We start from the raw sequence: 71,379 nt of genomic DNA on the forward strand, positions 1-71,379 counted from the left end.
GTACACACAATCCTGTAACAGAGGCTGTTTCTGTCACACTGATTTCAGAGCCCTGAGGGAAACTCCGCACAGAAAGGTTAACTCAGCTCACGAGGGATGGAGCAGGGACCCAGACCCAGTCAGGCAGACTGAAGTGCTGACTGCTAACCACCCGACTGGACTTGGAGGAAATGCCCAGCAAGGAAGTGTCATGACTCCTGGGCCTTTCCAGGTCTCAATCACCTCGCCCAGGATGCTGTTTTAACAGACTCAAAGGTTCAGGTATAACAGCTGCAAAGCACCTTATCGGGTTGAAAACTGCTGAGCTCCTCACAGGTGGGCTGTGTCTGAGGCCTGCAGCCCGCGAGGGAGACACGCCCTCTGCCTTTTGTGCCGCTGTCTTCACCGGACTGCACACTCCAGAGCTGGACCTTGTGTTTCCAGCGCTTGGCGAGGGGCCTGGCACAGATAGGTGCTTGATGAAATGTTCTGAGAGATAAAAGTAGGTTTTGGCTCATGGCTGAGAAGAGAGGATAATTAAGATTTAAAACAACGGAGTGCTTTTAAATAGCAACCTTAGATTCACAGCAAAATTGAGAGGAAGGTACAGATTCCCAGATATCCCCTGTTTGACCGAGGCGTCACCTCCCCCACCATCAACATCCCCAACAGATGGCACATTTGTTGCGACTGATGAACCAACACGGATGCACCATCACCACCCGGGGTCCACAGCTTCCGTCAGGGCTCACTCCTGGTGCTGTGGCCTCCATGGGTTGGGACAAGCGTGTGTCTGTGTGTATCTATCATTATAGCATCACATAGAGTAGTTTCACTGCCCGAAACATCCTCTGTGCTCCACCTGTTCATCCCCTGCCTTCTGCCCCCAAGCCTTGGCGGCCACTGACCTTTTTACTGTCTCCATATTTGCCTTTTCAAGAACGTCACAGAATTGGGATCACACAGGATGTGGTCTTTTCAGATCGGCTTCTTTCTCTTGTGTGTGCTGTTACCAGGCGCCTCTGTCCGTGGGATTCTCCAGGCAAGAACACTGGAGTGGGTTGCCATGCCCTCCTCGGGAGGACCATCCTGACCCAGGATCAAACCTGAGTTTCACGCCTCTTGCATTGGCAGGCAGGTTCTTTACCATTATTGCCACCTGGGAAGCCCAGCTCTGCTCTTAACAATTATCTCAATAAACCCTTAAGCCCACAGCTGATAAGGGCAGGGCCTCAGCTGGCTGGGAGACGCAAAGGCCACGTGTAGATTTTCAGAGCTCGAGCTGCCGCCCATGCAGGGTGTTTGGGTGCATGACTGAGAGCAACGGATTAACATCAACCAACTAAACTTGTACATAAATGGATGAAGGATGGAGCGGGCTGATGGAGGGGCAAGAGCGCCACCTACTGAGCCCACGCCACCCTGCAGGTGCGGGGAGCCAGCCTGAGACTGCAGTGAAATCCCTGTCCGCTGCCCCTGCTACGCAGGGTTGGGGATTATGTGATGCTAGCGCTTGCTCTTAAAACACGGATGTATAGTATGCTTAACTCCATAACGCACATCTAGTAACAGTCCCACACAGCACGTCTTCATTACAAAAGTCAGTAAGATCTATGGCCATTTAATGCATTAACATGTCAGGGGATGCTCATCTCTGCACAGAACGGGCTTTTTGCAACTTAGAATTATGGCTAAACCTTGTCATGAATTAAGTGAGAGGAGAAAGCAGTTGGCCATTTATTTCATACCCAAGTCAAAACGAAGCCAGATTAAGCTTTTTAGCTGATAGTTATTTAAAATAAATGACCTGAAATCCTAAAAGTTTGTATAACCTTACAAAATGCAACTTGGACCTTTGTCCACCTAACTCCATTACTCAGATTAATCACATTGCTTCCTGACTGCTGAGAAAAAAATATTGACCTCTAAATTCTTCAGGCGTTTGAGAAGGGAAAGTGGGGTCTGAGTATCTAAGGAAATATTTATCCCTCGATTTGCAATGGCTGTGATTTAAAGCAAACACAGGACCGGCCACCAGAACCAATCTCTTTTCCTCTGGTGTTCCTAGAAGTCCAGGGGCTTTTAGAGGGGGAGGCTGGGACTGAACATTTCAGGAATTCCTGTTTTGTTTGTCAGTTGTTTCTAAGGGTCAGTTGATCATTTCTGATGATCACCCGATGAGCCCACAAAGCCTGAGAAGGGTCTCTGCCCTCACCCTACAGGACTCTTGCAGGAGGCTGACCTTGTGACCCCACGAGGTCATAAGACTGTGGTGAGATGCCCTGAAGTGAGTTTATGGCTTTGAAGAAATTACTGTAAAATGTTTTAAGTCAAAACAAGCTTAAGTCTCCATGAGGACCCAGGATGCACTGGCTCTGGGGTACGTCAGCATCCTGCAGGTGGTAGTGTCCCCTTTCCTCCATGGTCTGGGGAACAAAGCACCCCCAACCGCATGGAGTGACTCGGGCTCCACCCTCTCTGGAGGGCAGCCGGGACACTGGGCTTGGGAGAGGGGGTGTGCAAACTGAAGGGCCCTGCCCCAGAGGTGGGCAGGCCATCTCTGCTGGCCGTGAGGCTGTGCACAGGGATTCTGTGAGGCAGCCAGGCTAGCTCAGCGTCTGATTCACAGAGGAGGAACCCAAGGCTCAGAACCCTGAACTGACTTCTGTCCAGTCAGACTTTAGCTGGAGAAAGAGCAGAAGAGAGCCCAGGTCTCATCTCCTGCAGGGATCTCCCACCTCAGAGCTTCCCTCAGAGGTACAGTGCACCAAATCTCATCTCTTCCAGGCATTAAAAAAAAAAAAAAGTGAATCTTCATCCTCTTACCAAATATTCCATCTTTTAAAGTAAATTAAAGGCCCATATAGTCAAAGCTATGATGTTTCCAATAGTCATGTCCGGATATGAGAGTTGGACCATAAAGAAGGCTGAGCGTCAAAGAATTGATGCTTTCAAATTGCAGTACTGGAGAAGATTCTTGAGAGTCCCTTGGACTGCAAGGAGATCAAACCAGTCAGTCCTAAAGGAAATTAATCCTGAATACTCATTGGAAGAACTGATGCTGAAGCTGAAACTCCAATACTTTGGCCACCTGATGTGAAGAGCCAACTCATTGGAAAAGACCCTGATGCTGGGAAAGATTGAGGGTAGGAGGAAAAGGGGTCGACAGAGGATGAGATGATCGGATGGCATCACTGACTCAATGGACATGAATTTGAGAAAACTCCAGGAGATGGTGAAGGACAGGGAAGCCCGGCATGCTGCAGTCCATGGGGTCACAAGGAGTCAGACATGACTCAGCAACTGAACAACGAAAAGACAAAACGTCGCCTTGAAATCCAAAATTCTCAGGTCTGGATGTCATTCTCAGTAACACTGGTTATTTTTTGGTTGGTCTGTGTTCTCTTAGTTTCAGCTTGAAGGATACACTAAGAACAAAAATCCGTATTGTTTTTGCTGTTCCCCTCTTCCCATCCCCCCACCCCCAGCCTTGCCAATTTGTAAACAAATCAGAAAAAAAAAAAAAAAAAATCCCCAGTGGGCTGGAAACCTGTCCATGGTTTGCTCCAGCTGGAAAGAATTGCGTTCCACCAAGATTTAGACCCCATTTATAATGGAAACCCTGACGGACAGTGTTGTAATTATAGTCTTGCTGTAATGAATGTATCTCTGTGGTCAGTCGTGGATTTTTCCATGGTATTTTTCCATGGGAGATTTCCTCCCTGGGAGATGTTAACTTAAAATCTGGACTATAGCTTTGACTTCAGAGCAGACTTCTCCTGGCATCAGCGGAGCTTAAAGTCGACCATCATATTGGCTTTGGTAGACAGCATTAGCAAGGGGGACATTAGTCAAGTTGAGTTTTGCAAGATTGATGGGGCTGGGGGATAAGGGTTTGGTGCTGGAGGACTGTATTTTGGGAACCTTGCATTGTTGCCCAGATTTTTAAACCAGAGACTGTTTTCTCTGCTGAGTGGCTACATGAAGTAGAAAAAGTGTCTAGAGTGGACAGGTATCAAGGCGACCAGCCATCCCAAATGGCCCAGGAGACTATCTGGCTTAACTCTAAAGTCTCACATCTCAGGAAACCCCCAGTCTTAGGGAAACCAGGATGGTCTGTCATCTTAAAAAGTGGGAGAAATTGAATCAAATTCTACAACTGAGCTGAGTTTCAAAGTAAAATCCTTTCTGTGTGTTTAAAAAAACTCGTGTCATCAGCCCTTAGCATGAGAACTGAATTGGGGGCACAGGAGTGGGGTCTCAGAAGGAATAAGGTCTCAATCTCATGCTTGGCTCGCTACAATATAGTATGAAAAACCCAAGACACCACCATGCTGCTTAACGATTTCTTACACTGACTGATCCCACTCTGGAGGCGTGAGCAGGACAAGGGGCTCGAGGGTATGCTGGCCGTCCCAGGAGACACTGCTGGGGCCCGCAGAGGGAAGGATGCAGGGGCGAAGGCATCAGGGCTGGCGTGGAGCCGGGGTGCACCCTCTGGGTCCCGACTCAGTGCCCTGGTCTGGAGGTGGCCTTCTGGGTCTCTCTCAGTTCACTCTGATGGCCTTTTCCAAGGACTGCAGAAGCCTCTGCCTTTTAGGGACTGGGAGGCTGACTGGGGTAGGAAGAAACGGAAGAGTAAGGAATCAAAGCCTAGGCAAAACTGGCCAACACCAGGGACTTCCCTGGCAGTCCAGTGGTTAAGACTTTGCCTTCCAATGCGGGGTGGATGCAGGTTCGATCCCTGGTCAGGGAACTAAGACCCCACATGCTTTGGGCCAAAACACCAAAACATAAGACAGAAGCAATATTATAACAAATTCAATAAAGACTTTAAAAGTCACCCACATAAAAAAAAAAAAAATCTTAAAGAAAATGGCCAACACAAGATCCCAAAACATGAGGGAGCTCTGCACAGGGGTGAGAAGATACATGTGTCAAACCTCCTTCTGGCTTCTAAAACCAGGCAGCTTGGGACACAAATATTAAACCCGTCTTTGGGGTTATAAATGCTGAGGTTTTGGGGTAGGAATAGAGGCTGTTTCTATAAGCTCAGAGCCTTGGTGGATGTGTGTTATCTCTGCTGTTGCAGATTCTATAGCTCTGAGGTCCAGCATCGAGACGGAGAAGCAGGGCACACTTAAAATGGCCACATCCCTGCTTGGGGGCAACTGGTCTAGGGGCAACTGGTTTAGGGGCAAGCACGCTACAGTTTGCGAAAGAAGCTGAGAGCACTGCTGGGGGGAACCGGGCGGTTACTTTCAGCGCTCCCCGCCCCAGGCTGGCCTCCAAAGCTACCGGGCTCAGGGCGCCCACTTTAGGAGAGTTCGTGTCCTCTGCCTTCCCTTTCTGGCAGTGGCGGTGGAGAGCGGGCCCGGGGCATTCACCCCCGTGGCCTCCTGTGGCCTGCTTGCTGTGGGTTGGCATTGGTCCTTACCAGCACCAGCAGCACAGCACACCCAGGGCGCCACTGCAGCGAGAGGACCCTCCTGGGGCTGGTGCAACCCCCTCCTCCTGCAAGCTAGGGTGCTCTGGTTCTCGGGACTCCAGCCAGAACGCTGCATACCACCCCCTGGGTCAGACTGTCGACCAGCCTGTGAATGTAGGAGCCACTTGTGCTCCAGGAGAGCAGGGACCTCAGCAACAAAGGCAGGCGCGTGCAACTGTTTTTACAAAAACCCCCTCCCCAGATGGTTATTTAGAGGCTTTGCTTATGACCGGCGCAATCTCTAGTCCTTCAGAAAAATCTAGAATTTAATTCCACTTATGGGTGTTCACTGTGTGCTGTAAACTGTCTGCCAGCCAGGCCTCACCAGGCAAACAGCTGAAGAAAACAGCCTGTCCCAAGGAGCGAACCATCAGAGAAACATTCGTGGAGACCCAAGCGTGATTTCATCAGCTTCTGGAGAGCCCGCTTTCCCTTCTTTGTGTGGGACGTGTGGGCAGTCGGTAGCAGGTGATCCTGCAAGTCCTTGCGTTGCTTCCCATGCAGCTTCAAGGGAGAAGGGAGTGAGGTAGGCTTAAAAGAAACAAGAAAAGCATGTGCGTCAGCAGATTTGAGATAAATGTCCTCAAGCAAATATCCGGGGGCAGCCTGTACTTTCAAGGTTTGGGTGACGGCCACTCACTGAAGCAGGAACATCAACAGAATACATCCAATACGTGACTTAGCCTAACAAACAGCCGTGCAGTGACTACCGATATTCCGAGGGAGCAGAGGGCAGCCCCCCAAATCTGGGAGCTCAGGGGATGCTCCCAGCCGGGCTGTGTGTGGTCATTCACAGGGTGTCACAGGTTATCAGCTTCAGAAGAGGCCACCTGGAGACGGCGATAGAGAAAAAGCATCACTGCACCTCGCAAGATGCACCCCTTCTACCCAAAGGGGCAACGGCTGGCCCGGTTTTCAAGTGTGGCTTCTTTCCCAGTCTGGTCTAGCCTCTGCAGGTGAGCGTGAGTCTCTGCAGGTGCAGGGGCCAGGTCACAGAACTGCACCCGAATCAGAGCAGACACCTGCTCCCCAAGGTCCTTCCCAATTCCCACACCGCAGCCCCAGCCTTGGTCCGTCCTCAGACTCGTCCTGAGATGCGCTGCGGGGCTCATTGCCCGTCACCATGATGAGTCCTGAACCTGCTGGTTCCAGCTCAGGTGGCTCCTGGTGGTCCTCCTCTGAGGACACGTGCAATGCCATCTCCAAACATCATGCTCAGGCAGCGCGCGTCCCGACCATGGAGATCCAGACGAGAAGGAGTCGAGTAGGAAGCTCCCTCCAGTGACAGCTTTCTCAGGGTCACACAGAGCACCCAGTTCTTGCCGAGCTTTCGATGTGGAGGGGAAAGGCCAGAAGCCCCGGGTGGAGCCACTGATGCTGTTCTCCGCATCCTCCTGACAAAGATTCTCTTTGACAAAACCCTGCTCAGGCTCCCCTGAACTTTCCAGCCAAGTCCTCTACCGTGCTCCTCTCTGCTTTGTCCAGTTTTAGCATGAATCCTCCTAAGTCAGCTTGGCCAGAAGCCCCCACCCTCAGTATCCGATCACCTTCCACACCCGATCCTCCGACCCAGGATGTCTGACCTCACTGGCCTGCCTTCAGCAAGCTTCCTGTTACACTGGTTTAGCCAGAAGCCCCCTAACCCCGATGTTTCCTCTCTCTAATTTTCCACCCACTAAGCCCCACCTGCTCCTCGGCTGTAAACCCCACTTGTCCACACTGAGTTGAGTTGAGCCAGTTCTACACGGAGGCCCCTTCCCCTATTGTAACAGCTCCTGAATAAAATGTTTTCACCACGTCAACTCTGTCCAGCTCTGGCTTTTCTCAACTCTCCTTCTACGGGACAGAGTCCTGAGGTGTCCTGAGGCTTACAAGGGATTTCATAAAATAATGCAGCTAAAATACATTTAAAAGAAGAATGATTAACAACCACTTAAGTGTTATTAACAGAATAAAATAGGACTCTGGGTTTTACCCTTGAGTTTACTGGGGAAGCCACAGGAAGGATCATAGAGTTTGTCAGGGGCTTCCCTGATGGCTCAGATGGTGAGGAATCTGCCTGCAATGCAGAGTCGGGTTCAACCCCTGGGGCAGGGAAGATCCTCCGGAGGAGGGAATGGCTAATCAGAAGCAGGCGATTGGAAGGAAGCTTTATCGTCGCCTCCCTCATGGTGTTCGAGCAGGACTCCTATGCCAACGTGTGGCGGGTGGTGCTTGCAGGGACCTTAGAAACAATCTAATCCGGTTCCCTCGTTTTCAGGCTGAGCGGCGGACGTCGGAGGGGCTGTGACACACTCACGGGTGGAGGTGTCGGAAGTCCCCACCGCAGCGACCAGCCTGACGGGCCGGCCTGTGGGTCACCCACTGACCGTGCTCAGCGGAGGAAACCCGCCTCGGCCGCCAGCCTCGCCCTGCGGCCGCAGTCCCCGGCGGGGGCCGTGCGCTTGGGGGTGGACGTGAGGCAGGGCGCGTCCGCGGGCCTCGGGCGGCCCTCGGGCAGCGGCCGCTGGGTACCAGCCGCGGCGGGGCGACGCGGGGACTCCCGCTGCCCCCGGAGCCCCGAGCCGCCCCAGGCCCGGCCGCTGGGCTGTAAGCGTCCTCCGGGGCCTAGGATGGGGCTGATGTCGGCCACGCTGAGGGGAAGGCGCTCGGAGCTGCCCGACCCCAGCCCCTTCCCGGAGAGGGACGTCGGCTCCCCGGGGGAGGGGAGCGCCCCTTCGGCGGTGGCGGAGGCGCTGAAGTACAGCGTGGAGGCGGCCTGCCCGCCCCCGCCCCCCGGGCGCCCCCCTGCACCCCTCACCCCCGGGGCGGCCCCAGCTCCCTCTTCTGAGCTGCCCTCCCGCAGCTGACGGCTTGCAGCTGAGGGCTGCTGGGCTGGAGCTCGGTCAGGACTCTTGCTGGCCAAAGACAGGTAACTGGAGGTCCGGTCAGCCTCTGCTTTGGGCACCACTGGAAACTCAGAGCCTTCCTCTGAGGTTAGAGGGTCCTGCGGTGATGAAGGGGCCTCCTGCTGCGGGGGTGGGGGCGTCCTCCAGCCACTGCGGTGTTGGCTCAACCCCCACTCAGGGGAGCAAAAGCGGGCCAGGCCATCTTCTCCAAAGACTGCATTGATCTTTGACACGTTCCCCGTCTTCAGAGCGAGCTTCACCAGCAGCCAGTGGTGGCGGCTGAGGAAAGAGGCCTCTCCCACCGTCTGGCTTTCCAGCCCAGCCTCTGGGGGCGCCCACTGTGGGCTGGGGGGCTTTCCCAGGCTTGGGAGCTCATCGCTTTCCTCTGGGCAGGGCCCCACGCTGTCTGGTCCCTCCCCTGCTGGGCCCAGGGCTTGTGGAGAAGAGCCTTCTTCTGCTTTATCACCCTCTGTGGGGCCCCGCCAGATGTCTGTGGATTTCGGATGCAGCAGGCTGTAGTAAACGACCAGAGAGACACTGCCTGCAAAACAAGGGAGGAGAAAAAAGCACAAGGTTACGTTCTCTGAAGTCCTGCATCCTCCCTGTGGTTTGCAGAATTCCGGGTTCTCCAGTTTTGAGTAGAGTAATATCATCTGGGATCCAAAACAGGACTCCTGTTGGAGCATCAGAAGGGGTATTTGGGGGAATTTAGGGCTTCCCAGGTCGTGCTGCGGTAAAGGATCCGCCTGCCAGTGCAGGAGACGCAAGAGACGCAGCTTTGATCCCTGGGTTGGTAAGATCCCCTGGAGAAGGAAATGGCAACCCACTCCAGTATTCTTGTCTGGAGAAATCCATGGACAGAGGAGCCTGATGGGCTACAGTCCATGGGGTCGCAAAAGAGTCAGACATGACTGAGTGACTGAGTGTGCATCCATACACACACATACACACACACACAGTTCCAATGAGCTGCAAACGTTTCTACCGTTAAAAAATGTGAGAACAGAGTTTAAATCTTAGAGATTTTATGACTTCTTCCTTGAAGGAGGCTCCAACCGAGTCCTTTAGATGTATGCGTGCATGTGTGTGAGACAGAGAGAGAGGTTTGATAGAAACGGTAATTTCACTTTCAGAAAACCGGGTCAAATACCCAGAACACAACCATCCACATACTGATTGATGGATTCCAAAGTGAAGGGAGAGAGAGAGAATCATTTCAAAAACAAGACCCAAGTAGAGGTTAAACATACCCATCAAAACCCCCATATCAAGGAATTTCCACGAGCAGCAACAAAACTTCCTTTGTGCACAAACATCTGAATCACATTGTTGTCAGCTTCATTTATTTTGATCAGAAGTGTTGACTGCGGCAATAATTTATTTAGCAGAGCATTCCAGTAATCCTCCCACGTTATTTCCAGTTTCCTGTTGTACTGGACCAAGCGCCGGGTTTCAGGGAGCTCGTAATAAACAGTGTGAAGCCTGATATGGGGGCGGGGGTTGGGGGGTGGTGTGAGCTTCGGCAGGGCCAGGAAACGCAGCAAGGATGCAGCTAGAAGGAACCCAACAGACGTCCCCTCGCCTGCTGTCAGCGTCTCTGGGGGAATGGGGTCAGAACTCCTAATGGAGGGTCACCCGGTGTTGTCTCTGCAGGGGGCACGGCTCAGGCCATTTCCACCCAGTGTCTTGAGTCCTCACGGTCAGTGGACAGGAGGGATTGTCCCCCTTCTCCTATGAGGAGCTCCCCGAGACCAAGAAAGGGGAGCTGACCCCATCCGCACCACAGTCGCAGGGCTGTGTGTGTTCAGTGAAGACAGACTTTCCTCAAAAGCCTGCCGTCTAACTGGTCTCTTGGTGGCAGCCCCAGGCTGGCATGTAGTAGACACTCAATAAATGTTTATCCAGGCAGCTCAAGGTGGAAGCTGGAGCTGCTGCTTTATAGCCTGGGCTCCACCTCCCCACTGAAGACTCTAGTCCAGGGCACTGGACAGTCGGGGTTCCGCTGCCCCCGGAAGCTGGGGGGGAAGGGCCAGCCAGCCTGGCTCTGCCTGAGCCCCACCCCGGCCTCACCAACAGGCCTCCTCTGGGGCGGCCCCTGCTTGGCTGGCCGAGCGAAGGAGACAAAGGCCCATCCAGGCCCTCACCCCCGGGGGCGTGGCCTGGCCACCCTCCTCGCAGGGCCCGGCCCTGGTCTCCATCCAGCCGCTTCCGAGCCCCAATTCCTACCCCTGGGGTGAGCTGACCGCAAAGAAGCAAGTTGTGGGAGGTGGGTAGGGGACGAAGGGGCAGCGAAAGCGACCTCGGGGCTCACCGATCAGAAATCCAGACAAGACGCCTGCAATGGCCCCCAGGCTGGTCCACGAGGCCCCCTGGAGAAAGTCCGTCGCCAGCAGCACGAGGATGATATTTTCGAGCAGCATCACCTGTGAGAACAGGAGAGTCAGCACGCCCGGGCAGTGCACACAGCCTGGGCATGCTCCCGCCTCGCGATCTCCTGCAGCCCCTTCAGGGCTGGGGGCCCCCCTAGCAGCAGGGCAGGGCTGAGCGAGCCTCTCCCGCCAAGGGGGCCCTCCTGTTCTCACTGCAGCTCGCCAAGTGTCTGCAGAGGCAGAAACGCACAGGAAGCGGAAGGGCACAGCTCGCAAGGCTGCAGGGGTCCCTTTGGTGAGTCGGGGGGGCTGACAGGGAATTCTTTGTTGCTTTATCTGTTGCATAGTCTCATGTCAATTGTATACATGTTAGTTTTATCATGTGATAATTAAAAGTACCTGCAGAGCTCACAGTGACACTGGATCCCAGTGAGTCACAAACATTGATAACAATTTCAGAATTTTTTTTCCCCCAAATATTTGCCTGAGACACCCATCTCCTCCCGTCCCTGGGCACCGGAGCTCATGGTTCTTGGTCTTTTGGGCCTGGACTGAATAATCACCAGCTTCCTGGTTCTCCAGCTTGTGGAGGGTGACTGTGGGACTTGGTGGCGCTGTAATTGCATGAGAAAATCCCTGTAACACACTTCTTATGTATCTAGACACATCTCACTGGTTCTGTTTCTAGTGGTTGCATTTGTCAGGGTCCTCCAGAGAAACGGAACCAACAGGATGTGGATGCAACCAGTTTCCACTGACAAAGATGCTCTTCTGGACCAAACTTGACTCAGACGGGCTCTCTGAGCACTCTTCTTGGCCTATAACAACTGCAGACCTGAAGCAGAAATGACTGTTTGAAACCAACACTAACGTACTTTCTAATAGCTCAAGCCTGCATCCCTAGCGTGGTGACCCAGCCCCACAGAAGTTCCCCCCTGAGAAAAGTCGGTGCTGCCTGGAGAACTTACTGTTTGTTCTGGAAAAAACCTGGTCATCATGCAAAAGTGGCCCAGACCCCTCCACGCAGGGGAGCTACTTTAGAAAGCCTGCAACTACACAGATTCTCTCTGCTCCTCTGAAATGTCAGTCTTTTACCGCCCAGAGCCGTCTTCTCCAGGACCTGGGAACCAGCCCTCGGAAACACAGACATCCCAGGAGACGGCTCTCCCAGCTCTGTGTGTGTCAGTTGCTCAGGCATGTCCGACTCTTTGTGACCCCATGGATTATGGCCCGTCAGGCTCCTCTGTCCTTGGGATTTTCCAGGCAAAAATACTGGAGTGGGGTGCCAGTTTCTTCTCCAGGGGAGCTTCCCGACCCAAGGATTGAACCCAGTTCTCCCACACTGCAGGCAAATTCTTTACCATCTGAGTCACCAGGGAAACCCAGCTCTAAAGTGTGTTAACACTGCCTCCCGTCATGAATACGTGGGAAGTGTGTGAACGATGGTGTGCAGATGGTGTGCAGTCACTCCCCGACTTTGGTGGAGACCACACTGTTCCCTACCCCTGTTCCCCCTTTAAAACGTGCAGTCGCCTCCGCATAAATGGAGGTGAGGGGTCAGTCCATGCGGGACCCCTCTCCTTGCTGCAGTTGACTTATCAGCATTGGCGTCCCTCGCCTTTCCTCCGTGTCTGGATGTGTTATCTCAGTACCACCCACACGCGCTCTCCCTTGGGCACCCCCCGGGTTCCACAGTCTACATTGTGCTTCTGCAGCTTCTCCCCACTTGACACTTCCGCAGTGTCTAATTTCTGCCTCTTCTGCTTGATCGCTCTGAGCTCAGTGGTCCAGTGCCTAAGACGGCTGGAAAGAAGGAAGCATTTCCCCGCCGTCCTTGTGTGTGCGCACGTGCGCTCAATCACTTGTCACGGCTCTGGGCGGCCCCTGCAGTGGGGCCCGCCAGGCCCTCGGTCCATGGCGTTCTCCTGACGAGAACACTGGAGAGCGTTGCCATGCCCGCTCCAGGGGGTCTCTGGGACCCAGGGGTTGAATCCGAGTCTCTTGCTTCTCCTGCAGGGCAGGCAGATTCTTTACCCGCGAGCCACCTGGGAAGGCCCCCTTCCCGTAAAACTCCCGGGACATGAGCTGCTGATGAGGGTGTGAACGTGACAAAAGCAAGCAGAAGCAGCAAACGTGAAACGCCTCCTCATTTAGTTCTGCTTCTCAGGGTGCCTCTGGACATCAGCACGTGAGCTCCCACAAACGGACAATGAAATTCCCCCTCTTCTACTTGCAGTGTGTGGGGGCTGGGCTGGACCAGACACCCAGCCCTCAGCCCACACGGTGTGAGGGGCCTGGTTACTCCCAGTTTCCAGATGTGGAGACTGAGGCTCGGCGTGACTCACCCAGTATCGTGGGTCCTCTGTGGGCCTGTGGCCTCAGGGGTCAGCGAGCTCTACGAGGCTCTCCTAAACCCAGAGGTGACCACGCCGTCACCTGCCCTGGACCGGACCTGCCTCCCCGGCTTTTCCCTTCACTCTGGTCTCCATCATGAAGTACCGGCACCTCTGAAAGTCTCAACTTCTATTTTTGGTAAAGGCCACTCTTGGTTGCTTATTTCAGCCCAAGTTTATTATTTTATTTACTCTTCACAGGGACCCGGAAAAGTAGGTAGGCATTAACATTATTCTCTCAGCGACACCAAGAGGTGAGTTTCTGATGCGCTGATGAAAAAATAGGTCCAGAGAGTCTAAATTCTCAGTCACAGCTGGTAACAGTTAATGACAGAGCCAGGGTCCCATGGAAGCCCTCTGGTTCCAAAGCCTCAGCTCTGAAGCCTGTGGCTGATCCAGGCTCTCCTTTGCCTCCTGCGATACAGCTCAACTTCCTGCCTCTCGTCAAAAGTGTCCCTGGTCATCCGAGCAGGAAGTGATAATCCTATGCGATTCAGACACTGCTTTCTCTGCTGGCCTTGGTCCACTTTCTGCCTCTTTATTATTACTTGGGTACAAGCTTATTTCCTCTAATGCACCAGAAGCTGCCTACAGATAAGCATTCTGTCACCTTTGTGCTTTTCACACTAACTATGACCACAGCTGTAACTCAGCAATTGAGCTGATTGGCAAGGATGTCACGCATATGACAAAGAATAGAACTGTGGTTATCTTTATCAGATGGGCTGATGTAGAGAGTCGCTGAAAAGCATCACCAAATACACCACAATCCTCGCTATGGTAACTACATGGAAACAGACATCCGGTTGCTCCTTTCAGAGGCCATCATCTCTGCTCAAGACTATAATTCCTTTTATAGTTTCTCCTAAAATCAAGCTAGCTATTCCTTCACAATAGATATGTGTGCACAATTGTACACATGTGCACACACACACGCATGCATGCCCACATTCCATGTATACAGTAAAGTTAGGATCACTTGCCGTGTAGAACGTGGCCATCCTGTTTCTGGAGGGGCCGTCCCAGAGGTTGAGGTAGCAGAGGATGAACACGGCACCCACGAGCAGGTTGAAGAGCCTCCAGCGGCAGGTGCTGTCCACGATGTCACTCTGCTGAGCCACGAGCCAGAAGGTCATCACCAGCCAGTGGGCACCTGGAGAGAGCAGCCCCAGGAGTCAGGGCACAGTGGAGGGGAAGGGCTGGGGGAAGCAGGAGGGCTGGGGCAGGGACTTGGAATCCGGGGCCGTAACCCTCCTCTGTTCTGACTGCGTGTGACTTGGCATCCAAGGAGACAGACGAAAACCCAGGAGAGATCCGAGGGACACAAAACAGTCACACGTTTAATGTCACGTGAGCCTTTGTGCATTCCTCTCTCCCTGGACACTCAGGGACACTCAGGGTCTCCCTCCACATTCCTGAACCTGGGCTGGCTGAGACCGCTTTGCCGGGCAAAATTCAGCCGGAGTTATGCTCATCCAGGTCTGGGCCCGATTTAAGAGGACTGGCCGCTCCCACCCCCTTGCTCTTGGAATTCTCAGCTGCCTCGTCTGAAGCCAGCTGCCTCGCCTGCATGGACAGGGTGGAGGGGCCCCGGGTGCAGGATGTCTGAACAGCCAGCCCAGGGAAGCCCCTCGGTGGGTCCAGATACCTGCGAGCCTACAGGGATGGTGTGAGGACCCTGCAGGCAGGAACCCCCAGCAAACCCCGGTTGGCCCTCAGAGGCCTGGTCGTTGCTCACCAATGGTTCTTTTCAGGCATTAAGCTCTGGGGTTGCTTGTCGTGCAGCAGTAGACGGTTGGGACAGAAGCTCAGCTTACCTGTGACTACCAGCACCCAGACACCGTAAGCCCGGAAGAAGAGAACCAGGCTGAGGACGCGAGCCCCGACCATGCCCATCCTCCAGAGCTGCTGGCAGCCAAGGGCCGTCCAGGGTGCGGAGGGGTGGTCCGGCTTCATGGAGCCCAGGGATCGGGCGTAGCACACTAGGGCCCAGGAGAGCGTGGTCCAGGAGCACAGGGCACTCACTCCTGGAAGGCAAGCGGGACCCCAGGACCACTAACTGACAGAACCTGCCTTCACAGAGGGCATCGCCACCTCTATGCAAACATGCAGGCCTGTCTCCATGCAGAAGAAACGAGGACTTGGGTACTCCTCCCCACCAAGGCAGGCTGGGCTCTCCGTGGGTTCACACTTAAGGAAAAAGGCTCAAGGGCTTCCCTGGTGGCTCAGGGGTAAAGAAGCCATCTGCCAATGCAGGAGACATAGGTTTGATCCCTGGTCTGGGAAGAAGATCCCATGTGCTAGGGAGCAACTCAGCCCGAGCACCACGACTACTGAGCCTGTGCTCTGCAGCCTGGGAGCCGCACCTACCACAACTACTGAAGCCCCTTCACCTGGACCCTGTGCCCAGCAACAGGAGAAGCCACCGCAAAGAGAAGCCCGCACCCCACAACTAGAGGGTAGCCCCCACTCAAAGCAACCAGAGAAAGGCCCGCACAGCAAAATGAACACCCAGGGCAGTCAATAAATAAATAAATAAAATTATAAAAAAAAAAAAAGCAGCCCAGCCACTGCCCCTCGGGCACCTCTGGTTTATGACGAAGCAGCTCTTAACAGCTCTGAACGTGGTATTTCATGTCAGTTGTACTTTGCAGTTCAATCCATACGCGTGCATGCATGTTGTGTCCAACTCTGCAACCCCTGGTGAGCCATAGCTCGAAAGGCTCCTCTGTCCGTGGGATTCTCCAGGCAAGAATACTGGAGTGTGTGGCCATGTCCTCCTCCAGGGGAATCTTCTCGACTCAGGGATCAAACTCACATCTCTTCTGTCTCCTGCACTGGCAGGTGGATTCTTTACCACTTGTGCCACTAGGGAAACCCTCAGTCCATACAAAGGACCAGATAAGACCAGAACAGCAGGGGGTGCCAGGCCCAGAGGAGACACCCTGTGCCCTGGCCTGAGTGCCAGTGCCTCTGCCGGCGCCCGAGGTGTTGATCCCACTGCTCTCAAGGGGTGAAGCTCAGGCTGCACGGAGTTAGTCCCAGGAGAAACGGACACACTGATCTCACAAGGGGCAGCGCAGGCCTCCCCAAAGTGCTTTCAGGGTCCTCTCACCATCTGCAACTTTCCTCTCACAGACCAACCCCCACGAAGGAAGTCCACCCCCTGGGAACTCACTGCCCCAAACAAAAGCCAGTTTTAACTGTCACCTTGGGCATCGTAGGTAACATCCCTGGTGGCTCAGATGGTAAAAGAATCTGCCAGCAATACAGGAGACCTGGATTTGATCCCTGGTTTGGGAAGATCCCCTGGAGGAGAAAATGGTGACCCACTCCAGTGTTCTTGCCTGGAGAATCCCATGGACTGAGGAGCCTGGAGGGCTAAAGTCCATGGGGTCGCAAAGAGTCGGACACAACTGAGTGACTCACACTTTCACTTTTGTGCACCGTAGTGAGCTTGGGCTGCCCTAACTCTGCCTAACAGAGGACATCTTAGGTTGCCAGGGTTTGCTAAACAAGGCGTTAGCTTCTGTCCCCCATGAGAAGTCAGGCAGTCTGCGGTCGGGGGTGGAAGTCACTCACCTGGCACGGGAGCAGTGAAGTCAGAGGCGAGGAAAATGTATGTTTGGACCAGCAGGTGGGGCCCGACTTGAAGCAGGGCTTCGAGGAGGCGCAGGGCTGCCAGGTCCGCCTCCCACAGCAGCAGCGGGGCCTGGGGGGCGGCCTGCCCTTCCTTCCAGAGGCTGGCGGACACAGCGTCCCAATGCCTGGGACAGAGGAGGGCCAGGACTCAGAACCGCACTGCGAGGGCTCAGTCGGACCCCTCTCCTGGCGTACCACCTAGAGACCGAGAGCCTTCTAGGGCCTAGCCCGCCACGTCCGCACCCCAGGTCCCTGAGCCCTGACTCTAGGTTGTGGGTGGTGCTCCTGTTCCCAGTACAGGGACCCTGACCAGCGGACCTCACTCTGCCCACACGTGGAAGGGCCGCTGGGTGGGAGCTGGGAGCAGACAGGTTTGCTGGGGGCGCTCTCTGAGCCCTGCGAATCCTGAGCTAAGCCTGAGCCCCGTCTCCGACCCTGGGGCCACCAGTGTCAGTCGCTCTGTGTGACCCCCTGGATTGTAGCTGCCAGGCTCCTCTGTCCATGGGATTCCCCAGGCAAGAATATGGGAGTGGGTTGCCATGCCCTTCTCCAGAGCCTCTTGTGATGGGAATTAATGCAGTCCCGTTGAACGGCAGGGAGGGCAGGGCTACTAGGGGGTCTGCGAGACCAGGCTGGCCCGGGCACAGGAATACACTGGCTCCTCCAGTGGGGGCCACCTGCCTCACGTCCAGGAAAAGGAGTCAACACAAGAGAAAAAAAAAAAAGTCAGTTAATATTCCTGCTTCATTCTACTTCTGATAAACCCATCCTCGAAACCTTTCCTGATGCTTTAGTCTCATGCAAGCCCACTGGAGGTGCCATGGGCCACCGTCCGTGCCACCTGGACGGTTATGCATGTATAAAAATGTCACTGGAGGCTCTGAGGACTTCAGGTTTTCACAGCAATTTCCCCCTCACCCTCCCAGGGGCAGGAACAAGGTGATCCCTACACCTGCCTGCAGCGGGGGCAGGCATGCCTGCCAAGTCCACGGGCGATCGCAAACTTCAGTCCTATCCAAGTTAAGAAAAACTGGAAATCATTTAAATTTACTGATTCCTGAACCAGAGCTGGGTGTGCCTTTCAAGTCACCCCAAACGCCCTCTCCCTCTGATCTCCGGCCAGCGTTTCTTCGGCCAGAACAGGAGGGGGTCCTCTTTGAAATGTTCTTAATCAGGGTACCGAGAGCCCAGGAAAGGGGCTCAGGAGAAAACAGCTTTCCTTTTTCATGACTTGGATCCTGGAGCGAAGTGATTTCTCACTGAGTCTTTGAAGCTGTGATCTCTGACCCAAACAGAATGTTAAGAAAAAGCAGATGAAGACAAACCTGTAGCTGCCCTTTGGGTCTTGAATCCTCAGTTCTGGGCACACCCCAGCCCCCTTCCTGCCCTCCCAGCTGCCCCCGTTCATTCAGCAGGCATCTTTATGGGCTGCCCCCACCTGCTGGAGACTGCAGAGGCCACAAAAGAAATTGAAGACGTTCTCTAGAAGCCCAAGATTCAGTTATGGAAAGAATGCCATACATGCTCGAAGTTTTAAGCAGAAAGAAAGATGTGCCAAAATGAGAGGGATGAGAGGAGTCCTGGGGAGAGAGGACAAGGTGGGCATAAAAGCACCCAGTGGCACGTTCGTGGTACCTTCTCCCCAGCCCTGGCCACCCCCCTTCTAATTTCTCTCTCTCTGTTTCCAGCTACTCTAAACACCTCATATCTGGGGCCCAGTAGCTCAGACGGTAAAGTGTCTGCCTACAATGTGGGAGATCCGGGTTCGATCCCTGGGTCGGGAAGATCCCCTGGAGAAGGCAATGGCACCCCACTCCAGTATTCTTGCCTGGAAAATTCCATGGACCAAGGAGCCTGGTAGGCTACAGTCCAGGGGCTCACAAAGAGTCAGACATGACTGAGCGACTTCACATCACTTCAAGCACCTCATGTAAGTGGAATTATACAACATGTGTCTTACTGCATCATGTCTCCGAGACTCATCCATGTTGCAGCCTGTTACAGAATTTGCTTCTGTTTTCCATTGCATGTAGAGACCACACTTTACTTATCCTTTCATCCGTTAATAGATACTTGGGTTGCCTCATGTTTTGGCTATTGTGAATGATGCTGCTACGAACATAGGTGTACAAAGATCACTTCAGGACACTGCTTTCAACTTGTTTGGATATTTACCCAGAAGTGGACTTGCTGGATTATAGGGTAATTCTGTGTTTAAGTAATTGAGGAACTACTATACTGCTTTCCACAGTAGCTACACTATTTTACATGGTCACCAACAGTACACAAGGGTTCTAATTTCTCCACATCCTTGCTAACATGTTATTTCCTGTTCTTGGGGTTTTTTTTTTTTTTTTTGTGGTGGTGGGGGATAGTAGCCATCCTAATGGGTGTGAGGTGGTATCTCATTGTGGTTTTGATTTGCATTTCCCTAATGGTTAGTGAAGTTGAACATAAGCTTATTCATAAGCTTATTGATGGGAATGTACATTACAAACTTTTAAATGTTAAATTTATACCCATCGATATTAAGCTTGCCTTGCATATCCTTAAAGCTCATCTCAACTTTTTTTGTAATAATTTTTCCCTTCCACTAAACAAATATTTTTAACCCAAAACAGGCTCAGGATGAGATGGATTAGGTATTCTTCTATCATCTCATGCTGAGTTTACAAATGCATTTACAGGCTTAAATTTTTTTTTACTCATTGGTAACATATGGCACCCCACTCCAGTACTCTTGCCTGGAAAATTCCGTGGACGGAGGAGCCTGGTAGGCTGCAGCCCATGGGGTCGCTAAGAGTCGGATACGACTGAGCGACTTCACTTTCCCTTTTCACTTTCACGCATTGGAGAAGGAAATGGCAACACACTCCAGTGTTATTGCCCGGAGAGTCCCAGTGACAGCGGAGCCTGGTGGGCTGCCGTCTATGGGGTCACACAGAGTCAGACATGACTGAAGCGATTTAGCAGTAGCAGCAGCAACATGTAGCATTAGAGTAGAAATATAAAAACAAAATGTAACTGACTTTGTTTAAACAAGTAGTTACTAATGTCAAGTTCTTTGGAACAGTCAGACTTAACATTATCGGTATTATTTGGAATTTTTAAAAAAGACAATGGTTAAGACTCTGCACTTCCAATGCAGGGGACACAGATTCAATCCCTGTACCTGGTGGGGGGACTAAGATCCCATGACATGTGGCTGGATAAAAGAAAAAAAGGAAAACATTTATGTTTTAACTCCTTGAACTTTTTATAAGCTACTTTATGTCAGGAGGTTTTTGTTTAATTGGTTTCTCTGTAGTTAGTACAGTCTTCTGCATTGTATCAAGCCACATGTGTGCTAGGTCATTCAGTCATGTCTGACTGCTTGTGACCCCATGGACTGTAGCCCATCAGGTTTCTCTGTTCATGGGATTCTCCAGGCATGAAATGGAGTGGGTTGCCATTTCTTCCAGGGGATCTTCCAGACCCAGTGATCAAACTGGGTCTCCTGCATTGCAGGCAGATTCTTTACCATCCAAGCCAGGATCCCATTTTAAAAAGGTTCGTCTAGTCAAAGCTATGGTTTTTCCAGTAGTCATGTATGGATGAGAGTTGGACTATCAAGAAGGCTGAGTGCCGAAGAATTGATGCTTTTGAACTGTGGTGTTGGAGAAGACTCTTGAGTCCCTTGGACTGCAAGGAGATCCAACCAGTCCATTCTAAAGGATATCAGTTCAGAATATTCATTGGAAGGACCTATGCTGAAGCTGAAACTCCAATATTTTGGCCACCTGATGTGAAGAGCTGACTCATTTGAAAAGACCCTGATGCTAGGAAAGATTGAAGGCAGAAGGGGATGACAGAAGATGAGATAATTGGACAGCATCACCAACTCAAAGGACATGAGTCTGAGTAAACTCCGGGAGTTGGTGATGGACAGGGAGGCCTGGGGTGCTGCAGTCCATGGGGTTGCAGTGTTGGACCAGACTGAGCGACTGAACTGAACTGAACTGATAGAGAATTAGCAAACAGAGTTCCTTTGGCTCCACCTAGAGGCGCTTTTCCTGAACTGCAGTTTGCTGAGAGGCTTCTTGACTGACCCTGATTGGGAGTCCATTACAAAATTCCGTGTGGATTTGCTTAAAGACAGTTCATTATCCAGTGTCTTCTTGGTGAAAGCCAGATATGCTGGTTTCAGGATGAGAAATAGATTTGTTTTCTACTTTAACTTTCAAAGCTTTCTTCTAAGGAAGTAGATTTCCATTTGTTCGATTTTTTTTTTTAAACACAGAAACACTACAAACCATGGAGCTTCTCATGTTAACAAAACTCAGACCCAAATCTGTGGTTCACCTTGAATAACTGCATTTTGCCATTACCTTCTTTTCCAACCTTCCCTTCCACTTCCTGAATGTTCTCACTTCTTTTCTTTCTTCTTGCCTTTTTTTTTTTTTGGTCCTTTAAAATTTTATATATATATATATATATATATATATATATATATATATTTTAGTCACCTTAACTGATTTTTTAAAATAAGAAGAGATATAGATGACTATTTGTTTTTCCTAGTTTCTAATCTTTATGTATCTCTCCATTTATTTCCATTTAAAAAAATGTATTTAGTATTCATGACATCATTGGAGAGACTTGGGGAAGAGTAAGGGGGTCAGTGTTGGACACCAGCATGAAAGTGGACACATGACCCTGACCCTGCCCCACTTCTGAAAAAGGTATTGGATCAGATGGGCTGGAGGGTCCCCACAGGACCCCAGAAGGCAGACTTATCTGACAATTATTCAGGAAGCTTCTCTCAAGTGACTGGCGCAGACTTTACTCTTCTTCTGAGCTATGACATGTTTGCTTACGGGAAAGCTGATTCATTTTTTTCAAGAGGTGGTCTGTCTTTGAGGTCACATGCTTGTTGGCTATAATGTACCAGGTGGTCCCCAGAAGGACTCGAGCCCTTAATGGTTTTCAGACCAAGCTGGGCTGAGAGAGGCATCTGCACGCGTGAGTAGTGCCCACGACAGGCTCCAATCCCCCCGAGCCAGAAGGAAAAGCTGCCTCTGCTCTCTCCCCACTGGTCAGAATCTCATCTTTTCAGAGAAACCACACAGCTTGAACACAATGGCCCACCATTAGGCTAAACTGGTGTGGCTGAAAATGCTTTTGGTGCCTTTAGAGATGGAGGGTTCCAGCTCAGAGAACCCCAGTGAAATTTGGCTAGCTGCATGATATCTTTATAAGAAGCACCCTCTGGGGTATTCCCAGGCAGTCTAATGGTTAGGACTCCGAACTTTCACTGCAGAGGGCCCAGGGTTCGATCCTTGGTCAGGGAACTAAGATCCCACATGCCTGGCAGCAAGGCCAAAAAAAAAAAAAAAAAAGCACCCTCTGCCTCCAACTTGAGATTCACTTCCTCCTCAGAGTCTGCTGAGACACCATAAAACTCACTTCAGTTCCTCTAAAGAAAGCCCTGGGCTACAGCTTGAGGGCATAAAATACCCAGCAGCAAGCCTGAGATCTGAGACTAGACAACCACTCCTTGAACGGTCTTCCCACCCTGGCGCCTTCCTGCACCCTGAGCGAAGGGGCTACACTGGTCTGGTCTCCCACAGGCCAGCCCACTGAGCACTCACCTGTCCAGGCTGCCTTTTATGAGAAACTTTGGCCCTGGCTTGCTTGGAAAATCCCATGGATGGAGAAGCCTGGTGTGCTACAGTTCATGGGGTCGCAAAGAGTCGGACACGACTGAGCGACTTCACTCATTCTTGGTCCCGGCACTCAAATGGTTTCTTCTCACAATAAAAACTTAATACAAATGTCACCATGCAACCTACTCGCTGCTTCAATCTGTGCCGCCCTCCTGGGGTGAAGGGGTGGGGTTCACACGGGCTCTCCCGAACTGACTCACTTTCTATGGCTTTCTACGTGCAGAACGACTCTCCTATCTCAGGTGTGAAGTCACCCAGCGGGGTGAAAGGGGCTGTCTGTTCTTACCGCTTCCACACGCCGAGCTGGAGGAGGTGCAGGACCACCAGCAAGCAGCCACCTTGACGTCCATCTTCTCGGAACCAGAGATAGCTCAGGCCCTGGACCAAGCAGCCAGGCAGTAGCACCGAGAGGACCAGCCAGGCCCAGAGGAGCCGGCCTGTGGTGAAGTAGTAAACCACAGCGCAGAGGCCTGGGGCCGAAGAGGAAGGACCAGAGGATTAGTGGGAGGCTGGGGGCGAGGGGCGCCTGGGCAACGCTGCATCCCCAGAGTTGGCCGGGCTGCCTGCTAGACCCAGCCCGGGAGCCGGCAGAGCCCACAAGCAGCCTAGATGGGAAAGAGGTTAAAAGGAAGGGCCAGAGCTACCCAAACGATCAGACACCATGGTCCAAGAAGGAGACTGCTGGATCGCATAGGGCAGCGGGCACAAAACACTGGATACTTAGCATGGGCTAAGAAATGTAAAACCTTCCCTCTGGGGACAGAAGATCCTAAGACAGGGTCGGGTTTCCCAGGTGGCTCAGTGGTAAAGAATCTGCCCACAATGCAGCAGACATGGGTTTGATCCCTGAGTTGGGAAGATCCCCTGGAGGAGGACATGGCAGCCCACTCCAGTATTCTCGCCTGGGAAATCCCACAGACAGAGGGGCCTGGTGGGCTACAGTCCCTCGGGTGGAAGAAGGGTTGGACATGACTTAGCGACTAAACAGCAACAAGTAGAAGACAGGTCAGGTAGCGGAAGGAGCTTGACCAATCTAATTTGGATCTGCCCTCCCTGATGAATGACAGTAGAGGTGGGTGCCGAGGACTCACAGGAATTGTTTGATATGACTGTTGCTTGGGTTTCCCAATGTTAGAGTTTAACATGGATTTATGGGTGCATAAGGCTGTGAACTGCAGCAGCAAGAGGGTACCAGCCCCAGGTACAGACAGGAGCCCTGCAGGTCTGGACTGAGAAGCCCCGGCTTGGGCAGCCCCTCCTTGGTCCACAGGCTCTGTGTTTTGTTGAGTCGCTAAGTCCTGTCTGACTCTTTGAGACCCCATGGACTGCAGCACACTAGGCTTCTCTGTCCTTCACTGTCTCCCAGGGGTCTGCTCAAACTCATGTCCGTTGAGTCAGTGATGCCACCCAACCATCTCATCCTCTGTCGCCCTCTTCTCCGGCCTTCAATCTTTTCCAGCATCAGGGTCTTTTTCAATGAGTGAGCTGTTCACATCGCATGGCTGAAGTATTGGTGCTCCGGCTTCAGCATCAGTCCTTTCAATGAATATTCAGGGCTGATTTCCTTTAGGATGGACTGGTTGGATCTCCTTGGTTCCGTCCCCAGCTCTAATCACCCGGCACACACAGCAAACCAGGGTCCCCCAGGCAAAAAGCGTCAGGTGGAGTCACAGCCTCCCCAGCCTGAGGAATGCCCAAGCCCTGGCTGGGAGGGAAGGAGGAGGCTGGTCTGCGGGACCCCCTGGAGTAGGTGCTGGGACTGGGGTCCTGTCTCATAGGGGGCGCTGGCCCCGGGCCGGAGTTTAGGTGCAGATCTCAGCCTGGCGCCTCCTCTGTGCACCTTAGAAACCTCAGGGGAACTGCACGGACTGCAGTTCATAAGGGCCCCGCTAACACTAGGTCGGGGGGGTGGGGCGGGGGGGGGGTGGGTGTGTGGCAGGCAACTCGCTCCCAGGGGTCAAGTTCAGGGCCGGCACTCAAATGTGGTGCGAGCTGGGGAGGCGCGAGGAACCCTGGGGGTCTCGAAGCTGGAGCCCCATCAAATCCACTCCGCACCCGCCATCCGGGGGGACCCCGCGGAGGAAGAAGAGATGCAGGGAGCGGGGCAGAGAGCGGCGGAGGCCTCGGCGCCGGCACTGAAGGAGTTACGCGTTCAAACTGGAAAGGCGCGAAACCTCTCCCCGCGCCCGCTCCGCCGCGGCTGCGGGACCGCGCTCAGCACTCGGCCTCGGGGTCCCCAACCGGCCGCCTCCGGGCAGGAGGTGAACTGTCCTCCAGAGCTCCGCGGACGTCGAGCTCGGTCCCACCCCAACCCGGCCCCAAAGGGGTCCCCGCGCCGCCCGGACCCCAGGCGGGCGAGGGAGCGGGCAGGGACGAACGGGGCGCGCCAGGCCCGCTGCAGCGCCCCGGCCCCGCAGCACCGAGAGGCCTTCTGGAGGGAGGCGGGGGGGCGGGTCAGAAGTTCCCAGACTCCCGGCGAGGATCGCCCGTCCGCTGGGGACGAGGGCTGGGGCTGGGGGTCGGGGAGAGGATTGTGCATCCGCAGGGGAGGGGTCTCAGGCACCCGGAGGACCGTGCGTGCAGCGGGGCGGGGGTCCATGCATCCTCCGGGGGATTTACACCTCCCCGGAAGGGTCACGCGTTCGCGGGGATCCCCGAGGGGCTAGGCGGGGGTGCGGGGTGCCCAGGGCTAGCACTGGCGCGCAGTGCTGGGGTGCAGGCTGCCGCCGTGGCGGGGCGGGGGTGAGGGTTCCCGGGCGTCAGGGTGGGTCGGAGGGGCGAGCGTGGCCTGCCCCGCACTCACGCGCGCTCTGCTCGGCCGCCAGCAGCGGGGCGGACAGGCCCAGAACCCCCGCGTGCATCCTCCGCGCCGGCCGCCCGCCTCCTGCGCTCCCGCCCCTTCCCCTCTGGCCGACCCGGGACGGGGAGGTTTCCGGCCGGAGACCCCACTGCAGGTTGCGTTTGTGCTGGGCTCTTCGGCTCAACGTTTTTTCCCGGGTTTCTCTCGGGTTTTTTCCCGGGTAACTAGACGGGGCGGAGGGCGGAAAGAGAGGCAGCTTGAGTGGTCTGGTTGGTAAGTCAGGTAAAGCACGGATTACCCCCGGCCTCTGGATGTGCGCAGCGGCGGACCCCCAGCCCTGTGACCGGCCCTGGGACAGGACTCGGTGAGTGTTAGGGCCGCGGAAACCTGTCCCCGCCTCGAGCCGCTGAGCGGCAGTCTGGTGAACCACTAGTCTGAGAGCACACGGGCGTCTGTGGGAGGAGCTGACTTGGAACCGTTAAGGAGTCTTTTCGAAACCATGGAGGGCATGAAAGCTGGCATCTTCCCCGTTTCTCACTCTTAAATCCATCATGATCTCTGTCCGCACAAATTTTTTTTTTTTTCTCCCCACATGGACTTGAGGGTTAATCAAGATTCCCACGTGCAAGAAGTAGAACTGCTCTTTGGAAACACCTTCCCCCACGTGGTACGACCAGTCTTGGCCTTCCGCAATCTGCAGAAATTAGTAGAGGGCAGAGGAGAGATTCAGGCAAGGCTTTACTGGGGCTTCTGGCTTCTTCCTTGTTTGGGGTGAGGGTTGGGGTGGGGTCAGGCCGGATGGGTGGCTTAGGTGGCTTGCCCGCCTTTTTGTGGTGTTGAGAGCAGAGGGTGCTCAGTACCCTACTTTTGTTCTTACACTCAGTTTTTGCTCCTGGCTCTCCAGAAATGACTGCTGAGTTTGTTTTTGTCTTTGTGTGTCTTTTGGGGTGAAGAATTCGCCCCAACTGCACATGCACACAGTTATTTTTAGTCTCCTACAGTTTCTTTGTATTTTGTAGGGTGCAAGCATTCCAGCACTGCAGCAAAGTGTCTCAGTCCCAGGCCTGTCTCACCAAGTGAAGTGAAGTGAAGTGAAGTCGCTCAGTCGTGTCCGACTCTTTGCATCTCCAAGGACTGTAGCCTACCAGGCTCCTCTGTCCGTGAGAGTTTCCAGGCAATAGTCCTGGAGTGGATTGCCATTTCCTTCTCCAGGGGATCTTCCTGACCAAGGGATCGAACCCCGGGTCTCCTGCATTGTAGACAGATGCTTTACCGTCTGAACCACCGCATCTATCTATCTCTGTGTGTGTCTTATCTGTCTATCTAACTAGCTGTAGTTTAAGGAAGAAGTGACATTTAGGCATGGTGATGCTGATGATGCAGGTGGGCTGTTTAACTTTCAAAGTGGGCAGTTAGCCAAACTATTCCTCCTTTTTGGGCTTCCCTAGTAGCTCAGATGGTAAAGAATCTGCCTGCAGTGTGGGAGACCCAGGTTTGATTCCTGGGTTGTGAAGATCCCCTAGAGAAGGAAATGGCAACCCATTCCAGTATTCTTGCCTGGAGAATCCCATGGAAAGGAGCCTGCAGGCTACAGTCCATGGGGTCGCAAAGAGTCGGACACGACTGAGTGAGTAACAGACACACACACACGCATGCACACACACACACACACACACACACACACATTCCGCTTTTTAATTTGGGAGAGTTTTCCACATGCATCCTTAAGTCAAGGATTTGCCACTTCCAAAGGACCTTGCTGTGCTGACCCACTGGTTTAATGAGATAAAGTACCTGCTCCTTCCCTACAAAAGCTCTACAGTAGAAAATGCCCCAGCTGAAGAACTTATGTTTTGAAGGGAAAAAATTGAGGGGCGTGACCCAGGTGACCCTCTAAATCAAGTGAAGCTGCAAAACATAATTATTTTTTCATTTACCAAAATAAAACTGCAGAGTCAGACATCTTTGATTCTTCCTTGCGGTTTGGATGCAGTTCTTAAAAAAAAAATGCTCTATTTCATTGAAGGTAATGCATTTGGCTTCCCTGATGGCTCAGTGGTAAAGAATATGCTTGCAGTGCAGGAGACGCAGGAGACTCTGATTCAGTCCCAGGTGTGGAAGATCCCTTGGAGAAGGAAATGGCAACCCACTCCAGTATTCTTGCCTGAAAATCCCCAAGGACAGAGGAGCCTGGTGGGGTACAGTCCAGGAGGGTGCAAACAGTTGGACATGACTTAGCAACTGAACAGCAGTGTGTATTTATCCCAAGAGGCTTCCCTCCTAGTTTTCCACTCACTTTTCAATGCATTTCTGGATTTCTCATCAGAATTCTGATCTTCTAGGTCTATTCCCATTTCAGAGTCCCAGTTCTGTGATACAGATGTTCAAACCCCTTGTAAACCTTTGGCAATGCTCAGCTGGTAAAAAATCGCCTGCAATGTGGGAGACCTGGGTTCAATCCCTGGGTTGGGAAAATGCCCTGGAGAAGGGAAAGGCTACCTACTCCAGTATTCTGGTCTGGAGAACTCCATAGACTCTTTGGTCCATAGGGTCACAAGAGTTGGATAGGACTAGGTGACCTTCATTTTCACTTTCACTTTCCCTCTATATCAATGCAAGGGAGCAGGTTTAAGATCTGGGTTGCCGTATGTTCGGCTTCATTTTCACCAAAACCGCCATGTTAAAAGGCCCACTCCCTTTGGCTGACTGCTACCTCCCCTTTTATTGGCTTCCATTCCCCAAAACCTCCTTTTCCTGGTTGTCCAAAAGGAAACATGTCCAAAAGGAGTATGTCATGATGTGTACACATTGGGAGCAGGACTCTCCTCCTCTAGAAAAGAGATAGAAAATTGAAGTCACTTACAGAATCTGGAATTGGGAGGAAAGGAATCATTGTGGTATTCCATACTTTCCTCAGTGTTTCAAGTTTTGGAAAAAAAGAATGTTTCCCCGAATTCCTAAGTATTATTGGAGGCATAAATATGTATCCTACTTTCATATGTTAAAAAAGAATCCAATGATTAAAGTTTTGGAGGAGGGTCTTACTCCTGGGCCAGCAGCAGTTTGAACAGGAGCTACAGTGAATGTCTTGGGCCCTGAAGCTATGGGAGGGTTTTTGTGAGGAAGAGGATATGGATGTGTGTCAAAGGATAACTTTCCAAGTCCTTCAGACAGAGTGGGGAGATCTGCTTTGTGACAGCATTTTTTGAGGGAGGAAAAGTACATTGTGCTAATTATTTTAAAAACCTGCTTGTGTGATGGCTGGTAGCTTTACACATTTTATATTCCCTCAGATTTACTCCATGAGCTTATCCTGTTTAGTGAGACAACTGTGTGCATAATTCAGGAATCAGCTGAGTAAGTTAGTATGATCATGGAAGGAACCCTCCATCCACTTGGCACAGTTCTGAGGCTTTGGTACAGAATAACAGAGATTTCTGAGGTCTGGGAGGGCAGAGACGTCTGTCTCTTGAGCCCCAGGTGGTTTCTCTCTGCAGACATAGGTTGAAGGGCCTCAAATAATGTAGGACCAGATGTCTCTGAGCCTCCCCCAGGACCTTGCCTGAGCAGGTCGTGACATTCTGGGAAACCTGGCCGGTGGAGCTGAAGATCAGAGCTGTGTCACCCCCAGGCCCTGAAGGGGTAGATGTGGGGGGGGTGGGGGGGTGGGTGTTAGAATGAATGGATCCGCGCTGTGAGGAAAGAGCAGTGCAGAAAGGGGGCTCAGCGAGTGGGGCTGAGCCTCTGCCCACTTTCCCAGAGTGCAGGCCTGCGCCCCTGTGGTAAGTCTCTTCAGTGATGGACGGCCGCCCACCAGATTCCTCCGTCCATGGGGACTCTTCAGGCAGGAATACTGGAGTGGGTTGTGATGCCCTCCTCCAGGGCATCTTCCAGACCCAGGTATCGAACCTGTGTCTCTTACATCTACCTGCATTGGCAGCCGGGTTCTTTACCACTAGTGCCGCCTGGGAAGCCATCCCTGTGTTTACAGGGGCCCAAAGAAACCAGACAGCAACACTAAGCTCCTTTAGCCACAGACTTTATTGTTTGAATATTTTCAACTATGACTTTTGGACAGATTTTAATTTTACAAAACCCTGCATTCCATGTTGCTGGGTCACTTCACTCTCCATGTGATACCACATTTTCGTGAAGAGGTATTTCCCTCAGTTACAAACTGCCTGACTCTGTTATAGGATTCTTTTAGGATTCCCCTTCCCACACAGTATCTTTTTTTCTTTTTCTGATATGAAATCTAGCTGTAGGTTCACTTTTGATTTTAGGACTGCTGCATCCTCAGTGTGAGAATTTAATGTTGACTGAGAAATGAAAGTGATCCCTGAAGTCGTCCCTTCTGTCACAACCCTGAGGGTGTGTTCTATAGACTGAGCATGTGTGAACTGGGAGGGTTGCTCTATGGAGAAAGAATTTCTCATACATTTCCATGAAATAACTTCTCTAGGATGAATTATTTAAAAGTATGCTTGGTGTTGCTCAACCTACTTTGGTATCTTTCAAGAGTCTTCATCTTTGTTCTTGTGTTTATTTTTTTCTCAGGGTTTCTCGTGCCCCTCAACTGAATGGTTGTCAACAGTTATTACAGTCTTAGTGGTTCTCTCTGTGGAGTTGGTTCACATTGATCAATAATTATTGAAGAAAAGAAGGGGTTGCTTATCCTCTGCTCATGTCCTCTAAGGTCTTTAGAGTTGGGGGCTGTTGCTGGAAACACCCATATTGTGTTTGTTGAGTGAGTTCTGTTAAGTTACACGAGGTCAGGCTAGTGACTAAAGGCTTAGTCACAGAGATAGCACACCTGTGGATCCACACCCACAGGCAGTGCCTGTCTGGACTGCACAGCACAGTGCCTGAAGGAACCTCCATATTGATTATGTCACCTCAGGTCAGAATGTCTACTGAGGGTGTGACTGATTTTCTCTCCTGTGCTGGGTTCCCTTGTGTCGTCTAACGGAAGAGGCACGAGTGAAGTGTCCTCCACAGAGCTGACATCCATAGGGCTTCTCTCCGCTGTGGGTTCTCTCATGTTCCCTCAGCTTAGCATATTTACCGAAGGCCTTCCTACACACACAGCATACGTATGGTTTCTCTCTAATGTGGATTCTTTTGTGCACATGAAGCCCCGAACTATGAGTAAAGGCCTTCCCACACTCAAGACATACATGTGGCTTCTCTCCAGTGTGGACTTTCTTATGCGAACTGAGGCCAGAGCTTTGAAGAAAGGCTTTGCCGCACTGATGACATTCATATGTCTTCTCTCCTGTGTGAGTTCTCTTTTGTTGTTTCAAGGAGGAATTTTGATTGAAGACTTTCCCACACAGATGACATTTGAATGGTTTCTCTCCAGTGTGAATCATGCTGTGTCTCCTGAGGCTGGCACATCTATTAAAGGCTTTTCCACACTGATGACATTCGTAGGGCTTCTCTCCTGTGTGAGTCTTCTCATGTACCTTCAGGGAGAATCTTTGATTGAAGACTTTCTCACACAGTTGACATTTGAATGGTTTCTCTCCAGTGTGAATCATCTTATGTCTGCTAAGGCTAGAGCATCTATTAAAAACTTTCCCACACAGAGCACATTCACATGATTTACGTTTAGTGTGAATGCGACCCTGTCCGTTGAGGGATGACCCTTGACTAAGTGATTTGCCATGCTGTTTGCTGACATTATGTTTGCTTCTGAAGGGAACTACTGGATATTGAAGTGAAGATGTAGGTGTAACTTCATCTCTCAAATCAGCGCGTCCAGCAGGATCCCTTTGTGGGTGAGAAACCTGCTTTGAGGGGAGGAGATATGAGGCTGTTACTGGTTTGCCCATGTCCAGGTAGACACTCATTGTCTATATATTCGCCCTAGAGCATCAGCAGATAATAGTCTCCTGTTAAAGTGTCTCCAGGGTTGGTTGCAAACACATGTTGTGTTACTCCCCTGCAGGCACAAACATTCTTTTATAGTTTCCTGACCACAGATATCAGATTAATTTTGAAGATTTCATTGTGTTTTAAAGACTATAAGATGAGCAATGGTTCTGCAACGTTTTTTTCTTATATTATGGTTTTGAGCTCATACTATCTTATTAAGTAGCTTCATATATCTAAAAATTTGCCTAGAAAAAGCTCAATTTCAACTTACATACAGGAAACTGTGCTCAGTTACCAACTTATCTCATCACTAGGTCATTCAGCTGATGCCTGGACTTCTCACCCATGAAACTTACCATTATCCTGGTTGGGGATGTGTGCTTCCAGTAGACACTTTGCATTAATATCATTTCTTGTTGTCTAAAGAGACTTTCACTGCCTACAGAAATGGAAAAAATATATAGATTTTAGAATGGCATTAGAGAAATGAAAACATAGATAAATACCAAGGTCCATGTGCCTGTGTTTCAAAAATTGGTACTTAGATGGAGAAACTGTATAACAAAGAAATACTGAGGTAGTAGAAATACTTTAAAGGTAATTGTCTAGGATTTTCCCTGGTGGTGCAGTGGTTAAGATTTCACCTTCCAGTACAGGGAATCCCTGATAGGGGAGCTGAGATCCCACATGTCCTGTGACTGAAAAACCATAATACTGGAGAAATATACTAACAAATGCAATAAAGACTTTAAAATGGTCCATATTAAACATATATATATATTTTTAGAGTCGTTGTCTATTAGAAGAAAACCAGGATTAAATATAGAAATGTTATGTGGTGAAGAGACACTGGGTCAACAAATGATGGAAAAAACATTAAATGGGAGGATCAGGACAAGAATCACTATATAGAAGTTTTAATTCAGAAAGTCCAAAGCACTTTTTCCCTGAAAGAAGAGGAAGTGGCTGGAAGGAAGCGATATGAATTGCGGTGATAGATGTATAGGATGATAAGAATCTGAGGAATATGCCCAATGTCCTCACTTCCATTTTAGGATATGTCCCTCACTTCACTTCCATTTGGTATCTCCAAGGATGCTCACCTGGACTCTGACCTTGGAGGCCTGCTGCTTCCGGCCACAACTCTTTCCCTTGTTCCAGTTGGAAAATCATATCTGATTTGCTGATCTGATAGCCTGTTTGAGTTAAAAAAAAAAAAAGCTATGGATGTTGAGTCCAGGCTAATTACTCTTTGCTGTGCTCAAAACAGGTAAGGTACTGAGGAAAATAAAGAGATAATTGAAGGTCAGTGCAGGCAGCAACATCTTTACCAGACAGAACAGTGAAGGTCCTTGAGCAGACCAGGAAGAAACCCAGAGCAGCAGCAAGAACAGTGAGGCTGTCTAAGGGCTGATGCCCCTGCACCAGTTCAGAGAGAGGCCACCGAATCTTTTCCAAATGGGAAAGATGAAGAGACTCTACAGTGGGCTGAATATTTCTGTCAAACAGGATCCAGTAGTGATTCACCTTACAGGAAGAATCAAAATTATGTCATATACAGACATATGAATATGACATATACATGTACTCTGGTCTCAAGCCTTCATGCAGTGACAGGAACAAAAGAATTATTTTTAAAAATATTTCATCCTTTATCCTATTATTTATGTATTATAATATCCATTGAATCCTCAGCTCTGTTCTGAATGTTGAGACTGAGTAGCAACAAATATATGAAACCTGGCCAAGATACCCCTTCCATGTGGTAATAAAAAGTACCTAGAAAGGAACATGTTCCTTTTATGTAGTTAGGAGGACTAGCAGAGAATCAGGGAGCAGCTGGAGTGGGACCCAGGGAAGCTGTTCGAAATGCTCGTTCAGTGAGTGAATGAACAGAATGGACACAGGCGCAGGCACATCCCTGTTGACAGACTCACCTACAGAGACCAGGTGGGTGACCGTCTCCAGCATCACATTTCTGAACAGGTTTTTCTGGGACTTGTCTAGCAGGCTCCACTCTTCCTGGGTGAAGTCGACGGCTACATCTTCAAATGTCACCGATTCCTAAAGCATCAGGGATGTTCTGGTTTAGACAGAGCAGCCCTCCCGCTGGCCAGAGTGGGCGGCTGAGCTGAGGAAGCATGGGGACTGGGGGCAGCGTCAGGAGGAAGCACCCCTACTCACCGGGGGCTCCATGCTCAACAGCTCAGTCCCCGGGAGCCTTTCTCGGGATCTCACTCAGCCGATCAGGCACTAGGCAGGCCAACCTGAGGATGGAGAAGCCACGAGAACCCAGTCCTGTGCTTCCAGACCCACCTGAATTCAAGCCCCCAACCTTGACCTGGGTGTAGCCTCAGCCCAGCACTCGGGAACTGGTGGTGCGTCCAGGGCATACTATGCAGCTTCTCCCCCAGACCCCGTGTGAAGAGCTAGAGCTGCACTTGCTAACGCGGAAAGTCAGAGTCTGCAAATAAGGACGTGCTAGGCGCTGACTTTGTTCATCAGCCCGTGGCACCCAGAGTCGCTCAGCGTCCTCCCTCATTCCCGCCCTCGGCGACCCTGACTCTCGCCAGAGTGGACGGTGGTTACTGCTGTAGGGAAACGCTCTGGAGGCCCCCAGATCATCCCCTGCCTTGTGCGCCCGCAGTGCTTCTCCAACAGCCCTGGCAGTCCTCCGGAAACACACTGCCTTCCGGCTCTCCCTCAGCCCTGAGGTTAGTTCTGTTCCCCATGGATGTGGATATCAATTACCCTAGGATGGTTTTTCCTGTGGTCATGTATGGATGTGAGAGTTGGACTGTGAAGAAAGCTGAGCGCCGAAGAATTGATGCTTTTGAACTGTGGTGTTGGAGAAGACTCTTGAAAGTCCCTTGGACTGCAAGGAGATCCAACCAGTCCATTCTAGAGGAGATCAGCCCTGATATTTCTTTGGAAGGAATGATGCTAAAGCTGAAACTCCAGTACTTTGGCCACCTCATGAGAAGAGTTGACTCATTGGAAAAGACTGATGTTGGGAGGGATTTGGGGCAGGAGGAGAAGGGGACGACAGAGGATGAGATGGCTGGATGGCATCACTGACTCGATGGACGTGAGCCTGAGTGAACTCCGAGAGCTGGTGATGGACAGGCAGGCCTGGCGTGCTGCGATTCGTGGGGTCGCAAAGAGTCGGACACGACTGAGCGACTGAACTAAACTGAACTGAGGACCTCTTTTAGGATGGAGTTAAATGGAGGATTTTTCCATTTGGAGGGACCATAGCACCCACCCTGCCAGCCTCATCCTTAATATCCCCCGCACCACAAAGTAGCAGGAGTCCAGGAGTCACAGTGTTACTGTCCTAGACTATCTCAATCCTCCTGGTCAAGGATGGTCAGAAATATGGAGATTTAGAAGGAAATTGTTTAGCAATTTACAATGGACACCCAGAGGTTCCAAAATCTTTAATATCTGACAGGGTTCCACTAGAGGAAGGAGCAGCTGTCATTAATTTTGCTCAGTCTGTGTCTTGTGATCAAATACCTTTAGCCTAACAAAGATCAATAGGTTTTACCTGTAATATGACTTCTAACAACAATACTGAAGAAACTCCTGTTATTTCTCCGTATTTATCGCTTAGTTTGGGGGGAACATCTCCATATTTCCAAAGCCAATCCCCTCACCACATCCCCTCTGTCTTGAAACAGAAGTCTCCCTGGAGATATTTGCTCTCAGTCTTCTGTTCTCGGGTCCTCCCTTCAAAACCAAAGTGAAAGCCTAGGTGTCATTTCCTATCAGAAATGAATTCCTGGATCCCAGCCTCTGCTCACTGTGGAGAGGAATCTAGTGTCCAGGACAAAGCACAGATCCCAAAATCCACTCAAGAAAAAGTGATTGGATTAGTGATTAGATTATACAGAGCACCTGGGGAAACCCAAGCTGGGAGGGACTGTCTAGGAAAACCAATCCAGACTTGACCGTGGATTGCCTTTGGTTTAGATTCTACTTCAGACAATTTCCAAAGTGAAGTGAAGTGTTCTTTTTCACTCTTAGAATATTTCTTCTGCTGATAATAGGAATAGGTAAATTACTATGATATCCAGGGAAACCCCAGGCATATGTAACAGGCTGCTTACAATAGAAAGAAGATGGAACCTAGGCAACTTTGGCTATGTCCAGCTTAGATGTCATAAGAATCAAAGGAGGTTAATATATATTCATTTTTTGGAAGAATTAAAATAAGTATTTCAAGTGATTTATTCCACCTTGAGATAATTATTTCAACATAAAAATAGATCTCAAGACACATAAGAAATAAAGTGAGGAAAATCACCTGATGAAATCCATTAAAGGAAATTAATTCAGAGAAGCAGAAAATGAAATACTTAGAAGATAATTATCTAAATATTTAGAAACAAATATTTAAAAACATCAGATGTAGATCAATGACCAATAACACTTCTCAAGACGAAGGACATACTCTGTATCTGCATTGTGTGATACAGAAAGTGTCACCCACGTGGGATGAAGTCTGGCTGGCAGTACCAATAGCTGAAATTTAGCTATTTAATTGGATTAATGTAAATGTTCAAGCCACATGGTAGTGTGTTTGAAAGCACAAGATTAGGATCTTAGGTTAGGTGAATAAATAGATTCAAGACAGAAATGTTGGAGCTCAAAAAAGGGATGTGAACAGTCAAAGGTTGGAATGACAGTGGCAGAGAAAATGTAGACACAGTATGATTCAGAGACCATGACGTGTCTGGAGACAGGTAAGACATAACATTAAAGGAAGGAAGCACACTCCTATCTCACAGTTTGGAGCACTCACCAAAATCCTAAATTGGAGGAGTGGGTCTAGCCAAGTGGATTCTAAGGATTCCATAGCAAGCAGCTTGTTCCTCTTCCTCCAACCTCCTAAACAGTCCAGCTTCTTCTCTGAACAAATGCCTCCCTCCCTCTGTCTGTTTGAGGTCCTTTTAAACCTGAATAGCAGTTTATAACCCAACCTGATCCACCCTATCAAGATCCTGAGCTTAATAGGGTTTCAGTCTGTGAGCCACGCCCCGTCCGGTTTGAAAGTCTGGATTTTCCAGATTAATTGAAATTGTAACCCACACCCAGTGTTGGAGAGCAAAGATGTAATGACATTGTCCAGGGACAGTGAGAAGATCCATCATTCTCTTCTTCATTCATAAATACTTTTGAGTTCATTCTCTGTACTGTCTTCAAATAACAAGGCATCAGACACACTGGGATTCTGTGGAAATGAAGCTGGGGTTCCCTGGGAGAAATTTGGAATTAAAAATAAAATACAAGATGAAGAACTATGAACATTTGAAATATAAATAATGAGGCGACAACATAGAATCTATTGCTGGGCTGCAGAGTACTGATGACACAGTACCTTCAAGAACATGTTAAGACTCTATTAAGGCAAAACCAATACAATATCATAAAGTAATTAGCTTCCAATTACAATAAATAAATTTATATTAAAAAAAAAACAGTACTGGAATGGGAAAGCAGGAGCGATGTCAAAAGATACCCTCCATCTTTAATGCTCCCTTGATGGAAATGACAGCCTTATTTGTTTTGTTAACCAGTGCATAATTAAAAGTCAATATTCAAGATCATAATAAAAATCTGTATAACTACTCATGTTGTGAGACTGAGGCTTGGAAGGAAAATCCATTAAAACACAGCCATGTGTAATTTACAAGAAATCAGTAATAAAATGTTTGCTCTCAAAAAAAAAAAAATCTATTAACTGTGTAAAGAAAATGGGAAGACAACTTAATACTTTGCTTCTTGGTTAGTAGGAAAATCCATACAAGTGTTCCTACATGTTAAACTATTGTAAGTAATTTTATTTCCATGTTATGCACATGTTATGTTATTTAAACATTTGAGTGGAAAGCTTATGGATGTGGAGATGGCTCTTTTAGCTTAAAATTCCTGGTTGCCAAGTGGAAAAAATTTAACCAAGGGACACAGTATTTCACTGTATCCGAGGACATTTTTTTTATACCTCATACAATGCCTGGTGATCCTGTTATTTTGTGCATTTCAATTCCATCTCCCATATTCATTAAAGAATATTTCACCTGAAACTAGTATATTAAGGTAAATCCACTATACTTCAATTTTTAAAAAGAATATTTTAAACTTATGCCATAACCATTCAGTCTCCATGGACTCATCCTTTTCCTTTACATTCATCAGATTATGTACAGACTGTTTCCAAAATGAAATAGATAATTTTGAGTGTGGACTCTTTCCACCACAAGATTTAAAGAACTCTTGTAGGGTCGTGTATTAACTATGCCATCTCCCCAATGTAATGAAAGGAACTGCCTTTCATCTAAGCTTGGGAATTTATTTCTACACTTGTTTTCTTTCCTATTTTCTCCTGGCACATTAGAATGTATGTTTTGACTCAAAACGTATACACTTTATTTTATTTTCATTTAATTTTTAAAGTATAGTTGATGAACAACATATTTGTTTCAGATATACAACTTAGTGATACAGTGTTTTTTATAGATTATACTCCTCTTGAAATTATTATAAAATATTGTATGTATTCCCTGTGTTTACCACATATCCTTGTAGTGTATTTATTTTACATATGGCAGGTTGTATCACTTGATCCTTAACCCCTAACTTGCCCCTCCTACGCACCCCCCCAAAGGTAACCACTAGTTTGTATTGTATACCTGTGAATCTGTTTCTGTTCTGTTCTTCTTCTTTTTTTTTGATTAACATATATGTCATAGCATATAGTATTTGTCTTTCTCTGACTTATTTCACTAAGCACGGTATGCCTAGGCTCATCCCTATTGTTTCTAATGGCAAATTTCATTCTTTTCTTTTTTGCTAAGTAGTATTCCATTCTAATATATACCACATCGTCTTTATCCATTCATCTGTGGATGGACACTAAGGTTGCGTCCCTGTCTTGTCTCTTATAAGTAATAATTCTGTGGATATGGGAAGTGCACTGTATCTTTTGGCATTCTTTCCTTTTCTTCAGATAGGTACCCTGGAGTGGAATCGCCTTTGTTCCTTGAGGGTTTTGACAGATGATTTTTCTTCTGAAAATATTATGTTGTTTAATATTTTCTGTCAAGTACGTATAATGAGCTTTGTGTTGCCGCCCAAGTTCATATGTTGAAGCGGGAACACTCAGTGCATCAGAAGGTGACTTTACCTGGTGAGCCTGCAATGAGAGCCAGGATTAGATTAAAGTGATGGCCTTCTGGTGGGGCCCTAATCCAATGTCATCTGTGCCCTTAGAAGCAGGAGAAGACACCAGGGGTCTGAGCGAGAGGAAAGGCCCTGTGAGGACACAGTGAGCTGATTCCTGTTAGCTGTACATGGACACAGGCCTCGGGGACAAAGAAATCCATCTGTGCCTTGATCTGGGAAATTCTGGATCCTAATGGAAACTAATGGGAAACTCCAGACTAGGGTAGGAGGGAATGTGCTATTTCACACTAAAGACTTCAGAACACATTTTCCGTGTCTTTTGTCCATTCCCTCAGGAGGCAGAGACTTAACATAGAGCTCTGCTCGGGGATTTCATAAGACCAGAATGTGGTCAGTGAGGATGAAGGGCTTAGGAATTCTGTGAAAAGAACTTCAGGATGCTGTGTGCATCTAACGTCTATATAATGTCAACCTATGTACATTCTTTCTCATTCTTCATTTGTCATGAGTTCTATTTCACACATCTTGAAATGATGTATAAATTCAAAGAAGTTTTTAAAAACATAAATCTTATCTCACACTTTTTCAATTTTTCAAAATATATTGTCATTACACATTTTTTGTTATCTTTCTTCCCTAGGCTATTTAAATGATTATTTTTGTTTTGAAAGTAGGAAACTGTTGGACCCCTCTTTGCTTATTCTAAATATTTTGGGTCAAGTGTGGCTAAAGAGCTGTGTGCCATCACCTGGGCAGATGGAGGACCACCATCTTCTCACAGCTGACAGCACGTGTTCTGATGGAGCCCAGATCTGTGCCATCTCACTAAAATCGTCCTGTGTCCTGAACCCCTGCCCCCTGGAGGCGCAGGCCCAAGAATATCAGCCCATCCCTAATAATTCCAATCTCATCTGGCTTCTGTGACAGACTCCTCTCTACTCCTGTGATGCTCAGAGGATTCCATAAAATAGAGCATTCTCAGGCCCATTCAGAGCCTTTGAAATGACAAAGTTGAAGATCAGATGATGTTTTCTTTTGTGAGAATCTAAGAATGTAATGAGGAGGATTTAGATCCTGAGACAAGGGAGTAAAAGGAATAGGCTGTGACCCAGGTCACAGAGAAAGACAGTCTCAGAAGTTTTGGGAAGTCTGGGCCCAGCCCCAGTGTGCCAGCTGTCTCCCTGACAGTTTCATCCCCTTGTGCCTTCAGCCAGCAGCTCCCTGCCCTTGAGATGCAGGGCTCTGCAGAATGAGGAGATTCCCCCAACCGCTGCTCTGTAGGAAGGAAGGAGCACAGTTTGCTCTTCCAAGGAAGTCCTCTCCACGTGGCTCAGTGGCTGTTCTTGGACGTACTCAGGTCTTTTCCTGCTGGAGAAGAGAGGCAGCCGGTGAGGTGGGTGATCTCTGCCCAGCACCTCCAGTGCTTCTCAAACCCTGCTGCTCGTTTGATGACCTCAGAGCAGCGGCAAGCCCAGTGCCCAGGCCTCAGAACAGACAATGAGCTCTACCTGAAAGGAGGATTTGGGCGTATGTACTCATTTCAACTCACCAACTGAGTCCAGTGTGGCCAGAGTGAGAATAAACCAGTACAAATGCTTATCATATTCTCTACGCACGAGACTCACACGGTGCATTGTCAATGTGCACGTGTGGGGGTCTGGGAGGGCCTGATTCTGTATTTTTAATAAGGTCCCCTGAAGCTCCTCTTTCCCTCAATTACAAAATCTATCTTGAGTAAAAATAATATTCAGATCCTCTTTAAGACTTAGAGATAAAAACCACATAAAACATGTCTTATATGGTAGAACTTTATTAAAATTGAAAGAAAATGTTTATTCTATGGTAAATTTTATAAAATTTTTGAGAGATATTATATCAATCCTAGCAAAATCATCATTAAAAAGGAAGGCAGGAACTTGCAAATTTGATTTAGGGCACAGGAAGGCCCTGCTAGGGCTGGGTTCAGGGCCTGCCAGCCACAAAATGCTCTTTCTATATCTCTTGATATGATTGTATAGTTTTTCTTATTTATTCTATAAATACAGAAAAAATTTAAATAAAGCTTTATAGTAACACCCCTGATGGCTCAGAGGGTAAAGAATCTTCCTGCTACAGGGACTCAGGGTTGATACCCCGGTCAGGAAGATCCCCTGGAGGAGGGCATGGCAACCCACTCCAGTATTCTTCCCTGGAGAATCCCCATGGACAGTGGAGCGTGGCGGGCTACAGTCCATGGGGTTGCAAAGAGTCAGATATGACTGAGCAACTCACACTAATAAAACGTAATAAACACAGGGAAGGTCCCCCACCATGATTTACAGTGAAAGACTCCAGAGAGTCCATGAGTCTCATCTCAGGACAAGGCACTGCTGACCTTCTGCAGAGCAGAGTCAGGCCCTTTAGGCAGGTTCCAAATGTTCAGATACAGATACTACCATCACTTCCTGTCTACACAATGGTTACAAGTCACTCCTAGAGTTTGCTCAATTGCTTATAATCGTTTTAGGTTGACAATTGCCGTCCGGTTGGATAAGCGCCATGGGACAGACTGGGGTTCCATGAGGAGAGAGGGCAGTGCGTGCAGCTGGGTGTCCCCAGGGAGGTCCGGTCCCACTGCTGTCTCGCCCACCAGGGTGGGGAGTCCGGCTTCACCGGGAACAGCCGCTCCCTCTAACACCCAGCCCGCCCCCCAGAGTCACAGTCAAGTCAGGGCACCGGGCGCTGGAGGACGAGTCTCAGTTGCCACTGGTGTCTGCGTCCCAGTCACTCTCTTCGGAGGAAGAAGACACCAGGAGGTCATCGTAGAGGACGCTCCGGGGCCCGGGGACAGCGAGTCCCTCGGGGGCCTGGTCGACAGACGGGCTCTGAGCAGGAGGGGCTGGCCGCTCCGCAGGCTGCGGAGACGGGGGCGCCGTGTAGCAGCAGCTCCAGCAGCCTTCGGCATCTCTCAGGAAGCGCATCCTGAGAGGCTGGGCCCGAACGCGGATGATGATGGGCGGCGGGTGAGCTGCGGAGACCCCGCGCATGCTCCTGGAGGGAGATCTGTCCGCGGGAGGCTGGAGGTCAAAGCGTTGCCCCTGGGCAGGTGTCTCCCTGGATGCACGGAAGGCCATTCTCGGTCCACATCCAGCTGTGCTGGGTGGAGGAGGGAGATTCAGGAAGGCCCCCAGATCTGCTGTAGGAGTGCTCTGCTGCGGGGTCTGGACGGGGCTGAGTCTAGGTTTCTTTGGGGGGTTCACACATGTCAGAGTGGGGTCGGTGGGGCTCTGAGCCCATCTCTTGCCTGGAGCTTCGATGCGGCCCTTGGAAGCCTGGACCAAATTCTTGCCGATGAGAGGCACTGCGGGGAGGCTGGATTTCACATCATCTTTCCTGGTGGGTACCTTCTTGGGTGATCTGGATCCTGGACGGATTTCCTCTTGGATGTGTGGATAAGCAGGGGCATGTTTGGGTGCTGTAAGAGAAGAGCACACAGAGAGGCCAGGTGTGAGAATCTCCTCTCCGTCCAATAAAACACCTCACAGGAATTAATTTTATATGATAAGATAGTCAACATCAGGTTTGCTTATAAAAAAAGAAAATTACAGTATGACCTTGATACATTTATGGATCAAATAGGTAAATGGAAATGTTATAAAAATATCTCTCATTAAGTAAGGGGAAGCAAGCTTTTGGTATACCCTCTTCTTAGGACTGTATACAGCTTGGTGTTTTGCAGGCACCTTGATGGCAAAATGAGTTTCCATGGTCATGGAAGATGAATCACAACTCACAGATTCCTGTTCTAACTTAAAGGATTCGACTATGGAAGCTACTGAATGCGGTCCACTGGAGAACGGAATGGCAAGCCACTTCAGTATTCTCGCCTTGAGAACCCCATGAACAGTATGAAAAGGCAAAATGATAGGATACTGAAAGGGGAACTCCCCAGGTCATTAGGTGCCCAATACGCTACTGGATATCAGTGGAGAAATAACTCCGGAAAGAATGAAGGGATGGAGCCAAATCAAAAACAATACCCAGCTGTGGATGTGACTGGTGATAGAAGCAAGGTCTGATGCTGTAAAGAGCAATATTGCATAGGAACCTGGAATGTCAGGTCCATGAATCAAGGCAAATTGGAAGTGGTCTAACAAGAAATGGCAAGAGAGAACATCGACATTCTAGGAATCAGCGAACTAGAATGGACTGGAATGGGTGAATTTAACTCAGATGACCATTATATCTATTACTGCAGGCAGGAATCCCTCAGAAGAAATGGAGTAGCCATCATGGTCAACAAAAGAGTCCGAGATGCAGTACTTGGATGCAATCTCAAAAACGACAGAATGATCTCTGTTCGTCTCCAAGGCAAACCGTTCATTGTCACGGTAATCCAAGCCTATGCCCCAACCAGTAACGCTGAAGAAACTGAAGTTGAACGGTTTTATGAAGACCTACAAGACCTTTTAGAACTAACACCCAAAAAAGATGTCCTTTTCATTATAGGGGACTGGAATGCAAAAGTAGGAAGTTAAGAAACACCTGGAGTAACAGGCAAATTTGGCCTTGGAATGTGGCATGAAGCAGGGCAAAGACTAATAGAGTTTTGCCAAGAAAATGCCCTGGTCATAGCAAACACCCTCTTCCAACAACACAAGAGAAGACTCTACACATGGACATCACCAGATGTTCAACACCGAAATCAGATTGCTTATATTCTTTGCAGCCAAAGATGGAGAAGCTCTATACAGTCAACAAAAACAAGACCGGGAGCTGACTGTGGCTCAGATCATGAACTCCGTATTACCAAATTCAGACTCAAATTGAAGAAAGTAGGGAAAACTGCTAGACCATTCAGGTATGACCTAAATCAAATCCCTTATGATTATACAGTGGAAGTGAGAAATAGATTTAAGGGCCTAGATCTGATAGATAGAGTGCCTGATGAACTATAGAATGAGGTTCGTGACATTGTACAGGAGACAGGGATCAAGACCATCCCCATGGAAAAGAAATGCAAAAAAGCAAAATGGCTGTCTGGGGAGGCCTTACAAATAGCTGTGAAAAAAAGAGAGGCAAAAAGCAAAGGAGAAAAGGAAAGATAAAAGTCTGAATGCAGAGTTCCAAAGAATATCAAGAAGAGATAAGAAAGCCTTCTTCAGCAATCAATGCAAAGAAATAGAGGAAAACAACAGAATGGGAAAGACTAGAGATCTCTTCAAGAAAATTAGAGATACCAAGGGAATATTTCATGCAAAGATGGGCTCAATAAAGGACAGAAATGGTATGGACATAACAGAAGCAGAAGATATTAAGAAGAGGTGGCAAGAATACACAGAAGAACTGTACAAAAAAGATCTTCACGACCCAGATAATCATGATGATGTGATCACTAATCTAGAGCCAGACATCCTGGAATGTGAAGTCAAGTGGGCCTTAGAAAGCATCACTACGAACAAAGCTAGTGGAGGTGATGGAATTCCAGTGGAGCTGTTTCAAATCTTGAAAGATGATGCTGTGAAAGTGCTGCACTCAATATGCCAGAAAATTTGGAAAACTCAGCAGGGGCCACAGGACTGCAAATGGTCAGTTTTCATTCCAATCCCAAAGAAAGGCAATGCCAAAGAATGCTCAAACTACTGCACAATTGCACTCATCTCACATGCTAGTAAAGTAATGCTCAAAATTCTCCAAGCCAGGCTTCAGCAATACATGAACCGCGAACTCCCTTATGTTCAAGCTGGTTTTAGAAAAGGCAGAGGAACCAGAGATCAAATTGCCAACATCCGCTGGATCATGGAAAAAGCAAGAGAGTTCCAGAAAAACATCTATTTCTGCTTTAGTGACTATGCCAAAGCCTTTGACTGTGTGGATCACAGTAAACTGTGGAAAATTCTGAAAGAGATGGGAATACCAGACCACCTGACCTGCCTCTTGAGAAATCTGTATGCAGGTCAGGAAGCAACAGTTAGAACGGGACAAGGAACAACAGACTGGTTACAAATAGGAAAAGGAGTATGCCAAGGCTGTATATTGTCACCCTGCTTATTTAACTTCTATGCAGAGTACATCATGAGAAATGCTGGACTGGAAGAAACACAAGCTGGAATCAAGATTGCCAGTAGAAATACCAATAACCTCAGATATGGAGATGACACCACCCTTTTGGCAGAAAGTGAAGAGGAACTAAAAAGTCTCTTGATGAAAGTGAGAGAGGAGAGTGAAAAAGTTGGCTTAAAGCTCAACATTCAGAAAATGAAGATCACGGTATCTGGTCCCATCACTTCATGGGAAATAGATGGGGAACAGTAGAAACAGTGTCAGACTTTATTTTTTTGGTCTCCAAAATCACTGCAGATGGTGACTGTCGCCATGAAATTAAAAGATGCTTACTCCTTGGAGGAAAAGTTATGAGCAACCTAGATAGCATATTCAAAAGCAGAGACATTACTTTGGAGACTAAGGTCCGTCTAGTCAAGGCTATAGTTTTTCCAGTGGTCATGTATGGATGTGAGAGTTGGGCTGTGAAGAAAGCTGAGTGCCGAAGAATTGATGCTTTTGAATTGTGGTGTTGGAGAAGACTCTTGAGAGTCCCTTGGACTGCAAGGAGATCCAACCAGTCCATTCTGAAGGAGATCAGCCCTGGGATTTCTTTGGAAGGAATGATGCTAAAGCTGAAGCTCCAGTACTTTGGCCACCTCATGTGAAGAGTTGACTCATTGGAAAAGACTCTGATGTTTGGAGGGATTGGGGGCAGGAGGACAAGGGGACGACAGAGGATGAGATGGCTGGATGGTATCACAGACTCGATGGACGTGAGTCTGAGTGAACTCCGGGAGATGGTGATGGACAGGGAGGCCTGGTGTGCTGCAATTCATGGGGTCACAAAGAGTCGGACACGACTGAGCGACTTAACTGAGCTGAACTGATGGAAGCTACTGATAAAATCACTTCCATGTCCCTGCCAGCTTCTCACCAGACATGTGAGTAAGAATGCAAAATCAAATGCACCGTGAAAAATGGCATCTGAAAACTAAATGCTGACATTGGTCAGGAAAGAACATGACCGGTTTCCTCCCAGAGACAGGACTGAGGCCAGTCGATTAAAGAGGGGGCCCAAGAGACTGACCCTCAGGCAGAGGCCGGGCTCCGGCTCCTCCTTCCAGCTCTGCGGCTGCCGAGCGCGGGGCCTCCTGGGAAACCGCTGCAGGAGCTTCCTCTGCTGCTCCTCTTTCCTGCAACACGAACACGTCAAGTGTCAGAACCCAGTGTCCTTGTCACCGATGGGCCCGACAGTGCTGTGGCCCAGCCCCTTTCCTCATTTGGGGGTGACACCGGACCTGAAGCCCTCTGCCTTTGTGCAGCACCCCCCCCCCCCCCCCGTGTCCTTCCCCGACTCCAGAGGCCCCTGCAGGGTCTCCCAGGAAGTCCTGTCTCTTCATCTCTATGGCCTCGGGGCCGGTCAGGTGCAAAGCGGTGTGTGTTCCCCACTCTCCTTAGTGACTTCAGGGCCTGGTGTGAGCCCCCGAGTGTGGCCCCTGAGCACGTGGCTCCTGTCTCTGTTTCCCCAGTTGCCCTGTCCTTTCTACAGATGGCTCAGCACAGTGTCGACAAGGAGAGGAACCGCCTCCAGATTTCAGCCCCGACCTTGGGTCCCACCTCCCCGCGGCTCACCTCTGTCTTTCCTCCTCCTCTCTCTCAGCCGCATTAGGGGTCCCTGGGGTCGGTGGGTCCTGCAGCTTCCACGCCAGGTTCTCCTTACCGAATCTGGACCCCAAGGGCAGGGGCACCAGCGCCCCTTGCCAGCGCTTCATGGGACACCTGAGGCTCCTTGCTGTGTGCCCAAAGGCTCCACAGTCCTTACACTTCACCTGTGGGTGGAAGAGAAGGTCAGTGAGTTAGCAGAAGCCACAGGCACGAGTCCAAAGGGAATGCAAGGATGGATGGAGAGGGTTGAATGCTGGTTCTGGAGAAAGGACGCGGTTCCTCACGTGCCGAGATATTTACAATATTGTGGTTCCCAAAGCCCTCGTCAGGAGCATCAGAGGAGGAGAGGCTGGCGGTGTAAGTTGAACAGTAAGAGCCCACTGAAAGATCTGGATGAAGCCAGGGCAGACATAACCCCAAGGAGCCCAGGTGGTTCCTCCCAGGCTCTGAGTGGCCCAAGCTGCTGGGGAGGGAGGTCGAGGCATCTATCTTTGTACGCAAATATACTAGTGAATTATGGACTCAGAATATTCCAGGTCTAAACTCTGTCTCCGCAGTCCATGCCACCTACAGATTCCCTGCGGGTCCAAGCCTCCACTCACCATAGAGTCTTTGTCCTGTGGCTGGGGAGCCGTCTGCATCCCAGGTCCCGGGTTTTGCTTCCTTACTTTCTGGTCTTGAAAGAGTCGGCCGGCTCTCAGACATCCATACTGACCAGCCATCTTTCCACACCATCTGGAGATTCTCCTCAATCTTAGTTTTGGGATTTCCTCTGTGAAAAGAAAGAAAAAACTGTCATACTGATGCAGAGACACAGAGACATCCCTGCCCTATCAACCCTAAATGGGGATCATGACATCGCAACAAGGTTTCTGACAATTTGACTTCTTCTGCCCAGATCTTTTTCTTCACAGAAAGTGAAGAAGAACGAAAGAGCCTCTTGATGAAAGTGGAAGAAGAGAGTGAAGAAGTTGGCTTAAAACTCAACTTTCAGAAAACTAAGATCATGGTAAATGCATAGGGAAACAGTGACAGACTTTATTTTTTGGGCTCCGAAATCACTGCAGATGGTGACTGCAGCCATGAAATGAAAAGACGCTTGTTCCTTGGAAGAAAAGCTATGACCAATCTAGACAGCATATTACAAAGCAGAGACATTCCTATGCTGACAAAGGTCCATCTAGTCAAGGCTATGGTTTTTCCAGTAGTCATATATGGATTTGAGATTTGAGTGTAAACAAAGGCGGATGGCGAAAGATTGATGCTTTTGAACTGTGGTGTTGGAGAATACTCTTGAGAGTCTCTTGGACTGCAAGGAGATCCAACCAGTCCATCCTAAAGGAGATCTGTCCTGAATATTCAATGGAAGGACTGATGCTGAAACTGAAACTCCAATACTTTGGTCACTGATGCAAAGAACTGACTCACTTGAAAAGACCCTGATGCTGGGATAGATTGAAGGTGGGAGGAGAAGGGGATGACAGAGGATGAGATGGTGGAATGGCATCACCGACTTGATGGACATGAGTTTGAGTAAGCTCCCGTAGTTGGTGACGGACAGGGATGCCTGGTGTGCTTCAGTCCGTGGCATCCCAAAGAGTCAGACATGACTGAACGACCGAACTGAAAAACTGCTCAGACATTTCTGTATTCTCCCCTGATTACTGACACACAGATTAGGACCCAGACTAACATGCATTTGGATTTGCATCCTCGGAAGACTAAGTTTAGAGACTTGGGTTACATGTATCACATTCTAGGAGATAAAAGATCTCCCTACATGTATACAAATATTTGTTCTAGGGGAAAGCTACACTTAATATTGAGGAATAGGCATTTGAAAATCAAAAATAAGTGTGATCAATTTTGAAAACTGGATTCTCCCATTTGACATCAGGGAAGACAATTTTCAAGTACAAATTGACTTCAAATTATCTTCCTCTCTACTAGATTAGGGGCTTCCCTGCTGGCTCAGAGGCTAAAGTGTCTGCCTGGAATGCAGGAGACCCGGGTTCAATCCCTGGGTCGGGAAGATCCCCTGGAGAAGGAAATGGCAACCCACTTCAGTACTCCTGCTTGGAAAATCCCATGGACGGAGGAGCCTGGTGGGCTACAGTCTATGGGGACGCAAAGAGTCGGACACGACTGAGCGGCTTCACTTCACTACTAGATTAGATGATTCACGGCTGACAGTCTGTTTTCTGGAACTTTTGTCCTCAACGTCTCATTTGTACCTAGCTAAGAATTGATGCTTTTGAACTGTGGTGTTGGAGAAGACTCTTGAGAGTCCCTTGGACTGCAAGGAGATCCAACCAGTCCCTTCTGAAGGAGATGGGATTTCTTTGGAAGGAATGATGCTAAAGCTGAAGCTCCAGTACTTTGGCTACCTCATGTGAAGAGTTGGCTCATTGGAAAAGACTCTGATGTTTGGAGGGATTGGGGGCAGGAGGAGAAAGGGACGACCGAGGATGAGATGGCTGGATGGCATCACGGACTCGATGGATGTGAGTCTGAGTGAACTCTGGGAGATGGTGATGGACAGGGAGGCCTGGCATGCTGGGATTCATGGGGTCACAAAGAGTCGGACATGACTGAGCGACTGAACTGAACTGAACTGAATGTGAAATACATGTTTCAACCAAGGGTGAACAAATAATGTTTTTGGCTTTCAATAGTATGCATATTCAGTGGAAATCTAATCAGCCATAAAAAAAAAAAAAAGAAAAAAGGTTGAGATCTTATTATTTTCCAGAACATGAAGAGACATTACTGTTATGATGCTAATGAATTAAGTCAGAGGCTGAAAGCAAACACAAAAGGACTTCAGTCCTGGGTAGAACAGTGAGAGCAAACAAAAAAGTAACAAATCAACACATCGATAAACAAACCAGAAGACAGAGGCAAACATACAGATACGCAGAACAGTTAGCGGACAATAGGGAGGAAGTTTCCAACATCCACTGGCAAGAGAGTTCCAGAAAAACATCCACTTCTGCTTTATTCACTATGCCAAAGCCTTTGACTGTGTGGATCACAACAAACCCTGGAATATTCTTAAAGAGATGGGAATAGCAGACCACCTGTCCTGCCTCTTGAGAAATCTATATGCAGGTCAGGAAGCAACAGTTAGAACCAGACATGGAACAACAGACTGGTTCCAAATAGGAAGAGGAGTACGTCAAGGCTGTCTATTGTCACCCTGCTTATTTAACTTATATGCAGAGTACATCATGAGAAACGCTGGGCTGGATGAAGCACAAGCTGGAATCAAGATTGCCGGGAGAAATATCAATAACCTCAGATATGTAGATGACTCCACCCTTATGGCAGAAAGTGAAGAAATAAAGAGCCTTTTGATGAAAGTGAAAGAGGAGAGTGAAAAAGTTGGCTTAAAACTCAACATCCAGAAAACTAAGATCCTGGCATCTGGTCCCATCACTTCATGGCAAATAGATGGGGAAATAGTGAAAACAGTGGCAGACTTTATTTTCTTGGGCTCCAAACTCTCTGCAGATGATGGGTGCGGCCATGAAATTAAAAGCCTCTTGCTCCTTGGAAGAAAAGCTATGACCAACCTAGACAGCATATTAAAAAGCAGAGACATTACTTTGCCAACAAAGGTCCATCTAGTCAAAGCTATAGTTTTTCCAGTAGTCATGTATGGATATGAGAGTTGGACTATAAAGAAAACTGAGTGCTGAAGAATTGATGCTTTTGAACTGTGGTGCTGGAGAAAACTCTTGAGAATCCCTTGGACTGCAAGGAGATCCAACCAGTCCATCCTAAAGGAGATCATACCTGAGTATTCAATGGAAGGACTGATGTTGAAGCTGAAACTCCAATACTTTGGGCACTGATGCAAAGAACTGACTCACTGGAAAAGACTCTGATGCTGGGAAAGATTGAAGTGGGGAGGAGAAGGGGTTGACAGAGGATGAGATGGTTAGATGGTATCACTGACTCAATGGACATGAGCTTGAGGAAACTGCGGGAGTTGGTGATGGACAGGAAAGCTTGCCCTGCTCCAGTCCGTGGGTTCGCAGAGAGTCAGACATGACTGAGCGACTGAACTGAACTGAGGGAGGAAGCTTCAGGGCAGAAGGCAGGATAGTGACTGTGGTCAAATGTGTAGTGGCAGGGAGAGAGAAAAATCTGGGTGGTGAGGCTGTATAAGGGTCAAAATGCTGGAATGTAATAATGTACAAAAGGGCAGAGTCGCTGCAGTCCCCATGACGCAAGGTGACCAGCAGGATCTTGCCCACCAGAAGAATAAGAAAAGGCAGAGCCGCTCGGTGAAGGGAAAGCACTGAGCTTCGGGGCGATTGTCCCCAAAGCAGAGGGACACGCAGATCATGCAGCAGAAGCTGAGAAAGGCAAAAGGGAAGGCGGAAGCCAAGTAGCTTTGGGGCTTCGTGTGCAACCCTCTTGCCCTTGGCCTGTGGGCCTGGAGCCAGTGCCCCCACGCTGGGGTTTCCTGCCGCAGGGCTCCCAGGCCCCAGGACCGATGGCGTTCCCTTTGCCCTGAGTCTACAGTGGGTCCCTTTTGTGCTTCCTTCCCCTCAGGTAGCCTCTCTCCCTTTTGGCCACTGCCAGAGGGTGAGGGGGTTATCCTTTCCCAGTCATTTTTATTCCTGTGGGGTTCACCTCAAAGTTTTAAAATTAGCTTTGTAATTGAAAAAAAAGGACAAATAAACATGTAATATTAACATCAACGTTTACTCAATTGAAAAAATAAAATTATAAAGTTCAAGACACCTTACCCTATTGCCAGGCCAAATCACTACATAAGTTTACGACGGACTTTTGTTCTGAGCGATATGCTGAACACCAGCTTTAAAAAGCAAACCATCCTAAACTCCAGCTGTGCTCCTCTTCTCTGTAGGAGATAATCAGAGAGGTGGGGGAGGAATGCCCTCACTGAGGGAGATGCAGCTTTGATGGTGGCTGAGGACCAGTCAAGAAGGAATTTCCCTTTCCCAGCTGACCTGAGGCTGCTCCAAGGTCACATTACCTCATCGAGAGTTTCTTAGCCAAGTGACATCATCTATTCCCTTTGGTGTAACAACATCTGAAGACTTGTTAAGAGAAATTATTCACAATATCACTCGTGTGTGGAACACAAAAGACAAAAAGAAAACAAGTAAACAGAATTTTAAAGAAGACAAGGCTGACATGATGGCAAATACAAAGGTACACAGACCTGAGTAAAGGGAATCAGAAGAGGAGCCGCAAAGAAAATGGGGCAGCAGATAGTCATAGAGGAAACCTGCAGTTTTTGGTGCTGAGAAGGTGTGTGGTTCACAGAAGCTGAAATGTATGGTAATGCACCTAAAGTTTCACTAAAATTACAATGGGATAATATCAAAACTTAAAACAATTAAAAGTCCAAAGAAATTAGAGAATGGATCCCCAGCTGCCTAAAGCCACATCACTACATAACTTTCCTCTTGTCCCATTTCCCTGAAGGACTAGCCAAACACCAACTTTAAACCACACAACCTGAAATTCAGCTGTGAGCCTCCAGTCTGTCAGCAGATGCTCAGAATCATGAGTGCCGGACACTCCAGCCGAGGAGATGCAGCTTCCAGGGTGGCTGAGGATGGTCAGAGGGGAAATTTCCCTTTCCTGACTTTCTACTCCCCTCAGGTCACATGACCTTGATGAGGTTTCTCCCCCCCGCCCTTTTTTTTGATGAGGTTTTCTTAACCAATCAACGTTATGTAGGCCACAGTCCAGGGGGTCACAAGGAATCAGACACAGCTGAGCGACTCAACAGCAGAAATCACCAGCAGAGGACACTTGAGAAATACCTTGTGCATTCACTTCCATGTGGAACACTAAACACAAATTTCAAAAGCAAATAAGTCAGCACAAAAAGCAAGGAAAGCAAATGACACAAAAGCAAGCATTCCCATAGAGCAGAGCAGGGCGTGTCAGAGGATAGTGCAAGGCGATGGCCGACGAGTGAAACGGGTCCACAGTTGGTAACAAAAACACCTAAGTTGTTGGTGCGCACCAATTCTATGATCTACTGGAATTGAAATATATTTTTGTACACGTGAAACTGAGCTAACATTTTCACTGAATCATATCCTACAAAAATAATTAAATTAAAAAATTAAAATATTCCTGCCCATGGCCTAGACTACATTGGTACCTATTTTGTCTACTGTCTCATTTCTCTGATGGACAAACTGAACATCAAATTTAAATCAACCTGAACCTTAGTCACGTTCCTCTTACCTGTCAGTAGATGCCCAGAATGCTGGGTGCTAGGCACTCAGCACCTTTGAAGGTGACTGAGGAGGGCCAGTGGGATAACTTCCCTTTCCTGCTGCCTTTGATTTGTCCCCAAGGTTACCTGACCTTGATGAGGTTTTTCCTAATCCAATCAAGGTTATATATCACCTTTGGTCTAATAATGTCTTGTAGATACCTTTAGAAAACAGAAATACCTGATGAATTCATTCATATACGGAACACTATATACAAGGAAAAAGAGAAAATAAGTAAAAAATAAATATTAAGACAGCAAATGACATGCAAATAAACACATTCACAGAACAGAGCCATGGATGTCAGGGGGTACCAGCAGCCGAATGGCTGCTGAGTGAAATACGTCCACAGGATGGTAAAAGAAAAAAACTTCAACATTTTTGGTGCAGGTCAGTTTTATGGCATACTGAAATTGAAATGTATTTTATATAAATAAAACATATAATATTGTAACCAAATGAATGATACTCTAGAAAAATAATTAAGGGCTTCCGTGATGGCTCAGACAGTAAAGCATCTGTCTGCAATGCGGGAGACGCGGGTTTGATCCCTGGGTCGGGAAGATCCCCTGGAAAAGGAAATGACAACCCACTCCAGTACTCTTGCCTGGAAAATTCCATGTGCGGAAGAATAATTACATGAAAAATTATCCATGCCTCAGTGCATAAAGCCATATGTGTACATATTTTGTCTACGTCTTGTTTCTCTGCGGGATACACTGAACACCAGATAAAGCCAAACAACCTGAAATCCAGCTGGGTGCCTCCCATCTGTCAGTAGATGCTCAGAATGGTGGGCGCTGGACACCGTCCACTGGAGGAGACGCAGCCTCGGAGGCAGCTGAGGGTCCGTGGTGGAAGTTTCCTTTCTTAGCTGACTCATTAGTGCTCCAAGGTATGTGACCTTGTTAAGATTTTCCTGACCAATCCAAGTCATATATCAGCTTTGTTCCTTCTGTGTCTGAAGACAGATTAAGAGAAGAGAAACACCTATTGACTCTACTCATGTGTGAAGCAGGAAGAAACCAAGAAACAAAAAGAAAACAAGTGAAAAAAAAACTAAGGAACTAAACAAATGACCCAAGAACACATACACAGATACACAGAACTGAGTGGTGGATACAGTGGGGAACTGGCAGGCGGGAGGGCCCGAGGGTAACACAGTCACGGAGAGTAAAGGAGGGAAGATAATGTGTTGGTGCTGGGCAGGTGCACGGTATGCAGGACCTGAAATCCACTTGTAAATGTAAAACTCATCTAATATTATAACAATGATAGCTCAGTATAACATAGAGATGAAATTAAAGAAAATTAAAGAACCTTTACTCCATTGTCTAAAGCCACAACACTACATATTTTGGCTGCTGTCCTATTTATCTGGGGGTTTAGCTAACACCACATTTATTTCAAACCAACCTGAAATCCAGCTGCACTCCTGTCTGTAACTAGAATCACAGAAAAGTGGGTGCTGGACAAACTCCACTGGATGAGATGAAGCTTTCAAGGAGGCTGAGGAAGTGTCCATGTGGAAAGCTGTCTTTGCAAACTGACCTTCATACTGCTCCAAGGTCACATGACCTTGTTGAGCCATTTGTACCCACGGAATGATACATGTCACAATAGAGAGACAATAGAATTGGTTGCTCATCACCTTCACCCAGGACTTGTTTTCCCATCTTGACTGCCCCCAGAATTCCTTGTGGAAATTTTGAAAACCAGTGATGGATAAGAATCCTCCCGTCAAAGTGGGAGACACAGGTTTGATCCCTGCTCTGGGAAGATCTCGTGAGCAGCTAAGCCCCTGTGCCCACTGTTGAACCTGTGCCCACTGTTGAGCCTGTACCCATTGTTGAGCCTATGTCCTAGAGCCCCAGGAGCCCCAACTAGGCTGTAGGACCCCAGAGCCGGAGCTCTGCAGCAAGAGAAGCCACTGTAATGAGAAGCCGCTGCAATTAGAGAGAAGTTCCTGTTTGCCACAAGTGGAGAAAAAGCCCTCCCAGCGATGAAGGCCCAGCAGAGCCAAAATTAAACAAATTTTTTTTAATTAAAAAAAGTCATTATGGATCAGTACCATCCTTGTGTGTGTTTCTGTGAGTGGACTCAGGCCTTGGTTGGGGAATTGTACTGCTTTGACAGGAACACACCTCATCCGAGTGGATATCCGGGAAGACTCTCTCTGGAGATATGGGTTCAATATAGATGTGTGTCAAAGGATAACTTTCCAAGTCCTGCAGACAAGAGGGGAGATTTGCTCTGTGACAACATTTTATTTGGAAAAAGACGTGCTAATTATTTAAAAAACCTGCTTGTGCGATGACTGATAGTTTTAGGCATTTTATATTCATGCAGATTTATTTCATGAGCTTATGAGGTGGTAACAAGGTGGGGTTCCTGTTTAGTGAGACGGCTGGGTCCAAAATTCAGGAATCAGCTGAGTAAGATAGAGAGTCCCAAATCCCAAAACTTTGTCAGTGGGATTTTCCAGACAAGAATACTGAAATGAGTTGCCATGACCTCCTCCAGGGGATCTTCCCGACCCAGGGATGGAACCTGAGTCTTTTATGTCTCCTGCGTTGGCAGTCTTTACCACTAGCACCATCTGGGAAGCCTGCAGACATAGGTTGAGCAGCTCAAATAACGTAGGACCAGATGTCTCTGAGACTCCTCCAGGACCTTGCCTGAGCAGGATCATGACATTTTGGAAACCTGGCCAGTGGAGCTGAAGATCAGAGCTGTGTCACCGCCAGGGCCTGAAGGGGTGGATGGGGTGGGGGGGGGGGGGGTTGCTGGAATGAGTGGAGCTGAGTTGTGAGGAAAGAGCAGCGGAGAAAGGGGAGACTCAGCGAGCGGGGGTGTGTCTCTGCCCACTTTCCCAGAGTGCAGACCTGCGTCCCTGTGTTTACAGGAGCCCAAAGAAACCAGACAGCAACACTGAGCTCCTTTAGCCACGGACTTTATTGTTTCAATATTAACAATTATTATTCTATACACACATTTTAATTTCTTACAAAACTCTACATTCCATGTTGCCAGGTCTCTTCATGCTCCATTTTATGCCACATTTTCATGAAAAGATATCTGCCTGATGGTGTGTTTGTTGTTATGGTTGTTGTGGTGTAGTCACTAAGTTGTGAACCCATCGATCATAGACCGCCCAGGCTCTTTTGTCCATGGGGTTCTCTAGGCAAGAATACTGGAGTGGGTTGCCATTTCCTTCTCCAGGGGAACTTTCCAGACCAGGGATTGGACCCATCTCTTGCCTTGCAGGCGGATTCTTCACCACTCAGCCACCTGGGAAGCCTGATTGTGTGACAGGTTTCTTTTGCAGGCTTCCCCTCCTGCACAGGGTCATTTTTTTCTGATTTGAAATCCATCTGTAGCTCCACTGTGACTTTAGGATCGCTGCATTCTCAGTGTGATAATTTCGTGTTGACTGAGAAGTAAGTCCCCAAAGACTTCCCTTCCTTCACAACACCGAGGGTGTGTCATACAGACTGAGCACGTCTGGAGCAGAGTGGTTGATCTATGGAGAAAGAATTTCTCAGAACCTTCCATGAAGTCACTTTGCTAGGATAAATTATTTAGAAGTATGCCCTGGTATTGCTCAACATACTTTAGTATTTCTCAAGAATTTTCACCTTTGTTCTTGTTTTAGTGTTTATTTTTTTCATTGAGTTTCTTGAGCACATCAAGCCTGGGGCTCCGCTGAATGTTAATAGTGATTACAATCCTACTGGTTTCCTTCATGGAGTTGGCGCATGTTGAACAATTAATTATGAAAGAACTAGGGGTTGCTTATCTTCTGCTCATGACCTCTAGGTACTCAGGGGCTTCAGAGTTGGGAGTTGTTGCTGAAAACACCCATATTGTATTTAGAGGGAGTTCTGCTAAGTTACCTGAGGTCAGGCCAGTGACTAAAGGCTTTGCCACAGAGACAGCGCGCATGTGGATCCATGTCCACAGGTGATTCCTGTCTGGACCGGGGAGTGTGATGCCTGAAGGAGCCTCCATATTGATTACAGACAGTTACTTTAGTGAGTGGGAACTTGGTGATTTAAAGGCTAACGCTATGGCTGCTGTTCCTTCCACATTCCTCATGTGTGGAATGTGGGAGGAACAGCGTGTCACCTCAGGTGAAAAAGTCTACTGAGGGCCTTCCTGGTTTTCTCTCTGGTGCTGGGTTCCCTTGTGTCGTCTAAGGGAAGAGCTGTGACTAAAGCACTTCCCACAGACCTGACACTCATAGGGTTGCTCACCGGTGTGTGTTCTCTCATGCCTTCTCAGGTTTGTATATTGACTGAAGGCATTCCCACACCGCTGACATTTATAGGGTTTCTCTCCTGTGTGGGTCCTTTTGTGTCGAGTCAATTCAGAACTCTGACTGAAGGCCTTCCCACACGCAAGACACACGTGAGGTTTCTCTCCAGTGTGGATTCTCTTGTGCTGACTAAGGCCAGAGTTTTGGCTAAATGTTTTTCCACACTGATGACATTCATAGTGCTTTTCTTTGGGGTGGATTTTCTCGTGTTTTCTAAGGTAAGAGATTTGATTAAAATTTTTCTCACACAGACGACATTTGTAGGGCTTCTCTCCTGTGTGAGTCTTCTCATGTTGTTTCAGGTAGGACCTTTGACTAAAGAGTTTCCCACACACATGACATTTAAATGGTTTCTCTCCAGTGTGGACCCGACTGTGGTTTCTAAGGTCAGAACTTTGAAGAAAGCCACTTCCACAGAGACCACATTTGTATGGTTTCTCTCCAATGTGAATCATCTTGTGTTGTCTGAGGCTAAAGCAATTGCTAAATACTTTCCTACACAGAGGACATTCACAAAACTTGCCTCTACTGTGAATGTGACCCTGTGCATTAAGGAATGACCCTTGACTATGTGATTTTCCACACTGTTTGCTGACATCACATTTCCTTCTTAAGTGAATTGATGAATGTTGAGGGAAATATCTAGAAGGAACTTCATCTCTCAAATCTGTGCATCCAGCAGGATCCCCTTGCGGGTGAGAAACCTGTTTGGGGAAAGGAGATATGAGGCTGTTACTGGTTTGCCCATGTGCAGGTAGACACTCATTTGTCTACATGTTCACCCTAGAACATCAGCTCAAAATAGTCTCCGGTTAAAATGTCTCCAGTGTTAGTTGTAAACACATGTTGTGTTATTTCCCTGCAAGCACGAACATTCTCTTTTATAGTTTCCCAATCCAAGATAGGGAAACAGTGGAAACAGTGTCAGACTTTATTTTTGGGGGCTCCAAAATCACTGCAGATGGCGATTGCAGCCATGAAATTAAAAGACGCTTACTCCTTGGAAGAAAAGTTATGACCAACCTAGATAGCATATTCAAAAGCAGAGACATTACTTTGCCGACTAAGGTCCATCTAGTCAAGGCTATGGTTTTTCCTGTGGTCATGTATGGATGTGAGAGTTGGACTGTGAAGAAGGCTGAGTGCTGAAGAATTGATGCTTTTGAACTGTGGGTGAAGAAGACTCTTGAGAGTCCCTTGGACTGCAAGGAGATCCAACCAATCCATTCTGAAGGAGATCAACCCTGGGATTTATTTGGAAGGAACGATGCTAAAGCTGAAACTCCAGTACTTTGGCCACCTCATGCGAAGAGTTGACTCGTTGGAAAAGACTCTGATGCTGGGAGGGATTGGGGGCAGGAGGAGAAGGGGATGACAGAGGATGAGATGGCTGGATGGCATCACTGACTCGATGGACGTGAGTCTGAGTGAACTCCGGGAGATGGTGATGGACAGGGAGGCCTGGTGTGCTGCGATTCATGGGGTTGCAAAGAGTCAGATACGACTGAACTGAACTGAACTGAATCCAAGATATCAGATTAATTTTGAAGATTTCAGTGTGTTCTAGAGATAGGAGATGAAAAATGTTTGTGCAACGTATCTTTTTCTCTCTTACATTATGGTTTTGAGCTCATGTTAACTTAACCAATTTCAGAGTATACAAAAATTTGCTCAAGAAGAGCTCAGTCTCAACTTACAGGCAATTGAGCTCAATTACCAACTTATCTCACTGCAGGTCTTTCATTTGGATAACTGGGGTTCCCACCCATGAAACTTACCATTGCCATGGTAGGGGATGTGTGCTTCCTGTAGACACTTTGCATGAACATCATTTCTTGTTGTCTAAGGGGTCTTTCACTGCCTAAAGAAATGTGAAAAGTATAGATTTTAGAGTGGCAATAGGGAAATAAAATGTAGACAAATACAAAGGTCCATGTGAATATATTTCAAAAATTGGTACTCAGAGAAACTGTGTATAACAAAGAAATACTCAATGTAGTAGAAATACTTTAAAAGTCATGTCTATTAGAAAAAAGCCCAGGCTTAAAATATGAAAACATAATGTGGTGAAGAGATATTGGGTCAGAAAATGGTAGACAAAACTTTAAGTGGCTGGATTAGGACAGGAATCACTATGTGAAAATTGAAGTGTGGTATAGTCCACAAGCACCTTTTTCCCTAAAGGAGAGAAAATATCAGGAATATGAATCATGATGATAGGGGCCCAGAATGATAACAACACGAGGAATATGCCCCAATGTCCTCACTTCCACTTTGGAATATATCCCTGCCTTCATCAGACTTTCATCTGGTGTCTCCAAGGACTTAACACACCAGCTGAAACTGTTTTGCCCTGAAGCCCAGGCCCCTGACGCTCACCTGGACTCTGACCTTGGAGGCCTCCTGCTGCTTCAGGCCACAGCTCTTTTCCTTGTTCCAGCTGGGAAATCACATCTGATTTACTGATCTGATAGCCTGTTTGATTAAAAAAAAGAAAGGTGTGGATTTTGAGTCTAGGCTAATCACTCTTTGCTGTGCTCAAAACATGGGTAAGGTACTGGGGAAAATAAAGAGACAACTGAAGGTCAGTGCAGGTAACAATATCCTGAACAGGCAGAACAGTGAAGGTCCTTCAGCAGACTGGGAGGAAACCCAGAGCAGCAGCAAGAACAGTGAAGCTGTCTAGGAGCTAGCTGCCTTTCTGTCAAACAGGATCCAGTAGTGATCCACCTTACAGGAAGAATCGAAATTATGTCATATATAGGACTCTGCTCTCAAGCCTTCATGGAGTGATTGGAACAGAAGAATTAGTTTAAAATATTTGATCCTTTTATTTATGCATTAAAATGTCCATTGAATCCCCAGTCGTGTTCTGAATGTTGAGACTAAGTATCAATAAATATATGAAACCTGGCCAAGGTGACCTTTCAGTGTGGTAATGAGAAGTGCCATGAAAAGGAACATGTTCCTTTTATGTAGTTAGGAGGACTAGCAGAGAATCAGGGAGCAGCTGGAGTGGGACCCAGGGAAGCTGTTCTAAATGCTCGTTCAGTGAGTGAATGAACAGAATGGACACAGGCGCAGGCACATCCCTGTTGACAGACTCACCTACAGAGACCAGGTGGGTGACCGTCTCCAGCATCACGTTTCTGAACAGGTTTTTCTGGGACTTGTCTAGCAGGCTCCACTCTTCCTGGGTGAAGTCGACGGCTACATCTTCAAATGTCACCGATTCCTAAAGCATCAGGATGTTCTGGTTTAGACAGAGCAGCCCTCCCGCTGGCCAGAGTGGGCGGCTGAGCTGAGGAAGCATGGGGACTGGGGGCAGCGTCAGGAGGAAGCACCCCTACTCACCGGGGGCTCCATGCTCAACAGCTCAGCCCCCGGGAGCCTTTCTCGGGATCTCACTCAGCCGATCAGGCACTAGGCAGGCCAACCTGAGGATGGAGAAGCCACGAGAACCCAGTCCTGTGCTTCCAGACCCACCTGAATTCAAGCCCCCAACCTTGACCTGGGTGTAGCCTCAGCCCAGCACTCGGGAACTGGTGGTGCGTCCAGGGAATACTATGCAGCTTCTCCCCCAGACCCCGTGTGAAGAGCTAGAGCTGCACTTGCTAACGCGGAAAGTCAGAGTCTGCAAATAAGGACGTGCTAGGCGCTGACTTTGTTCATCAGCCCGTGGCACCCAGAGTCGCTCAGCGTCCTCCCTCATTCCCGCCCTCGGCGACCCTGACTCTCGCCAGAGTGGACGGCGGTTACTGCTGTAGGGAAACGCTCTGGAGGCCCCCAGATCATCCCCTGCCTTGTGCGCCCGCAGTGCTTCTCCAACAGCCCTGGCAGTCCTCCAGAAACACACTGCCTTCCGGCTCTCCCTCAGCCCTGAGGTTAGTTCTGGCCCCCATGGATGTGGATATCAATTACCCTAGGACCTCTTTTAGGGTGGAGTTAAATGGAGGACTTATTCCATTTGGAGGGACCATAGCACCCACCCTGCCAGCCTCGTCCTTAACATCCCCTGCACCAGAAAGCAGCAGGAGTCCAGGAGTCACAGTTTACTGTCCTAGACTATCTCAATCCTACTGGTCAAGGATGGTCAGAAATATGGAGGTTTAGAAGGAAATTGCTTTATTTACCAATTTACAATGGACACCCAGAGGTTCCAAAATCTTTAATATCTGACAGGGTTCCACTAGAGGAAGGAGCAGCTCTCATTTCATTTTGCTCAGTCTGTGTCTTGTGTTACCCGAAACACCTTTAGGGTAACAAAGATCACCCAGATTTTACCTGTAATACAGCCTCTAACATTAACAATCAGAAGCAGCTCCTCGTTACATGTCTCTTTATGATTATTGCCCAGGTTGGGGAGAACCTCTCTATATATTCAGTCGATCCCCTCATCAGATCTCATCTATCTTGAAACAGAAACCTTCCTGAATATATTTGCTCTCTGGTTTCTGCTCTCCAGTTCTCCTTTCACCGTCAAAGTGAAAGCCTAAGTGTCATTTCCTATCAGAAATGAAGTCCTGGATCCATACATCTGCTCACCGTGGAAAGGAATCAAGTGTCCAGGACAATGAACAAACCCCAAAATCCACTCAAGGAAAAGTGATTGGATTGGTGATTAGATTATCTGGAACTGGGGAAACCCAAGTTGGGAGAGACTTTCCAGGAAAACCAATCAAGACTGGGCATAGATTGCCTTTGGTTTAGACGTCAATTTCTGCGTGAAGTGAAATGCTCTTTTTCATTCTTAAATTTCTTCCTCTATTGATAATAGGAATATGTAAATTCCTATGATATCCAGGGAAACCCCAGGAATATGCCAAAGGGCATTCCTACAATAGAAAGAAGACAGAACCTCAGCAACCCTGGTGATGTCCCACTTAAAGGTCATAGGAATCAAAGGAGGTTAATATTAAATTTTTGGAAGAATTAAAATAAATATTTGAAAATATTTATTTTATCTTGAGATAATTATTATGACACAAAAATCCATCTCAAGACATGTAAGAAATAAAATGAAGACAATCACTTGATGAAATCCATAAAAGAAACTTCAGCAAAGCAGAAAATGAAGTATTTAAAAACAAATTAGTAAAAGCATAGTTGTAGATCAATGGTCAGCAGAACCTTTCAAGATGAAGGTCATGCTCTGTATCTGTATTGTGTGAACAGATAGTGTCACACACAGAATACCTGAAATCTGGCTGGCACTACCGAGGAAGTGAAAATTAGCTGTTCAACTGCATTAATTTAACTGCGTTACTGTATTGGCGATCACAAAATCTTAGTTTAGGGATATAAAATAGATTCAAGACAAGAATGTTGGAGTTGAAAAAAATCGTGAACAAAGTTTAGAAATGAGAGTGGCAAAGAAAATGTTGACACAGTATGATCCAGAAACCATAAGAGGCTGCTTTGACTCCAGTGTCTAGAGACAGATAAGACTTATAACATTTAAGGGAATGAAACACTCCTATCTCAGTTTGGAAGACTCACCAAAACCCCAAATTGGAGGAGCCAGTGAAGTCGAGTGGGTTCTGAGGACTTCACAGTAAGCAGCTGATTTCCCTCTCTTCAAGGTCCCAAACAGTCCAGCTTCTTCTCTGAACAAATGCATCCCTCTGTCGGTTTGACTTTCTTTTATACTCGAATAGCAGTTTATAACACAATCTGGGCTACAATCCACCCTATTGGATCTTGAGCTTAATAGGGTTGTAGCCTGTGAGCCACACCCTGTTCAACTTAATTGGATTTTCTAAACTAATTTGAATTTATAACCCACACCCAGTGTTGAAGAGCAAAGATGTAATGACATTGAGAAGATCCATCGTTTCCTTCTTCATCCATAAACACTTCTGATGGATGTATTACTGTACTGGAGATCACAATACAGGGCTGTACTGAGAACCATTCAATGTCTTCAAATAACAGGGCATCAGACACCCTGGGATTCTGGGGAAGTGAAGCTGGGCTTCTCTGGCAGAAACATGGAATTAAAAATAAAATGCAAGATGAAGAATTATGACCATTTGAAATATAAGTAATTGAGTGACAACGCTCAACTTGCTGGTCTGCTGAGCGTGACTCTTAAAGCACTGGCTACGCAGTACTTTCAAGAATATGTTAAGACTCTATTAACTGTGCAAAGAAAATGAGAAGACAGTTTTACACTCCAATGTTAATTAGTGAGGAAATGAACACAAACGTTCCTACATAGTGAACTATTGTCAATTATTTCACCTCCATGAGTCGTGTACAGTTGATTTGAATATTTGAGTGGAAATTTTATGGGTGTGGTGATGGCTCTTTAAACTTAAAATTCCTGATTCCCAAATGGAAAAAAAAATTAACCAGAGGACACAGTGAGTATTTCATTGATTCTGAGGACATTTTGGTTATACCTCATACAATGCCTAGTGATCCTGTTGTCTCATGCATTTTAGTTCCATCTTCCATATTCATTAAACAGTAGTTCGCCTGAAACTAGTATATTAAGTAAAATCCACTATACTTCAATTTTGAAAAAAGAGTATTTTGAACTTTCATCATTATCATTCAATCTCCATGGAATCATCCTTTTCCCTTAAATTCATCAGATTATGTGTAAACTAAAATGAAACAGATCATTTTGGATATAGGCACTTTCTACCACAAGATTTAAAGAACTCCTGTAGGGTCATTCATTACTTATGCCATCTCCTACATAGCAGGAAAGGAATTACACTCATCTCAGCTCAGGAATTTATTTATTTATTTATTTTTCCTATTCTCTCCTGGCACATCAGAATATATGTTATGATTTAAAACATGTGCACTCTCCTTTTATCTAGTTTTAAAAAATATAGTTGATGTACAATATTTTATTTGCTTCAGGTGTAGAACATTGATACAGTATTTTATAGATTATGCTCCACTAAAGTTATTGTAAAATATCATCTGTATTCCTTGTGTTTTGCAATATGTTGTTGTTGTTGTTGTTGTTGAGTTGCTAGGTCATGTCCAACTCTTTGAGACCCTATAGACTGTAGCATGCAGGCTCCTCTGTCCTCCACTATCTTCCAAAATTTGCTCAAATTCATGTCCATTGAGTCACTGATGCTATCTAACCATCTCACCCTCTGTTGTTCCCTTCTCCTGCTCTCAATCTTTCCCTCAATTGGAAAAGTATCAGGATCTTTTCCAGTGAGTCAGTTTTTTGCATTGGTGGCCAAAGTATTGGAGCTTCAGCTTCAGTATCAGTCCTTCCAATGAATATTCAGTTTTGAGTTCCTGTAGGTTTGACTGGTTTGATCCTCCTGCTGTCCAAGGGACTCTCAAGAGTCTTCTCTAGCACCACAATTCAAAAGCATAATTTATTCAGCACTCAGCCTTCTTTAAGGTCCATCTCTCACACCCACAATATATAGTGGTAGCTTATTTATTTTATACTTGTAGGCTTGTTCTTCTTAATCGCCAACCCCTATCTTGCCCCCCTCACCTCCCCCTCCTAAATGGCAACCACTAGTTTGTATTCTGTATCTGTCTTTTTCTGTTTGATTTTGTTTATTTGTATTTGTTTAGATTCACATATATAAGTGATAACACAGAATATTTTTATTTCTCTGTTAGAATTATTTCACTTGGCATAATATACAGTGCAATATTACTCAGTCATAAAAATGAAAGCAATTTACCATTTGCAAAAACAAGGATGGACCTTGAGGGTATTATCTGTTCATCTGTGGATGGACAATTAGGTGCTTCCATATCTGGGCTGTTGTAAATAATACTAGTGTAAAATGAGAGGTGCATTTATCCATTTGAATTTGTGTTTTCCTTTCCTCAGATTTTACCCAGGAGAGGAGTTTTGGATCATAAGGTATTCTGTTTTCAGGAACCTCCATACTGTTCTCCACAGTGGCTACACCAATTTGCATTCCCACCAACAGTGTAGAGGGTTCCCTTCTCTCCATATTCTAGCCGACACCTGCTAGCCGTAGAATTCTGATGATAACCCGAACACGTGTGAGGTGGAATCTCATTGTGGATAGGACTTCTGTTTCTTTGATTAGCATTGTTGAGCATCTTTTCATGTGCCTGTGGCATATTTCTTCTTTGTAAAATGTCTGTTCAGACCTCTGCTCAATTATTTATTACTTTTTTTTTGATATTGAGTTGTATGACTTGCAAACCAACTATATACACTTTAAACCGCTCCTTCTCTCTGAACCCTCCTCTTGGCCTTTGAATATGTTATGACATCACCCAACCTGAAATTTGAAAAGAAACAAAAAAAGATAAGCAAACAATTTGGATTCCTTTTATTTCTAATGGTTCCCCTCTCATACCCTCTTTAATCCAGGTTGAGGGTAGAGCTTATTAGCATTTCTCCCCACCTCAAACAATCTTGTGTTTTGTCCCCATTAATTCAAAGACATGATTCTTGCCAGGAAAGCTCACGTCCGATCAAAATTCAAGTCTCATGAGATGCCATCAGTCTTCATGTTATTTCTATCCTGAGCAGAAGATGATTCCTTCTGTTGTGAGCCCGATTTTCCCTGGAATCTTATCACTTTAGTCACAGTTTTGGATACCAGAGAGCGGAGGAAATGGCGCTTCATGTGCTGGGTATTTATTAGGAAGTGATCTCAAGATAAACACATAGTGAAAAGATGAGGGAGAAATCCACACACTTGGAAATGTGGCTTCACCTCAGCTGTCAGCAAGCACTGTTCAAGACACACGTGAGCTCAGCCAGGGTGGATGGCAGGAATGCGGCCAGCTGAGAAGGAGAGTGAAAAAGTTGGCTTAAAGCTCAACATTCAGAAAACTAAGATCATGGCATCTGGTTATGGGGCTCCAAAATCACTGCAGATGGTGACTGCAGCCATGAAATTAAGATGTTAACTCCTTGGCAGGAAAGTTATGACCAACCTAGACAGCATATTCAAAAGCAGAGACATTACTTTGCCAATAAGTGTCTGTCTAGTCAAGCCTATGGTTTATCCAGTAGTCATGTATGGATGTGAGAATTGGACTATAAAGAAAGCTGAGAGCCGAAGAGTTGATGCTTTTGAACTGTGGTGCTGGAGAAGATTCTTGAGAATCCCTTGGACTGCCAGTCCTTCCAGAGGAAATCAGTCCTGGGTATTCATTGGAAGGACTGATGTTGAAGCAGAAACTCTAATACTTTGGGCACCTGATGTGAAGAACTGACTCATTAGAAAAGACCCTGATGATGGGAAAGATTGAGGGCAGGAGGAGAAAGGGATGACAGAGGATGGGATGGTTGGATGGCATCACTGACTCAATGGGTTACTAAACTCAATGAGTTTGGGTAAACTCCAGCAGTTGGTGATGGACAGGGAGGTCTGGCATGCTGCAGTCCATGGGGTTGCAAAGAGTCGGACATGACTGCGCGACTGATCTGAACTGAACTGAGGGGGAGTGACACTGGGAGCTGACGGTCAGTACCAAGTGGTGCTGCTGGGCAGGTGTGGATCACGACCCTGCCTCCCAGGGGGCAGCCACCCTGCCAACCAGCTGCCCTCTGGGGAGCTGGTGGTGTCCAGTGGGGGACCTGGACCAGGTCTCTCTGTGCCCAGAAACCCCTCTATATAAGGCTGGCAATAGGGTTAAGGGCCCTGTGTCCTCATGTACATGTGGATTCCTTTCTCTTCCTGCTCCTAGGCTGTGCCCCCAGAATGTACTTCCCTGTTAAATCTAGAGCTCTGCTGCCCCTGAGAATTGATGTCATGACCCTGTCACTCACTTGGTAAAAACCTGTCTCTCATCTCCCATCACTGTAGGTTTATTACCATCATGAATATAATGAGTACATCTCCCTCCCCATGTTCATTGTTGCCCTAATTGTTACTGTTGTTAATCTTCTTTATTCCCATTATTGTATACTATAGTACATTGTTATTCAGTCAGTTCAGTTGCTTATTTGTGTCAGACTGTTTGGGACCCCATGGACTACAGTACACCAGGCTTCCCTGTCCATCACCAACTCCCAGAACTTGCTCAAACTCATGTCCATTGAGTTGGTGATGCCATCCAACCATCTCATCCTCTGTCGTCCCCTCTCCTCCTGCCTTCAATCTTTTCCAGCATCAGGGTCTTTTCCAAGGAGTCAGTTCTTCGCCATTGGGTGGCCAAAGTATTGGACCTTCAGCTTCAGCATCAGTTCTTCCAACGAATATTCAGGACTGATTTCCTTTAGGATTGATGGGTTTGATCTCCTTGCTGTCCAAGGGACTTTCAAGAGTCTTCTCCAACACCACAGTTGAAAAGCATCAGTTCTTTGGCACTCACCATTCTTTATGATCCAACTCTCATATCCATACATGACTGTTGGAAAACCCATAGCTTTGACTAGATGGACCTTTGTTGGTAAAGTAATGTCTCTGCCTTTTAATATGCTTCTAGGTTTGTCATAGCTAGTACATTGTGGTTGTTGATATAGAACATTGAGGGGAGATGCTCTTTGGGAAAGTGTTTCCAGCTGTACCACAAGGTATCTTTTTCTCCTGAGGAGCTTTCTGAAATATTCCAATTCTTGATTCTACCAGGTGTGAAATAGATAACTAATAGGGATGTAATGCACAAGCATAGGGAATATGGCCAATATTTTATAATTATTTTATATGGAGTATGATCCATTAAAAATATTGAAGTACTAAGTGCTGCACCTGAAAGTAATATAATCCTGTAAATTAACTGTACTTCAACTAAAAAAATTAATAAAAAATAAAAGCCAGTTTTTAAAACATAAAAAACACAAAAAAGAATGAACTTTTAGAAGCCAGATTATATCTCCTACCAAATTCATATGTTCAACTATTCACACTGAAGAGACCAGAATGGAGGACACCCCTTGTGGTCCAGTGGTTAAGACATTGCCTTCCAAGGCAGGGAGTGCAGGTTCCATTCTTGGTTGTGGTAACATGTTGCAAAATGTGGCCCCTGAATTAAAAATAAATCAATAAAACTTGAAGAGACCCTAATGGGGCTGTCTATGGAGACCCTATGTGATCCCATGGACTGTAGCCCCTCAGGCTTTTGGTCCATGAAATTTCCCAGGCAAGAACACTGGAGTGGGTTGCCATTTCCTTCATGTCTATGGAGAAGAGGCAGATAAAGCAGTGTTTAGGTTAAAGTCATGCCCTCATTTCAGCAGACTGGTGCCCTTAGAAGAAAAGCAAGAGACCCCAGAGTCTAAGGAGGGGCAGGACACAGGAGGACGCTGTGGGTGGGTGGTGGTCACACTCTAAAAACAGAAGCCTCAGGAGAAAACAGAGCAACTACACTTGATCTGGAAACTTCATGCCTCCAGGACTGAGCCTCTGCCTGCAGTTGGAGATCTTTGTTAGATAGAAACTGGAGTGTGGACCTCCGGAGGTGCGGTTTCACACCAAACCCCTCAGAGCATGTTTTCCATTTCTATAACCCAGTAACTCTGGAGGCAGAGACCAAGCCTTGGGCTCAGATCTGGGGACACCCGGGACCAGACCTGGGGTTGTGAGGTTCAAGGACTGAAGAAGTGCTCTAAAAGAATAATTGTTACTAGAACTCCTACCATCAAATATCTATGATCTGTCCAACTTCTTTCTCATATCTTTCATTTCAGATGTTCTTTTTCATACATCTTGAGTTGACTTCTACTTTCAAATACTTGGGATGAATGTGGATGATTCCCAGTAAGTTTTCATCTTTCTAAATATATTATAGTTTCACCATTTAAAAAACTATCTTTGGGGAATTCCTTGGCAGTCCAGTGGTTATGTGTCAGACATGCACGGCTGTGCTTCAGGGCACCCAGGATATCTAACTTTCTTGTGCATTTTGTCACCTGTGAAATCTGAGACATACTTCCAAGCTGAAAGAGAGATGAGCTGGGAGTTGGGCTTCAAAAATGGGGAACACCTGCTATACAAACGCAGTGCTGTATTGCCTGACCAACACGTGGGCCCTGGACAGCTAATGCTGTTTCAGCAGCATGGACCATCTGTCCCTACCAGATCTGTGTGCTATGCAAGCTCACATCACCCGAGCCCTCCTTCATTCTGGAGAGGTGGTCTGGCCCTGGAAGGACCTGGTTGCTAGTTTCTACAGATATAAGCAGGAAGATGCCCATGAGTTTCTGATACTCACCCTGGACATCATGCAGCAAGCATGTCTGAGTGCCTATGAGCTGTTAGACCATGCCTCTGAGGACAGCACCCTCATCTGTCAGATCTTTGGAGGGTCTTGGAGATCTCAGACACTTTTGACCCATGTCTGGACATCCACTGGATATCATGGCAACTCAGAGTATGAACCAAGCTTTGAGAGAGCTGGTGAAGCCCAAGAAGCTAGATGGTGGCAATGCCTATCATTGTAGCATATGTCTCCAGAAGGTGCTGGCCACCAAGAGGTTGACTCTGCACCATGCCCTGCCAAGGTCCTGATCCTCTTGCTAAAGCGGCTCTCAGATTTCACAGGTGACAAAATGCATAAGCAAGTGAGATATCCTGGATGCCTTGATGCACCACCGTACATGTCTGAGCAGAAAGTAGGACCCCTGGATTATGTGCTCTATGCTGTGCTGGTCCACTCCGGGAAGAGCTGTCACCAAGGACATTACTTTTGTTGCATGAGAGCTTGAAACGGCCAGTGGTACAAGATGGATGATGCTAAGGTCACCCCCTGTGCCGTGCATCTTCCCAGAGTGCCTACATCCTCTTTACATCCAGAAGAATGAACTAGAAGGAGGCGATGGGGGTAGCGCCAGGAGGTCCCTGGGGGCTGACCCCACAGGCATGGATGCAGCCCGTGGCGAGCCTGCAGGATATGCCAGCCCCAGAGCTCCTGGGTTGGAGGAGACCCTGGAGGGAACCGACGTTCAAGAAATCAGCTTAAAAACCATATGATTATCTCAATAGATGCAGAAAAAGCCTTTGACAAAATTCAACATCCATTTATGATAAAAACCCTCCAGAAAGCAGGCATGGAAGGAACATACCTCAACATAATAAAAGCTATATATGACAAACCCACAGCAAACATTATCCTCAATGGTGAAAAATTGAAAGCATTTCTCTTAAAGTCAGGAACAAGACAAGGGTGCACACTCTCACCACTACTATTCAACATAATTTTGGAAGTTTTGGCCACAGCAATCAGAGCAGAAAAAGAAATGAAAGGAATCCAGATTGGAAAAGAAGAAGTAAAACTCTCATTGTTTGCAGATGACATGATCCTCTACATAGAAAACCCTAAAGACTCCACCAGAAAATTACTAGAGCTAATCAATGAATATAGTAAAGTTTCAGGATATACTTAGGAATATATCTACCTAAAGAAACTAAAGACCTATATATAGAGAACTATAAAACACTGGTGAAAGAAATCAAAGAGGACACAAATAGATGGAGAAATATACTGTGTTCATGGATTGGAAGAATCAATATAGTGAAAATGAGTATACTACCCAAAGCAATCTATAGATTCAATGCAATCCCTATCAAGCTACCAATGCTATTTTTCAGAGAACTATAACAAATAATTTCACAATTTGTATGGAAATACAAAAAACCTCGAATAGTCAAAGCAATCTTGAGAAAGAAGAATGGAACTGGAGGAATCAAACTGCCTGACTTCAGTCTCTACTACAAAGCCACAGTCATCAAGACAGTATGGTACTGGCACAAAGACAGAAATATAGATCAATGGAACAAAATAGAAAGCCCAGAGATAAATTCATGCACCTATGGACACCTTATTTTTGACAAAGGAAGCAAGACTATACAATGGAGAAAAGACAATCTCTTTAACAAATAAAACTAGAACACTTTCTAACACCATACACAAAAATAAACTAAAAATGGATTAAAGATCTAAACGTAAGACCAGAAACTATAAAACTCCTAGAGGAAAACGTAGGCAAAACACTCTCCAACATAAACCATAGCGGGATCCTCTATGACCCACTTCCCAGAATACTGTAAATAAAAGCAAAAATAAACAAATGGAATCTAATTAAAATTAAAAGCTTCTGCACAACAAAGGAAACTATAAGCAAGGTGAAAAGACAGCCTTCATAATGGGAGAAAATAATAGCAAATGAAGCAACGGACAAAGAATTAATCTCAAAAATATACAAGCAACTCCTGCAGCTCAATTCCAGAAAAATAAACAACCTAATAAGAAAGTGAGTCAAAGAACTAAACAGACATTTCTTCAAAGAAGACAAACAGATGGCTAACAAATACATGAAAAGATGCTCAACATCACTCATTATCAGAGAAATGCAAATCAAGACCACAATGAGGTACCATTTCACACCAGTGAGAATGGCTGCGATCCAAAAGTCTACAAGCAATAAATGCTGGAGAGGGTGTGGAGAAAAGGGAACCCTCTTACACTGTTGGTGGGAATGCAAACTAGTACAGCCACTATGGAGAACAGTGTGGAGATTCCTTAAAAAAACTGGAAATAGAACTGCCATATGACCCAGCAATCCCACTGCTGGGCATACACACTGAGGAAACCAGAACTGAAAGAGACATGTGTACCCCAATGTTCATCGCAGCACTGTTTATAATAGCCAGGACATGGCAGCAACCTAGATGTCCATCAGCAGATGAATGGATAAGAAAGCTGTGGTACATATACACAATGGAATTTTACTCAGCCATTGAAAAGAATGCATTTGAATCGGTTCTAATGAGGTGGATGAAACTGGAGCCTATTATACAGAGTGAAGTAAGCCAGAAAGAAAAACACCAATACAGTATACTAAT

At 47.5% G+C, this 71,379-nt stretch overlaps 2 protein-coding genes across 2 annotated transcripts; both read right to left on the reverse strand.

Annotated features, from left to right (window-relative positions):
* Nucleotides 1-7,841: 7,841 nt before the first annotated feature.
* On the reverse strand, nt 7,842-25,325 carry XKR5 (XK related 5). The gene is made up of 7 exons (XM_052661531.1): nt 25,268-25,325; nt 22,751-22,934; nt 16,700-16,884; nt 14,935-15,144; nt 14,101-14,270; nt 10,667-10,778; nt 7,842-8,896 (listed from the first exon to the last, which is right to left on the reverse strand). The coding sequence occupies exons 1-7, from the start codon at nt 25,323-25,325 to the stop codon at nt 7,842-7,844; spliced, it is 1,974 nt and encodes a 657-aa protein (XP_052517491.1).
* A 4,849-nt stretch (nt 25,326-30,174) lies between these two features.
* Nucleotides 30,175-33,337, reverse strand: LOC128068159 (zinc finger protein 596-like). Its single transcript, XM_052661251.1, has 4 exons — nt 33,326-33,337; nt 33,079-33,205; nt 32,245-32,337; nt 30,175-30,968 (listed from the first exon to the last, which is right to left on the reverse strand). Exons 1-4 carry the CDS (start codon nt 33,335-33,337, stop codon nt 30,175-30,177), a joined length of 1,026 nt encoding a protein of 341 aa, XP_052517211.1.
* Between the last annotated feature and the right edge of the window lie 38,042 nt (nt 33,338-71,379).

The sequence above is a fragment of the Budorcas taxicolor genome, chromosome 24, assembly GCF_023091745.1.
Source record: "Budorcas taxicolor isolate Tak-1 chromosome 24, Takin1.1, whole genome shotgun sequence".
NCBI classification, from domain to species: domain Eukaryota; kingdom Metazoa; phylum Chordata; class Mammalia; order Artiodactyla; family Bovidae; genus Budorcas; species Budorcas taxicolor.

Excerpts from the sequence above, each read along its gene's own strand:
- XKR5 (XM_052661531.1), bottom strand. The coding sequence starts at position 25,325 with ATGCACGCGGGGGTTCTGGGCCTGTCCGCCCCGCTGCTGGCGGCCGAG. Across the intron at positions 16,885-22,750 it reads CAGCTCGGCGTGTGGAAGCG|GCATTGGGACGCTGTGTCCG; the intron begins GTAAGAACAGAC and ends CCTCTGTCCCAG. Across the intron at positions 15,145-16,699 it reads CTTCACTGCTCCCGTGCCAG|GAGTGAGTGCCCTGTGCTCC; the intron begins GTGAGTGACTTC and ends CTTGCCTTCCAG.
- LOC128068159 (XM_052661251.1), bottom strand. Across the intron at positions 32,338-33,078 it reads CACCCACCTGGTCTCTGTAG|GCTATCAGATCAGCAAATCA; the intron begins GTGAGTCTGTCA and ends TAACTCAAACAG. Across the intron at positions 30,969-32,244 it reads CCTCCAAGGTCAGAGTCCAG|TTCCCTTCAGAAGCAAACAT; the intron begins GTGAGCATCCTT and ends AATATCCAGTAG.